At 37.0% G+C, this 72,089-nt stretch overlaps 2 protein-coding genes and 1 pseudogene across 3 annotated transcripts; 1 reads left to right on the forward strand and 2 right to left on the reverse strand.

Annotated features, from left to right (window-relative positions):
- Window positions 1-24,471: 24,471 nt before the first annotated feature.
- Window positions 24,472-32,914, reverse strand: LOC149817918 (uncharacterized protein At4g15970-like). Of its 2 annotated transcripts, none has more exons than XM_089985063.1 (5): window positions 32,449-32,914; window positions 30,788-31,153; window positions 28,351-28,694; window positions 25,063-25,184; window positions 24,472-24,764 (listed from the first exon to the last, which is right to left on the reverse strand). In XM_089985063.1, exons 1-4 carry the CDS (start codon window positions 32,737-32,739, stop codon window positions 25,112-25,114), a joined length of 1,074 nt encoding a protein of 357 aa, XP_089841189.1. In that variant the 5' UTR covers window positions 32,740-32,914; the 3' UTR covers window positions 24,472-24,764; window positions 25,063-25,111. The 2 variants fall into 2 exon arrangements, with proteins under 2 accessions (XP_089841189.1, XP_089841188.1); XM_089985062.1 differs by having other exon boundaries at window positions 28,351-28,832; window positions 32,449-32,913.
- Window positions 32,915-38,812: 5,898 nt separating this feature from the next.
- LOC149817919 (glutathione S-transferase F11 pseudogene) lies at window positions 38,813-43,807 on the forward strand (annotated as a pseudogene).
- A 2,400-nt stretch (window positions 43,808-46,207) lies between these two features.
- LOC149817920 (phytoene synthase 2, chloroplastic-like) lies at window positions 46,208-50,761 on the reverse strand. The gene is made up of 6 exons (XM_089985361.1): window positions 49,862-50,761; window positions 49,708-49,758; window positions 48,879-49,051; window positions 48,137-48,372; window positions 47,714-47,906; window positions 46,208-46,570 (listed from the first exon to the last, which is right to left on the reverse strand). The coding sequence occupies exons 1-6, from the start codon at window positions 50,298-50,300 to the stop codon at window positions 46,361-46,363; spliced, it is 1,302 nt and encodes a 433-aa protein (XP_089841487.1). The 5' UTR covers window positions 50,301-50,761; the 3' UTR covers window positions 46,208-46,360.
- Between the last annotated feature and the right edge of the window lie 21,328 nt (window positions 50,762-72,089).

Genomic DNA, 72,089 nt, shown 5'->3' on the forward strand with positions numbered 1-72,089 from the left:
TATGTCAATAATATTTCCTATCTTGATTTACACAATGGTTGCTTCAACTATACAAATCGATGTCCTATTTAGAATTAGTAAAGTATAAATCGAGGTAACTTCAACGATACAAATCAAGTTAAGTTCTTAAATAAAAATTGATTTTGTTCACAAAGACAAATAAAGACATATCCTTGTTGCGATAACTTTTTAACTATAAATCCACATGATTTACAACCACATTTATTTACAAAAACTATTAGTATTTTGTTACAATACATTATGACCAAATGGTTTGGCTTAGATATAATACATGACCATCATCATCAAAGAAAACAGATATCATCACCAGTATGAAACCCACGTCCAAATAGTCATGTGTTTCGAATGCAATCCAGGTGCGCATGAAATACAGCTTGCTAGTGCAGAAAGCTTCGAAGCTACAGATTGTATGGGATACCAACATGTGGAGAAGATGAAGCTCGCACGACTGCAACATATTTGTCTTAAAGTATATCAAAGATTAGGCAGATATTTTTTCAACTGTGAAGTATGGTTTGCGAACGATGGAGATTTCGACAGTAGGAATAAATCGAATAGATGGTCATCAGCATCACCCCCTGTCTATCATGCAGAATATATATGTTTGCTCTAGTATGGCAGCAACGATTAAGGATGATTATGATCTTTATATTCTGCGTAAACTTTGATATACTTCACGACAAATACGCCACAGTCGTCTGTGCCATAAATATATCGATGTATACACAGAAGATAACCACCATAATCATCATCGAATATTATACAGAACTTTTCACACTGCATGAAACAACTATGTTATGAGCATCAAACCCCATCTATCAAGCACAGATAGAAGGAACACAGAAGAACAAAGAAGAAAGAAAAATACAAAAAAGAAGAAGACGAAGGCAGAGGAGTAAAAAAAAAGAAGAATAAGTGTTGCCGCAGAAAAGAGGAAGAGAGGTTAAATAGATTAGGGTTTTAGACCTCAACAACGGGTCAGGTCAGGTCGGATAGAGTTTTACATCGAATAGGGTTTTACACAGATCTATATTAAGGTTTTACATATACTAAGGTTTTACGCACGTGTACACAAATCGATATGATGTTTAGACTTAGTAAAGTAAAAATCGATTTAAGTAACAGTTGAAAATCGATATCATTGTTTCGTTCATAATATTTTAGTAACAGTTACAAACTGATATGAGTAAATTGCGATATTACATATCGATATCGTTCACAAAGACAAACACAGACATCGTTGTTGCAGTAACTTCATAAATACAAATCAACGTCCCGATAATTATCTACTGGTGATGATATCTGTTTTCTTTGATGATGATGGTCATGTATTTTATCTAAGCTAAACCCTTGGTCATGATATATTGTAACTAACTACTAATATTTTTTGTAAATGATTGTGGTTATAAATCACATCGATTTGTAGTTATGAAGTTACAGCAATAATGATATGTCTTCGTTTGTCTTTATGAACGAAATTAATTTGCATTTAAGAGGTTAACTCGATTTGTATTATTGAAGTTACCTTCATTTTTATCGTTTCATGGCCAAACCATTGGTCATGATGTATTGTAACTAGATACTCATATTTTTGGTAAATGAATATGGTTATAAATCACGTTGATTTGTATTTAAGAAGCTATCGTGACAATGATATATCTTTGTTTGTCTTTGTTAATGATATCGATATATAATATCGCATTTTACTTATATCGATTTGCAATTATTACTAAAATATTGTTTCTATATAAAATGTAAATCGGTATCATGCTATAAATTGATTTATATCATTGATTTTACCTCAGTTTTTATCGTTGAATTTCATGTTGATTTATATTTATGAGTTTAGGTGGGGGATTGATTCGATTGGGTTGCTTGTGAGACCCATTTAGCTCTTATCAAATCCAAACCCAAACTACACTATTATATAGAGAGAGATATGTATTTACATATATATATTAATTAAATTTATTTGATACTTTTAATAGTATTTATTTACAGAATGACTTTTTGTGCAATGATTCAACTATAGTATATGTACAACGATGTGTGTATGTAAAGGCTAGATGAGACAACGATTTATACTTAAACTTTTATCATAATTTGTACTCATGCACAGTGCCATTTTCATCCAGTTGTACCTGACATAGATGTCATTGTGTAAATCGTGATAGGACACTACATGATATAACGATTTATATACCAAATAAATCACCGTAGAGGCGATTTATTAATGGTTTAAAAATTAAACTGCAACGATTTAATAGCGATCATGCATAGGTAGTAAATGTAACAACTTTTTACTTTTAAGATAGTTTATTTAAAGAATAATTTTTTGTGCAATGATTCAACTACAATATATATATATATAATGATTTTATATATGAAGGTTAGATGCGACAATAATTTTTACTAATGTTATAAGCACTGAACAACGGTGATTTAGCTATGGTATCAAAATTATAGCTCTGTAGGTTAGATGAGACAATTATATATACATATGAATGATACATATTACAACGATTTATATATGTGAAGGATACCTTATTAAACAGAATTCGCACGTGATTCTTGTGTTTCATTGCTCGCTTTCGAATTAAACTAAGGCTGACATAAAACAGAACAATATAAGACACTACATGAAGTTTCACAAGAAATGCAAACATCCTTCCAACATTGATTACATACCAAAAGACTTGTAAAATTGATGTTATCGTTTCACTCAAGTTGGTCAGGAGGATTGAAGGTTCCAACATTGCAATGCACGTTTGTAAGGTATTACTACATGTTGAAAATTACATAAGTTAGATATTGATAAGTTTCATGTAACACAATTTACATGAGAAGCAATATAATGTATTACATACATGTTCATACGAAGAGCTCAGTTGTTTTTTCTTAAAGGTTGGTTGTTTCTTAGATCTTTTTTTACCAACCAATTCTAGTGCACCCTTTGTCCTCCGACGACTACGATCAGAGGCAGGTTTTATTTTGATACCCTTCGCTAGGTAAATTTTTCTATCATAATCTACAATGTTGACTCCTGACTTGTTGAAGATGATATTTACGCTTTGGCGCAACTTCTCATGCGGGTCAAGGGAAGCATGATGTTCACATCTATTGTTCGCTCCCATTTTCTTGGATTGGTCTTCATGAGCTGCAATGGACTGATAGTGAATTAACTACATGTTTTTAAGTAACTCCCTTGACACTTTTCTCATGCATACATAGGCTTCTTCACTTTTTGATGTCAAATCTGCAACATGCATAAGTGACCTACATAGTTGTTGGTAACGGGAGGCTATGTGGCACTTCTCATCAACACCAGATGGACTGACACTATCTGTATCTAGCAGTTCAATCTTTACTTATCTCGTTCATCTTCGCATTAAATATGACTCAGGTATTTCTTGTATCTTTTCTTGATTAAGTGTCTTTAATGCATGACGACATAAAATACCTTTGAATTCATATATTTTGCATGTACATTCAATTATTTTGTTGTCAATATTGTACGTAATATGTACTTCTTGCTTTTTCGGATGCTCTTCGCCCTCCCATACAATATGATATTTGTGCATATTCTTAGTTTGCATATGTCCTTCTATGTTGCAATTCATGACCTGTATAACCTCATTCTTAATTCATTCAAATACAGTTAGTGTATACAGATCTGCAGGTCGCATCAATATTTTCATGCCCAAAGTTACAGGGCGTATATTAAAGTATTTCACATCTTGTTCAAGCTCATTTTGTCTAAGATCGTTTATTAATAATTCATATTGTTCTATGAAGCGAAACATTGTTAAACATGAATACAAAGTTTTCTTCAGTGTGGCATGCATAGATTCAGTTCTTAGTGTGCTTATCATACCTGTACAAAAGTATTGTCTTCCTTATGTCAATGCCCACTTCTCTTTATCTGTATATAAATTTTGTAACCACACAGTCTTCAATGTTGTACATCTGAATCATTTCCTCCCAATCAGACATAAAGGTAACATCATCTACGCTCTCAAGTACACACGCTATAAACTTTTTACCAAACCATGTCTTCTGATTAAATATGTGTCATATGTTCTTTGTTGTATTTTAAAAGATATGTCACAAACATAGGCGATGATGTGCATCTAGCCATACATGAGACACTGCAGATGCAATTGTGTGATCACCATCTGTAATTATAGCTTCCGGTTGCTTCCCATTCATTGTCTGTGTAAATACTCTGAACAATCACTCAAAGCTTTTCTTGGTCTGGTCATACAAAAAAGTGCCACCTAATATACAACTCTATGAGTAATGGTTCACTCTGACAAACTGCGCAAATGGCCACTGTTTAGTATTAATCTTTACTATTGTATAAAAAATAAACACATCATTTAAGCATTCATAATCTACTCTTGACTTTAAATTTGCCCAAAACATGTTCACAGCATATCTATCTCCATCCAATTGCATTGCACTAAAGAAACCAGAGTCATTGCTTGATTTCTTCTATAACTAATCAACCAAAGAACATATTTCTTCATTCTTTATATTATTTGTCATCTTTCTTCTTAAGTGGTTTCTTAGATCCATAGGTGTGAATGGCACATTCTCGAGACCACCATTTATGTGCGTGCATAAATTGTATATCTTCCTTGGTGCAATGTCGGCGTTATCAGCAATTGTAGCATGCGCTTCAGTTATTTTATAATGTGACTTTGACATGGGAGTAATAAATGAAGCTGCTAATTCATAGTTATGATCACTTATTAAAGTATGAACTATATATTTTTTATTCGAAAGTCTTCTTAACACCATTCTCGCTAGACATCCACATCTTGAATTTGGCTTGCTCCTTGTTGGATTTTCACTTGACTTCTTTCAACTCTTTTTAGAATAAACATATGTCTTTCTCACCATGACACCCTGTGCATTTTTTGACTAAGAATACCTTTTAACACTGAAGTCAAGTTTTAAGGCATAATCATTGTAAAATTTATATGCAGTTTCCTTATTATTAAATTGCATTTCTTCTACGGGAACATAGTCAAGTGTACTATCATGTACATTCTCAGTGCCTGCACCTTCATCAAGTGTGCTGTCATGATCGTCTACCTCATTATCGAATTGCATTTCTTCTGCTGGAACATTCAAGTCAAGAGTCAATCCAATGCCTGCACCCTTCTTATTATGTGCATTATTAGTGCACATGTTCACTTCTTCAGGTGCATCATTAGTACATATGTTTATTTCTTCATAACTTTCCAATGATTGAGATACATCATCTTCACTGCAACCAGATGATAAGCTTACCACTGTCATAAGCAAGATATCAATTTTTTGTTAGTCAGCGCATGCGTTTACTATGATTTATTCAATATGCATATAACAACGAATACTGATTAGTTAGACAAGTCAAAGAAATGATTAAATGAATCACAGTATAAAAGCAACAATGATTTGTTATTTGTTTATACTATGCATTGAGTTGTTATTTACCATGCCAATAAAAGAAATGATTTATCGTATATGTGTGTTGATGATAGTGATTCACGTGACAACGATTTAATTATATCTATGATGCTGTGAAGCGATTTCAATAGAAATCGCTAAATGAGCAGCGATTTGAATACGCAAATTGCCACCGCAAGCGCACAACAATGTATTTATGCATGCACACGTTTTAAAATCATACTACAAATATCTTACAAATCGATACTAGAAAACACATAATATCTTACAAATTGATATACATATCGCATAATATATTACAAATTGATACGGCAATTCAGCATAATAGCTTACAAATTGATTCTACAAAACACATAATATCTTACAAATCGATATACATATCGCATAATATATTACAAATCGATACAAAAATTCAGCATAATAGCTTACAAATCGATATTAACAAATAAAACAATATCTCACAAATCGGTAGTATGTTACTACAATCTCGATTTTGCATTACATTGCATATACTGAGTGAGTGGACGATACTGGATGGGGTAGAGGCCCTTCCTCGCATCTATAAACAAGCATTCTTGTCAACAGGTCCCAGCATCTTACAAATATCTTTAATTTTCCAACCGTCGAAAAGACAACATCCACTTGCAATAACAAAACAACGCCTTAATGGCACTCGCAATGACATACGTTCTTCAACAATAGCATGATGACATGGAAAGGTACTCACGACACCTTAATGGCACTTGTTTGAATGTTTGTGCGTCATTGCTTTTTTTCATACCGCCTAATGAAAACGAAGAAGAGAATATTGTAAAAAGAGATGGCCGACAAATGCTCCTATGACGCCCACCAATGATCGAACCAGTCGATCGATTTATAGTTATCTTCACGTGGTAGGAATGAACGAGAAGGTGGCAATGTGTTGTAACACAAGTTAAAAACCAAGGTGGGAACCTGGACTCGAGACGACGGTAAAGTGTGCTCCGACGACAGCAGACGACGACAAAGGGTGCTCTGACGGCAACAGACGACGGTAAAGGGTGTGTCGTCAAAGGAAACTCCTGTTACAGCAAATGGTGTGTCGTCAAAGGGTGATCCGCTGGCAGCATAGGAGTTTATTGCTTAGGACGAAAATAGAACGTTTGGACTTTTTGAAGAGTTAAGATCATCCTCCTTTTTCTGGATGAAGAACATTTCTATTCTTTTCTCGAATCATCGTTTCATGACGAGAATATGGCGAGAAAGGGTACTTAAGTCTTTGCAACCGCACCGCACTCCGACACTAAGTGATGCCGACACACATGGGGATACGAGCCCCACGTGCTTATATATGTGGCGCTCATTCGAACTCCCGAACACACACTATAGCAAACCCTACGTCTTGAGGGAGAACACACAACACCCTCTCCACACACACCAGCACCTGACGTTTAACCAACCCCGCCCACCCACAATGACCCATACACTGGCTGCACCCACCCGTCGTGATCAAGAAACACATATACAGTAACTCACTCACGCACACCCAACTGCATACACAGATAAGATGAATGAAAGGATTGGGACGGTGCATTTCTGAACTGAGCAGTCTGTTAGCCTAAAGCAATACTGTGAATGAACATTCTTCTCAGTGCGCGCCAATCCCAGCCAGCGATATCTCTGCTCAGATCTGAGAGTGCTTTATTCATCTAGAGATCCTGTTATAGCCGATCACTGGATGTTCTGGTTCAGCCATAGTTTTTTGAGTAACATGAACCGTTGATCTTTTAGTTGAGCTAAAAACACATCTAAATAGGAAAAATATTCAAACTAATACATGTTTTCTACTAAATATAGCATAGAGATAAATTAAGTAAAAAAAAAAATATGCAAATATGTTTTTTAAAAGAGTAAAACGGTCTAAAAGATAAATTCTGAAACATATATATATATATATATATATATATATATATATATAGCTTCTTGATTTTATTGGCAGACAAGCAATTGGTTGGGCCATTTTAATTTCATGGTACTACTCTATTCTTCGTCTTTGAAACTTGGAGGGATGCCAATTGGTTAGATATGATTCAGATCAAGGGAAATTTGGCCTAAACATACTATCTAGTTAGTGCATTGAAAGTAGGAATGCAAACGGATCAGATTCAAATCAGCTAATTACATAGGAAAGTCGGAAATGAATCGGGTCGAAACAGCCAAAAATCATAAAATTGGGATATTAGATAGTGTCCGTTTCCATCCCTAATTGGAAGTGCTGATCAGCTGCGACTGTATTATCAGCTCTACTTGATAGAACCTACCATAAGCAGTCCTATGGAATCACATGTTTGTGGGCCCAATCACAGCATGTACGGGCCCCACAAACGCATTTTCCCACTGGGTTCGTTGCATCCCACGATCGTTATCAGGTTTGGATCAGGATCTTCCCTGTAAAACCTGACGTAAATTCAAACTCTAGAGTTAGGCTTGTCAACAGGTCGGACATGCACTGGACCCAGGGGATCTGAATCCTTGTCTGGCCTTGAAGTGCCAGTACTGGGTCCAAATTTGGGTCCAACCTGACCTAACAGCATAGAGATGACGAGAGGGCTGCATAATGGGCTGGGTGGCCCGCAGATATTCCCTAGCCTGGCTCGAACTGGTTGGACGTGGGCCTAGTTTTTGAAACAAAGCTCAACCCGAACCGAGCTTAAACCAGACCCGACAATATACTGGGTCGGGTCGGATCGGGTCGGGCCAGTCCATGGTCTTATATATATATATATATAGAGAGAGAGAGAGAGAGAGCATCATCTTCCGCCACTGATCGCACAAGATCAGCTGCAGAAAAGTGTTTTGTTTTAAAGGACCCTTTAGCGGCGGCTGTTCCACTGCAAAGGTTGCAAATCACGCAAGAAAAACAGATGGATGTGCTGGGTGCATCCGACCAGCATCAGACGGTTGGCATGATATATATATATATATATATATATATATATATATATATATATATATATATACACACACAGTCAAGTTTGTGTTTTAAACATTGGATTGATCTTAAGTTCCATTTTTTTTTTTAGAATATGTGAATATCTTACAAGATAATTTATAACACCCCGGCCCGGCCTGACCCCAATTAGGCCCATGCGTCAAACGTGCAGGCTGTGGGCTTTGTATTAGACCCGGGCTGGGCCTAGGCCCGACCTGGTTGGTTGGGCTTGACCAGGACCGGGTACAAGCCTGTCCACTAACCGGGCAGGGTCAGTTCGGTCCGCCCATTGTCCAGTCTTGGGGGTGACATATACCACACCCAATAAAATATTGAGTTTTTAGAATTTTATATACAAAATTTACGGATATTAATACGTATTTGGGTTGGACCTAGGTCTGGTTTAAAATTTTATAAGCCACTCTCAGTTCATTACAGTACTCAGAGCTCCATGAATCCGAACTGCCTAAACAATCGGACCTACTATAGTGGTATGGGACGGGATTGGGTCAAACCCTATCCAGATCTACTTGAAATGTTTAAAACGCTCTGCAAGTCTTGTGCGTAATTTAAACATGGGATTAAATTAATATTTAACTTGGCCATCATCCACCTAGTGGATTTGAACAAGTGGCTCCTGATCTGAATTTTGGAACACCATACCAGAATTGGACCTGGGAAAAATTGGATGAGACCTAGATCCGTACTAGTTACTACACTAATATGAAGTTTAGCTATGTCTAAAGATGGTGATAAAAAATCATTGTTCTCAATAAAGCATCCAAGCATTTGTGGCCCAATGGTAGCGCGTCTGACTTCAGGTCAGAAAGTTGCGTGTTCGAGTTACGTCAGGTTCAAAAAGCCTCTTCAAGATCATGGGCAAGAAAATGGTGGTGGGGTTTTGATGTTTCCGCTGGTCATCAACAGCAAGTATGTCTGGTAACAAGGCTTTAAATGTTGCTGATCACGTTGTTCGAACAAGGACTTGGGCACATATTGTTGGTGCGTCTTCAATTTCTTCTCCTAACAAGGTCCTACCTCCTCCTTTAGAAGATGAGAATAAATCTAAGCTCTAGTGATTATTATGCTAAAGAAAAAGAAATACTTCTGAAAGTATTGTAGGATTGATACAACGAGCACTAGAAGGTGAATAGTGTTTTTAATCTTTATCTTTGAAATTTAAAAGAATTTGAATACTACAAATCAATCACACAAAGAAAACAAGAATTTTATCCTCGTTCGGTCTTCTAGGCTTACATTCAGTCCTCAAGCAAAACCCGCTTGAGATTTCCACTATCATACTTTTGTCACCACAAGATCAAACGGACTAGAACCGGTCATGATCATGGGCAAGAAAATGGTGGTGGTGTTGGTGTTGATGTTGATGTTTCTACTGGTCATCTACGGCAAGTATGTCTAGTAACAAAGCTTTAAATGTTGATGATCACGTTGTTCTAACAAGGACTTGGACACATTGTTGGTGCGTCTTCAATTTCTTCTCCTAACAAGGTCCTACCTCCTCCTTTAGAAGATCAGAATAAATCTAATCTTTGGTGGTTATTATGCCAGAAAAAAAGAAATACTTCTGAAAGTATTGTAGGATCGATGCACCGAGCACTAGAGGGTGAATAGTGTTTTTAATCTTCATCTTTGAAATTTAAAGGAATTTGAATACTATAAAAGAATCACACACAAAGAACACAAGAATTTTATCCTGGTTCGGTCTTCAAGACTTACATTCAGTCCTCAAGCAAAACCCGCTTGAGATTTTCACTATCACACTTGTGTCACCACAAAATCAAACAGACTAAAATCGGTCACACTTTCAACAATAACCTTGCTGAAAGCAAACTTCTCCTTTAAACCAAGGAGACTCTATCCTTTTACAGAAAAATTGAAATAACCAACTTACAATCAACCTATAAGCCTTTCTTATGAATGCAAATGGAGTAAAATAGGTTTCTAAGGCTCTTGAAATACTCAACTCATGCTTTCACTAATTCACAAAAAGAATTGGAGTGAAAAACTAGAGTGAAAATACTCAGTGAGTGAGAAAATAATTACTTGAATGAATAGAAGTAAAAAACAAAGAATTTGATATTTCTCTTGATGATTTTGATGTAGATCTCATTCTTATTTATAGCTAAAGAATTCAAGATGTTGGTGGTATGAAGGGGTGTCAAACAGAGGTTTTTGAACAGTCAAAAATGTTTAAAAAATGAAAAGATGTACCTTTTAAAAGTTTCAGAAAATGGCTATATTAGTCAATTGGAATAGTTATTAGTCAACTTAAATCAAATATTAGCAGATTGACAGTTAAAGTTAGTCGACTAATGTGTCTAGCCGAACATATTTAAATTTTAGTTTTTGAAACTTAGTCGACTAAAGAAAAGTTAGTCGACTAATGAGAAATAATCAGTAGACTGAAAAACTTTCAGTCGACTCCTGCTAAACTTTTCAGAAATTGAACATTCTGGCCGGTCGACTAAGAAAACTTTCAGTCGACTCCTGCTAAATTTTTCAGAAATCAAACATTCTGGTCGGTCGACTTAGAGTCGATTAGTCGACTAATCAAAAAGTTTACGTTTTGCTTTGAAAAACTGATGCAAAAAATTCAGTCGACTGATGAGTCTATTGGTCGATTGATAAACCTGAAAATGTGGGTAAAGAGTTTTCTAAAATAATTTTCACCAAGGGTTTTTTTAGAAAAGTTTTTCTTAAGTATTTGTACGTGAAATGCAAGTAAGATATGCAATCAAAGTAAGGCTCTTACAAGAATCTAAGACTTTTACAGAGATTTACATTTTTACACTTATCTTCACAGATTCTTCAACGAATTCTTCAATTCTTTTCATCTTTCTTTATTGCCTTAGTTGAAATTCAGTTGTTTCAGTTGTTCATCATCAAAATCTTGTGCTTGAATTATCGTGTACAGCTTTCTTGTCTTAACAATCTCTCCCTTTTTTATGATGACAAACTAATCACAGATAGAGCATTGATAAACGGATAGAAAACTTAAACTTACTCTCCCTAACAATATGTTGTCAAAACATAAGAAGTTAGCATAATATCAAACACATTTATCAAACACATTCTTCTCATGCATATTGGTGTTCTTCTCCCCCTTTGTCATGATCAAAAGGAGTAGGTAGAGTCAAAGTATAAAAACTAATGCAGATACAAGTTCAAAATATTACAACCTAAAAATGTTATCAAAGCAATATCAGTAAACAAAGTTTAAGAGAAGTGTTGCTTGAGCATCTCCTTGATTTCAGCTATATCAGACTGAATAGATGAAAGTTGTTGAGTAACATCTTCACAAAATGTATATTGTTGAAGTTTCAAGGCTTCAATGCATTTTGGGATTTCATCATCATCTTTTCCAGTAGAAAATCTCTTCCTTTTGCCTTGAGATGGAGGCAATATAGGAGATGGTGATGGTTCAGGAGATATAGGAGATCCAGAGGATGAAGACACTGGATAGAAAAGTTGTATGCATTTAAGAATATTTCCATCAAAGATTTCCTTTTGAGTAACAGACTTTTTAGTATCCAGAGGCACTTTGAAATATGTAAAGATTCGAGTAAGGATTAAGTCATATGGAAGAAAAGGTTTTTGCTTCCATAAAGTAGTAAAGAAGACATGTGCCTAGTTTGCAAATATATTTTCAAATAAGACATATAGAGCAGTAGAAAGATCAGTGAAAAAATAATCAAAAGATCCTATCTTTGGAAGAACATTGTGAGCAAGAATTCTTCTTGCAATTCGTGCGCGAGGTTGAAGATTAGTATTTTAAAAAGGAGGACAATGAGGAGCACCTGAAAGTAGTATTTGGTTAAAAAACTTTTCATCCTCAAGTTCAACGGAATTAAAACGAGTGCCAAAAGATGAAACATTAAGAATCTTTCTAAGAAGTTTGTAATCAGATTTGATTTCAACATCTCTAACGAGAGAGGAAAGAAAACCGGTATCGTGATCTATTTGTAAACTTGTGTAAAACAAATGGATCAATAAATGATAATAATCACGATCGGAATAAGCATCAAAAAGATATGAAATTCCTATAAACAATGCCTTGAGATTATATTGTCATAGACATAAAAAAAACATTTCGACCGGATAAAATTGGAAGGGCAGATATAGATCCAAACCTATCATACATAAGAGGATTTTGAAGAAGGCTAAGAGAGAATCCATGCCAAGCCTTGGTTGTGGGTGTGGATGAGGAAGGAGAAACATGTCCAGAGGCGATTTTCTGATGAGGCATCGTCGTCAAGAAAGGGGCAAAGAAACTACAACATGTCAAAGATGGTGTTGTTACCCTTTGTTTTTAAAACAAGTAAGTTATCGGTTCTATTTTTTTTAAATAAACAACTACCAATCGACTAATCGTCAAATGTCAGTCGACTAAAAAGTTCAGTTTTAAAAATTTTCAAGTAAAATAAAGATTTCAAAAACAAATTATAAGTCTAATAATGAGCAAATGCCTAGTTCTCTTCTAATTCTCATAAAATCTTCATTTGTGAGTGGTTTAATAAAGATGTCGGCATGTTGTGCATTTATGGGTATAAAATTTAAAAAAATATTACCTTTTAAAACATGATCTCGTAAAAAATGATGTATCACTTCAATATGCTTAGTTCTTGAACATTGAACAGGATTTTTTGAAAGATTTATAGCACTAGTGTTATCATAATAAATTGTTGTTATGGAGTAGTTCAAACCAAAATATCTTAAGGTTTGCTTCATCCATAGTACTTGTGAACATGCTAAACTAGCTGCTATATATTCCGCTTCAGTAGTTGAGAGTGATACTGAATTTTGTTTTTTACTAAACCAAGAGACTAAGAAATGTCTTAAGAAGTGACAAGTTACACTAGTACTCTTGCGATCAGATTTATTTCCAGCAAAATTTGCATCACTATATGAAACTAAATCGAAGGAAGAAGATTTTGGGTAAAACAAACCAAAGTCTGAAGTATCTTTCAAGTATCGAAGAATTTATTTTATAGCAATTAAATGAGATTCCTTTGGATTAGATTGAAATCTAGCACACATACAAACACTAAACATTATATCAGATTGACTAGCAGTTAAGTATAATAGAGATCCAATCACACCTCTGTAGAGCTTAGTATCTACAGTTTTGCCATTTTCGTCTTTGTCAAGAGAGGTAGTTGTGCTCATAGGATTTCTTCTTGATTTAGATTAGTCCATGACAAATATTTTAAGAAGTTCTTTTGTATACTTGGCTTGGTTGATGATGATTCTTTTTTCAGTTTGCTTTATTTAAAGTCCAAGGAAGTAGTTCAATTCACCCATTAAGCTCATTTCAAACTCTTTCTGCATAGCTTTAGCAAAATCTTTGTAAAGAGAATCATTAGTAGAATCAAATATTATATCATCAACATAAATTTGCATAATAAGAATATTTGAATTTAGATTTTTAATAAATAGAGTTGAGTCTACCCGACCGATGGAAAAACCAGATTTTTCTAAAAAACTTTGTAGTCTTTCATACCATGCTCTTGGTACTTGTTTGAGTCCGTATAAAGCTCTTTTTAATTTGTAGACTCTTTCTAGATATTTTTCATCTTCAAAGCCTAGAGGTTGTTCTACATAAACTTCTTCATTGATGTATCCATTCAAAAATACACTCTTAACGTCAATTTGGTAGAACTTAAAATTTTTTTAGCTAGCAAAAGCAAGCATCATTCGAATTGACTCCAATCGAGCCACTGGTGCAAAGGTTTCATCAAAATCTATGCCTTCTTCTTGGTTATAGCCTTGTGCTACTAGCCTTGATTTATTTCGAATGACTTCGTCGTTCTCGACCAGCTTGTTCCGGAAGACTCATCTTGTTCCAATTACCGGATGATCCTTTGGTCTATCAACTAGATCTCATACATCATTCTGAGTGAATTGGTTAAGTTCTTCAAACATGGCCAAAAGCCAAAATTCATCATCACAGGCTTCATTGATATTTTTTTGTTCTATTTTTTATATGAAAGCAAAATTTGCATTATATTCTTCCAATTGACTTCTAGTTTGGACACCACTCTTTATTTCTTCAATAATTTGCTCATGTGGATGATTACAAAGTTCTTTCCAAACTGGTAAAAGATTTTGAGGAATATTTTCTTGTGAAGCGCTTTCTATCAAAGGTTCTCCTTGAGGTATGACTTCTTCTCCTTCACTTAGTGGTGTAACCTACTCACAATTCTCATCAAATACAATGTGTAAGACTCTTCAATGCAAAAAGTTCTTTTATTAAAAACACAATAAGCTTTGCTTTTAGAAGAATATCCAAGAAATATTGCTTCGTCTGATTTTGAATCAAACTTATCAAGATTATCTTTGGTATTTAACAAGAAGCATTTACTACCAAAAAATTTGAAATATGAGATCTTTGGGATATGATCATAATACAATTCAAAATTTGTTTATGTAAAAATGGTCGAATAAAAACGTGGTTTAGAACGTAACATGTTGTATTTACTGCTTTAGCCCAAAAGTATTTTGGTAAATTTTTATCTTGAAGCATGGTTCTAGCACATTCTTGCAATGTTTTATTCTTTCTATCAATAACTCCATTTTTGGGAGTTGTTTTAGGAAAAAAAAAGTTTTGAGATATTCCATGTAATTCACAGAAGTTTAGAAAAGATTCATTTTCAAATTATCTTCCATGATCACTACAAACAGTAATAATAGAGGTAGATTTTTTATTTGTAATTCTTATACAGAGTTTAAAAAATTCAGAAAAAAAACCATCATTTTTGCTTTTCAGAAAAATTACCCAAGTAAAACGAGAATAATCATCTACTATAACAAAAGCATATTTACTACCATTCAAACTTTGAACTCTAAATGATCCAAATAGATCTAAATGTAAAAGTTTGAGAGGACGCTTTGTTGAAATTATATCTTTTGCTATGAAAGAAATCTTGATTTGTTTACCCATTTGCCAAGCATCACATAAATGATTCTTTTTGTATGATATTCTAGGTAGGCCTTTAACAAGATTATTCTTGGATAACTTAGAAAATAATTTGAAGTTAACATGTTCAAGTCTCTTACGCCATAACCATTGAATTTTATTTAAAGCAATAAGGCATTTTTCATTGAAGGTGGGTAACTCATCAAGATAAAGTTCATATACATTGTTCCTTCTTTTTCCTTTAAAGATGATCTTTTTCGAACAAGAATCAGAAATTAAGCAAAAATCAATTTCAAAAAAAACAAGAAAACTTTTGTCACATAATTGACTAATGGATAACAAATTATGCATTAATCCATCTACTAAAAGAATATTTTCTATAACGAAAAATTTTGGATTACCAATATTACCAATACCGATTATCTTTCCCTTACTATTGTCACCAAAGGTGACAGTTCCTTCATCTTTACTTTGAAGGGTGGAAAATAACTCTGGCCTTCCAATCATATGTTTGAAACAACTATTGTCCAAGATCCACTTGTTTCTTATTTTATGTACCTACAACAAAATTGGAAGACAAAGCATTTGACCCCTTTTTATTTTTGGGTTCATGAGAGTTAGTCTTAGGAACCCAAATCCATTTGGATATTGGTTTTCTTTGAAAATAATCATTCTTTCTAACATAAAATGTTTTAGCATTTCTAGAATTATAGAAGGAAGCATGATAAGATGGATAAACATGTCTAGGCTTATATGCATTGAAAGTATCATGATGTGATATGTTTCTATCATGATATACATGTCTAGAAAGCTGAGTCCTTTAAACCAATGATTGAGAATTTTGACTTTGATTTTTTACCACATAGTTTGGTTTATTTTAAGTATCAAAGAAATTATATCTCAATCCAATTTTGTTAATCGAGCATCTTTGAGAACCAAGAAGTTTTTCTAGATTTTCTTGACAATTAGTGAACTTAGTTACTATAGAGAGAAGATCATTAGATTTTTCTTTCAAACTAGATATCTCTTCTTGTAAGACATGGGTTCTAATGCCAATTTCTTTTATCTTAGATGCTTGAGAAAAAAAATTTCTTCTTGCGATCTTTCATCTCTTGAAGTAACACTTTGTTTTTAGAGTTAAGGGTCAAATTTTCTGTTTTCAACTCTTTGTTTTTAAAACTTAGACTCTTAAATTTAGCATATAATTCATTAAAAGCTTCTAATAACTCATCATAATCAAATTGACTTACCAATTCTTCTTGTGCTACAAAGCACATGTTGGCAACTTCTTCATTTGATTCTTTATTAAAAAAAGAGTCGCTTTCATCCCAACTTGCTTGAAATGTCTTTTTCTTCTTTAATTGGTACTTAGGCTTGATTTTGAGAAGAGGACAATCTCTTTTGATATGTCCATCCTTTTTATAGTTGAAACACTTGACTCCATCAGAATTTATTGGTTCAATTTTCTTCACCTTTCTTTAGAATCTTTTTTTTTATGAATCTTTTGAATTGCCTAGTGATAAGGGAAATATCTTCATCTTCATCTGAATCTTCAGAGTCTAAAGTGGCTTTGAATGCAAGAGATTTTTTCTTTGGTTCTTCTTCTTGTCTATCTTGAAGTTGAACTTCATATGCCACAAAATTACCAACTAAGTCTTCAAGAGAAAGGGTGTTTAAATCATTGGCTTCCTCTATCGCTGCGGTCTTTCTCTCCCATTCAGGAGTTAAACACCTTAGGACTTTTCTAACTAAATCCACTTGTGAATATTCTTTCTCAAGAGATTTTAGAGTATTAGTAATATCGACCATTCTAGTTATCATGTCAGAAATTGACTTATTTTACTTCATTTTAAATAACTCAAATTTATGAACTAAAGAGGCAATTTTAGATTTCTTTACCTTTGACATACCTTCATGAGTCACGAGAAGAGTATGTCAAATTTCATTTGCAGTAGAACATTGAGAGATACGATTGAACTCTACTTTGTCAATGGCACAATATAGTGCATTTATAGCTTTAGCATTGAGTGAAACAGTTTTTTTTGCTTCATCGTTCCATAGGCTAAAATCAGTTGATGGTACTTCATACTTTTTTGAAATGACTCTCCAAATTTTAAGATTCATGGATTATAGGAATATTGTCATTCTTACTTTTCAATAGTTATAGTTTGTTCCGTTAAAGAGAGGAGGACGAACTGAGGAGCATCCTTCTTTGTGTTGAGAAGATGATGTTATTATGCTAGATGATGGTAAGATCAAAAGATAGCAAACTTTGCTCTAATACCAAATAAAAGTGTTATAGGATCGATGCAACGAGCACTAGAGGGTGTGAATAGTACTTTTAATCTTTGTCTTTGAAATTTGAAGGAATTTGAATACTGTAAAGCAATCACACACAAAGAACACAAGAATTTTATCCTGATTCGGTCTTCCAGACCTACATTCAGTCTCCAAGCAAAACCCGCTTGAGATTTTCACTATCACACTTGTGTCACCATAAGATCAAACAGGCCAAAATCAGTCTCACTTCCAGCAACAACCCTGCTGAAAGCAAACTTCTCCTTTAAACCAAGGAGACTATTTTTTTATAGAAAAATTAAAATAACCAACTTACAATCAACCTACGAGCCTTTCTTATGAATGCAAATAGAGTGAAATCGGATTCTAAGGCTGCTGAAATACTCAACTCACGATTTCACTAACTCATAAAAAGAATTGGAGTGAAAAACTAGAGTGAAAATACTCAGTGAGTGAGAAAATGAATACTTGAACGAATAAGAGTGAAAACAAAGAATTTGATGTTTCTCTTGATGATTTTGAGTGTAGATCTAATTCTTATTTATAGCTAAAGAATTCAAGACGTTGGTGTTATGAAGGGGTGTCGAACTGAGGTTTTTAAACAGTCAAAAATATTTGAAAAATGAAAAGATGCACCTTTTAAAAGTTTCAGAAAATGGCTATATTAGTCGACTGAAATAGTTATTAGTCGAATAAAATCAAATATTAGCAGACTAAGAGTTAAAGTCAGTCGACTACTGTGTCTAGCCAAACATATTTAAATTCTGGTTTTTGAAACTTAGTCGACTAAAGAAAAGTTAGTCGACTGATGAAAATTTATCAGTAGACTGAAAAAACTTCCAATCGACTCCTGCTAAACTTTTTAGAAATCGCACATTATGGTTGGTCGACTAAGAAAACTTTCAGTTGACTCCTGCTAAATTTTTCAGAAATCGAACATTCTAGCTGATCGACTAGAGTTGATTAGTCGACTAATCAAAAAGTCGACGTTTTGCTTTGAAAAACTGGGGCAAAAAATTTGGTCGACTGATAAACCTGAAAATGTGGGTAAAGACTTTTCTAAAATGATTTTCGCCAATGGTTCTTTTAGAAAAGTTTTTCTTAAGTATTTGTAGGTGAAATGTAAGTAAGATATGCAATCAAAGTAAGGCTCTTACAAGAATCTAAGACTTTAAAAGAAATTTACATTTGCATACTTGTCTTCACAGATTCTTCAACGAATTATTCAATTCTTTTCAGCTTTCTTCATTACCTTAACTAAAATTCAGTTGTTCTGGTTAATCGTCATTAAAATCTTGTACTTGAATTACCATGTACAGCTTCCTTGTCTTAACAACTTCTTATTCTCTTGTCTGTAAATTGGATTCATGACCCATGGAATGTGCTTTCTATGTGACAGAACTTCTCAAACTTTGGAATGTTTTTGTTAAGCCACGGTTTTCTTCATTGCCTAATACTGAATTTGTGGTAGTTTTTGAGAATAATAACGATCTGCAGCATGTTCTTACATTAGGGCCATGGATGGTGGCAAGAAGGCCATCTTAATAGACCTTTGAGACGAAACAGGAATTCCAAAGTTTAGTTGTTTAAGGTTTGTAGTTGTTGGACAGTCTTCAAATTAGGTGGGACCGAGAAGCTTGAAAACACCGAGAAAGTTGACCACCATGATGTGGCTACCCTAAGCAGCTTAAGAAGAAAGAGAGAGAGAACGGAGTGACGAATAACCAGAGGCAATTGGGGTTTATATAGACCCTAACAGAACGACCTAGATGACCGTTTGCATGAGCCCAGGCCAAAGGAATAACATGCACTTAATGCTCAAATTAACGGGTAGCTAATACGAGTCCAGGAGCCACTCCCAATGTGTCGGTTTTCTCTCAATTCGAGGAGAGGGCTTCCACATCCCTCTCACATGACCATTTTCAAAGAAAAGACCAAGAAAGAATTCTTATTAAATGAACGAGTGAATTACAAAAATTCTTGACTTATATAGCCTTACTTGGACTCAAAATAAAACTGTCTATATCCGAACTCAATATGAACCCAAGACCCACTATAGACCTCTTTTATTTAGGATCTCACTCCACGTAGTTACATGATTACTTCTCTTCATGCCAACCGTAAGTGAGGTTTGTATCATTCCCCACCCCCTTCAAATTTGCCTTGTCCCAAGGCGAGAAGCCTTTAAATGTATGTGAATGTAACTTTTTAGCAAACATGATCCGTCCTACGGTCCAGCTGTGATAATGAGCTCATTGGCTTGAATGGAAGACTGGAATTCTAGATTAGTGAGCTGCTCTACCCTTTCATATGTGCATGCAGCTGATTGCTTTACAGTTGATCCTTTACCCAATTGCAGCTTGCTTTGTAGAAAGGCATCATTTGGCAATTCAAAAGGAAACAATATTATCAGATTCATCTTGAAGTTCTGATATTCTGTAATGGAATGACCTGCAAGGTTTTCTTGCAATGACATGCTGCTGTTGGAGTGTTCTCAACAGCACAACAGCTGCTACTCCTGTCATAAATTGCATGGCAGGCTCTCTAGTCTTAGTAGCACACTCTATGCCAATAATCTCAACCGATCGCCAATTAGAAAACTGCATCATCAACATATATTCATTTCTTTTCTGTAGTTCAGGTTTAGCTTGAATCATGTGACCAATCAATTCATAGAATGTGTGAATTTGATAGTGCAATAGTATTCACACTAGCTGTTAAGATCCCAGTTGAAAGCTCAAATACAAATGGTTTACTTTCTCCAACCCCCTCTTGCATTTCTGAACTATCAACATGAATATATCGCAGGTTATAACCTGATCTCTAGGATGACTTTCATGCTTATAAATAGGTGATGGATATGGTGCTTTTCCATGTTCAGATTCAAGGTTACCGGAAACATCAAACAGAGATAGAGGAAAAACATAGCATGGCACTTAATCTCCGTTCCAGTCATAGAGAACTATTCTAACAGCAGCGTTGACACCTTCACAGAATAATCTGAAAACCTGTTCATATCTTGTACAGCATGGCCGAACTCCCTGTCGGTTAGCATCATCTGGACTAACTGGGAGCACCTGCAGCTTCCTAGGACAGTAAACCCTTTTTTCACAATTTCTTGTAGTACTTATATCATCTGAACCACCATCAATAGTAAGAAAAATCCAAACAATGTTGGTTGAAACAATGTATTTATAACTACCATCAGCTGCTTTCTGAAACATTTTGGATCGTAGGTATAAGGGAAATTGAGAGTAGATAGGTAGGCTAGAGAATATTGGAACTGTTTTCCATTTCATCCTGACCGTTCCATGGACCAATCTTTTCATTGCCTAAAAGTAAGCAAAAACTTTGTTACGTAGCTCTCAACTTGCAGTGGTGGGCCTCTACTGTTGAAGGTAAATAGCCAAGTAGGTGGCTCTCCAACATACACATCGGATGTTAAAGAGTCTCTGGTACACATTGCTACTTTTACAAAGTGTTCAATGACTGAAAGTGCAGCATCCATATTGTTTGCAGCCAGGGCAAGTGAATCATTCAATACAAGAAGATCTAAACGTTCACTTTTCCCCTCCGTTTGTGCCAACATCTCATCATCACTACCCCTTGGTGGTCCTATAGCAAAATTCTCCGATAAAAATTTGGTGTCATGCATAGCAAAGAAAATTAGGACAATCAACAGAGCTAAATAACCACCAAGAACCGCACCAGTTGCAAAAAAAAAAATCGACTCCCAGCTACCAAGTTGAAGAGATAGCTTCACCTGATCCTTTGATCTCGTCATGATGGTCCCATCATTTTAAAATGTCAATGATCCAAACCATGAAGGGAGAGAAGCCGAATCTCTAATTCAAAGCAGTAGGCATAAAGCTAAAGACTGACTTCCCTTCTGTAAACTTCACCATTCCCTCTTGTTGACTCAACCACCTTTTCCAATGTAGCCAACTTGCGTGCCTAAAAGCACTTATAAACATAATCTTTAGATGTTGATGAGATTTTGTTACCTGATTCACAAAATCACCAGCCATGCCAATATTCAAAAGCAGGATCTGTATTGGTCTGAGCACTTAATTGTCGATCAGGTCATACGCATCTGATGTTTGCATCAAATCTCTAGCTCTCTAGCTCTACTAGCTTCCTGACCCATAAGATAAAATTCAGGTTGTAATCAATTTGGCACATGGGTTTTGGATCAGGTATAGCCGACCTAATTACATTCCTACTTCCCTGAAGGGTTGGTAAACGAGCCAAACAGAAAAGCTTTGGGGATCAAACCTCGGTGATCTGAGCTTGAATTTCGTTATATAAATATAAATAAATATTGGTAATGATAGGGTGCTCCTACTCCCACTTAATTGAAGTTTTAGATTTTTCAAATTTTTTAAACTTTTTTGTTGATCAGACCCTATAGATATGATCTATAAGCATTATTTAGTAGTAGAAAACAAGTTTTGGACCATGTGATTTTAGCATACATCTGTCTTTTTAAGACCTTAAAAAATCAATGGTCGTGACTTAAAAAATCCTATTTTTATGTTAAAAAAACATTATCCAAAGCATGATTCTTAACAAATAAACTATGTTGAGTACATCCATAAGGTTTGATTGAGAAGATACAACCTACAACTATGATTTAAAGTACGTGGGAGTAGGTATTCCCGGAGCACCATAGCATTACTCAATAAATATATATAGGATCGTTGATTTTAGATTATCGACTTTTCAAACTTTATAAAACCCCACTCGTGTCAAAATTGAATGCTCCAGGAGCTGATCCTCATAAAATTGAGAAAGTAAATTACATATGTACCATCAAAATCTCTAAAAATAAAATGATAAAAGGCCAAAAAACCCACTCAGCATGTTTGTGCGCACGCACACACACACACATATATATATTTATATATTTATATATGAAAACCCGTGTCATTGAATGGGTTAAGCATCAAACGACGCTCGGCTGTGCACCCAAAAAAGTGTTTTTAGCTAACCAAAACCTGAACCCGATTTGCACCCAAACCCATTTTCATGCCTGGCTCAATTGGTTTTATGCGATCCAAAATCGAACCAGATTTTTTATCAAACCACTTTCATACACGAGTGCAGATCCCATTTTAGACCTAGCCTATCACCTTAAGTCCTGAGCCAACCGTAATCCCGAAACTAACGTATACCCATCATAGTGGAATGGGGCCTAGAGTGTTAGACGGGCAGTCTTGGTTCAAATTCTATTGGCGTCATCTTCCTGCATAATTGGCGGCTCCCTGGGGGTCGAGGGGTAAGCCCTGGGAGTTTTTGGCCGATATGAACAGAGACTGTGGTACGTCAGGCTGAGCCAGTACGGCTAGGTCTCTGCGCCTGGGGCGGTTTCTCCGAGTAAAACTCAAATAAATAAATAAACATCAGTGACATTGTACGTTTGGATAGATTGAAAATTTGGATAAAGAGAATTCAACTTTTTTAACCATCTTTGCCACGTAAGATTCTATTGATGGTATTTTTGAAATTTTGATTGGTAGCTACCGTCCCTTAGAAGTGGCAGCTGCCAAATCCAGGGATTGGTAGCTCCCAGTTTTCCAAATGCATGAACTCCCCTCCAACTCCCAGTTCCCAAATAGACCATTGATGTTATTCCAATAGGATCATTTCCTTTATATTAGCCCTATAATCCCGTCAAGAAAATACCAAGTTCTAACCAATATAAGCACAGGTCAGTGGTATACTTAAATGAGACGTAACGTAACCAACGGGGCTCAGCTTGTCTGGTAGGAGCAGTTAGTGCACGTAACCTTGTGTTGGGACGTTGCAGGTTCAAAAGCCGATGATATAGTTGTATAACTGGTAGGGGTCTGCCTGAAATACTTAAATGTGACGTAACACTATGTTTGCCAGCCTCAAAGGTCATGGTGGCGAGTGTAGCATATATCAAGGGCAGATCAGGTGCAATCACATTGCACACTGAGTGTCCTCCGCTGAGATACAACCGGTCAGATGTGGGGTCCAACATAAGATGAAGGTAGCAGCATAATGAAACTCTCTCTCTCTCTCTCTCTCTCTCTCTCTCTCTCTCTCTCTCTCTCTCTCTCTCTCTCTCTCTCATGTGCTTATCCTTGACCTTACTGTCATCTTATTTTGCTTCCATGAAATTGTTATAAACCATCTAATCGATTACTCCTTTGGCTGAAGAAAGAATGAATGTGGTGATCTATAACTTGATTAATACGTTTTTACCACAGGTAAGAATTTAAGATGGAACCATCATATGATCATCATCATTGTTTTCATTAAAAAACAATGACAGTAATGGTTGCCTTCTCCAACCAAATTCAATTTATGCCTTTCTACCAAAAATCTTGATAAACACAGAGAACAGCTCCTCTAGGTGGAGCCTTAGACCAAACTGGTCAATCCATAGATCTATAGATATATCATCATAAATGGAAAAGACCTTCAGAATCCCCAAACTGGTCAATCAACCAGGAATATTGTGGTACGTTGTACAGAAGCACAAGCACCAAGGCTCAGAGCACATTATCCGGATGAACAACAAAAAACAGATGCATGGATAAACAACATTCTTAATGAAGAAAGTACCCCGCTGCAACAATTTCATAAAAAAAAATTTGTGCATTTTGGATATTTTGTCTGCATTTTTCTCTTTACAAACGTTGAGATTCAGTCTGCATTCCCCTCACATTTTCAAGTCAATAATTAGATGCTAATATTTCTTCAGGAATTCATGAGTCATCAAGCCAGTGAAATTGGACGATTCAAGAACCGAAGCACTGAACAAAACAATGCCTAACCATGACCTTATAAACATGCACCATATAAAACAAATTTACAGCTTCAGTCACTATCCAGAGAAACCTGTCTATCAACAACTGTACAAATCAACAAGTGTATTGAAGAGAAGTAAATGAATCAAATCATAACAAAAAAAATGGTGTGTTCCTATCAACAACTGTACAAATCATGACTCTTGGAAGTAAGAAAATTTAAGCATCACTATGTATATTCCTCCTTTTAAATTTGGTATAGCATCTTTTTCTTCATTCTCTAAGCTTCAGACCATGACTCCTACATAATAAGATAATTCGTTAGGATTAACTATTTGATTTTGCTTAAAGAAAATATCAAAACCTCAGTTTTAAGTTTTAGGATCCTTTGTGAAAATTTCAACTACCCTTTCCTCAAAGGCAGGCAGCTAAAGCACTGTGCAAAAAAAAACAGGTGTTGATTTGTTGATGGTTAAGGAACAATCCATACCAATAAAATTGATTTTCTTAAAGGAGAAGATTAATTATCATTTAGAATGACAGGGTACAGCAACAAACAACCGCAAGTTATTGTAACAGTAATCAGTAGAAGCCCTTACTGGTGACAAGAGAAGAGCAGCTTGAATAGCAGAAATATGTACAGCACAATTATACAAGTGCATCAGTGCTTTTCACATGCAACATAGTTGATGAGCTAACCGATCTCTGTGCTGAATGCAAACTGCAATAAAAAGATGAGGAAAGAAATGCACTGATTAAGGGACATAGGCATAGAGAAGCGGATATATGATACAAATTAAAAGTTAAGCAGGTAGACTTATATTGCCAAGTTTAAGCATCTGAAACCATAGCACACATATGGTGAAAGTTCAAGAAAAACAAGAATTCAGAAAAAAAAAATCATACAATTGTGAAGGGTTCAAGAAATGCCTAATTCAGTGGGAAAAGAAAACATAATTCAGAGTTGTTAAGTTGTCAAAGGGCAGAGGTAGGGAAATATACACAGATTAAGGTAGATGACAAAAGGAATTATGATCATTCAAACATCAAAGTATCAAACATTACCCAATATTTTCAACTCAAATTATGAAGAATCAAGTATTCAATCATCAAAGTGTAAAATATTCGATAATATTTTCAACTTTGACAATACACCAAAGAGTAATACTAGGTGAACTTGATTGTCTCGTCAATATAGTCACACTATCTTAGTCAAGGGTCTTTCATTCAAAGAGAAACAAGGTAGCATCCATTCCTTCACCTTGCCCAGAAAAATAAGGTAGTCAATCAATACTGGATGAAAGCAATGTTTTTTAAATCATTGTCTTGCATCAAAAATCCAATTATAAAGAATCGCAAAGTTTTCATTTCTACATTTCAATGACTTAAAATTAAGACCGTCTGGGCTACACCATAAGGAACATTGACTAAAGGATTTCAGACCTAGGAATGTTGGAACAAATTTGATGCAGATTAAGGCAGGATATGATGCTGTAAGCTAATCCATCACCCAAAATTGAAAGCTCAAGGAGTCTTTGATATAAGAAAATTTAAGTGATCAATTAATTAAAATTAAAAAGTTGGGAATAAGAGGGCACACAGCAGATAAGATATGTGCCAGGCCTCCTTTAGGATCCCTTGATAGGAAAGGTTTAAGCTAGTAATCAAATGCTAAAAACCAATGGTTCAAACAACGATATTGTAGGCAAGGTCTGAATGTAACCAATATGGAAGTGCAGCTTTCTGAGACAAGGCAAACGATGTCCATGTGTTTGAGAACAACTTTTAGGGTGACAAGAATACTGCATGCAGAAAGCAAAAAGGAAATAATGAAGAAATGAAAAAAATTTGAAAGAATGATCCGTTATCTTCTTCATCTACTGGAATTATCTGTGAGACTTAAAAACACATAGCTTGTTGACAAGCAGAACAGAAGCTCTACCGGTGGAAAGACAAACAAAACTTTCACCGAGTCAATCATCATGTGCAAATAAAAAAAATCCATCTTTTAGGAACAGAAAATATGATGTTAGATGTACGCAAAACACTTGGACAATCTCACCAGGTCAACCTGTTGGATTTATAAACTATGGTTGCAACACCAACAACATTGAAACATATACTGCTGTCTTTCAGCAGAGTTTTCTTTTTTAGACATTGATGTTCTAAAAAAAATTTAACTAGCAATGTTTTCCACTTTTCCTTATAGAAAAGGGCATGAGTTTGAAAACACAAGAATAACTAGGTTAATCCAAATAAGAATCTCCACAACAGCAGTATTTTCTCAATTTGGGTGACTTTTATACATTGCCTAAATTTAAAAATCCATCTATTAAAACAGAAAATATGATGATAGATGTATGCAAACCACTCGGACAATTTCACCAGATCAACCTGTTGGAATTTTAAACAATGGTTGCAACACCACCAACATCTAAACATATACCTAAGACTGTGTTTGGGAGGATGGCATCAGAGGGAATGAGAGGGCGTCGGAAGCAGTGACAGGCAGTTAAGCATTCACAACGTATTTGCCTGAACATATACCTAAGCTGTGTTTGGGAGGATGGCATCGAAGGGAATGAAATGGCATCGAAAGCAGTTAGAGGCAGTTAAGCATTCACAACTTATCTGCCTGTTGTTTGGGAGAATGGATTTGAGGGAGTCGTAAGAATCGGCTACAAATCAGGAGCTCCCAAATCCCTGATTTCATCAGTTTCAACTCCTTTCTGAATGAGGAGGTATTTACAACTCCTCATTCAGAAAGGATTCCAGCATAGTTCTGTTGTGCAAGTGTCTTTATGAAAAAAGGTGCCACGTGTCCACATGAACACAAAATGCCCCAACTCTCTTAATTGAGTTCTTAGTGCTTCCAAACGAAAAACAGAATCCATATTTTTTTTGCAAAACCAATTCCTTTCAATTCATGTAATTTAATTATCCTCAACTCCATTCATAACCCTCCAAATACCTCCTCCCAAACACAGCCTAAAAGGACTTGAACATGAGACACATCTGATGGCTTTCGGCAGAGAATTGTTTGTTCTTTTATTGTAAAAATTATTTCAACTTATGTTGTTTCCCATACAGACAAAGGCACAAGTTAAAACATAAGAATAACTAGGTTAATCTAAAATTAGAATCTTTTATATTTTGGCAAGATTTTCCAACTTGACTGACTACAAAACTCTTGAGATATGGCTGTCATTGTGCAGTTTGGAGTGCCATGAGTCAACCTTCTACGACTTCCCAGAAAAATAAAAAATAATGGTACATGTGGTGGTTTGACTTTCCAAGAGAAACAGAAAAAGAAGAAAAGGTGAAGGTTGCAATTTGTAAATTGGTTTCTCCATGGGTTGGAGAAATAAATCTGCAGCAAAGTGAAATCAGGGTTCCAACTTCCAGAACTAAAAAGAGCCTTCAAATATTTGCAGAGACTGCTGAACAATGCAAATATATAGAAAACATTTGAATAAGGTAGTTTGTTATGAATTGAAGTCTCTTTTACATTAAATAGTATCTGAATTACTTTCTTCAAGATCTAAAAAACAAGAAAACATATAACACCAATCAAACCTTCATCCATCAATTAGCTAATCAATAATACAACACAGTTAAAGAAAAAAAAGTTGGTAATTTTGCATTCTCATGTTCATACTGATAACCAAACATCATATACTAACTTTCTTTTCAAAAGACGTTGCAATAGCCCTATAGAAACATATATTGATAGAAAAGTTGCAATTGCATAGCTTGTGTTATGTTTAATTAAGCAAATATTAGTTACAATGCAATATTTCAGTTGAGCATAGAATACAACATAAGATTTAAAAGATTTCCACACGATCAATTGAACCTTCTATATGTATAAATGAGCCAATCCATACCTGCAATTTTGAGGAACCCTCCATGATGATAACTGGAGTCTTTTCTCTCTTGGTGGCAAAGACATGAATTTTCTCCAATCCTCCAACATTATTCTCATATCATGTAGCTTGCTACTAAGGCCCACACAACAATTTGCATGCATTGTACAGACTTTATTAAAATCTTTGCTTGGCTCACAGAGACCACCAAAGTATGCAGTATTCAAAAACCTGATCTGTAGTCCTATTTCTTTAATAAATGGATCATATTTAATGTAATTAAGCACATCCTGGTCATGATGCCCTGGGTAAATCTCTCTTGACGAATACCAGAACTCATAAAATTTTATAGTTCTATCATTGGACTTCACAAAAGCAAACCCTCCATTAGGAATATTTTGAAAATTAAGTGAACTGCCAAAAAAGTGATCACAAGCTATCTGAAAATCAGCATTTAAGTAAAAGTGTGGAAAAGGATCACGAAGCCAGAGGATATCAGCATCCTGCAGTAACAGCAAAACAAAAAAGAAAAGAAACCTTGATATGGAAGCAAGTATTTCAACCAATAAAGCATATTAGATCCAAAAGAATTTTCCACAATTACCCAGATATTGCTTGTGTGTTGACTAATGCAACTAAGCAATAGCAACGGTTGATATTAATCATCTACTTACAAGCAAAGCTATCTCAGAGATAACTTAGAAAGAATGTAAAAATATGCTCCCCAGTATTATCGTATCCTAGAGGTTAACCACGTAGAGGTCATATATATGCTCTTAATGTCTAGAACAAAGTCAAATCAAGCTTTTATTAGAAGATGCAGGAATTTCATATTTGACATTTGATTTACAATTTCCTTAATTACTTGAACTAAAACAGTTTTAATTCAACATTTTTAAAGTACTTAACCTGCCCTGCTAGAATGATGGTGATGCATTGGTGCCGGCCGTTGATGTGTATGCAATGTTTTGTATTGGAAGTAGGATTGCCCAAGGGAGGAGAGACATATGTATACTTACCAGTGCTGTAAGTATCGTATGATACGGTATGATACTTTGTGCCCAATCGATACAATACACACCCATATAGAGATATGGGTGTGTATCGTACCTATATCGGGTGTCTCTTACGATACACCTTCTGTATGTGTATTGTATGATACACCCTGATACAGAGTGTATCTTACAATATACAATTAGTACATTTTATGGTGCACTCAATTCATTTTTTCTTTTCTTTTTCTTTATTGCAATATATAAGAAGACTCCTTAAGATGAGTTTGTGTTCACTCCTAAAGAACTTGAGAGTGACTTGGGGCTTGATTTCTTGCAAGAAGAAGAAGTTTTCATTTTTGTTTGAACTTAAAAATATTTGGTTATATAAAATTTTTAAGTATTGAGAAACACTTGGGGATTTGTTTTGTTTATGTAAACATGCACTGTTATGGATCTTATGACTTGTTAGCTTAGTGTTGTTTATTGTTTCACAATTTACATTTTTCTTATGAGATATTCATGCCATTCATAGAATATTATCTTGATTATTGAATGTTCAATGTCTTATGCAGCTAATAATTGCTTGATATGTAATATTATGGTTTAATTTATCATTGTTTCTTGTGTTATGATTTTTTTTCTGATTTTCCTGGTTTTTTTGAAATTTTTGGAGGTTTTCTATTAAAAATTTACGATATTTTACGATACGATATGATCTTAAATTGGGCCTGACCGATACGGGTAGCGATACGATACTGTGAAATTCATAACCCATTTTTTAAGCTACCTACCCACACCATTGTACGTCTCTCTCCATCTGTTCCCCAAATAAACTCTTGCCTTACTTCTGTCTACCTACCATTATCTCAGCTATCCAGTCTCACATGTTCCATACGTATCTTATATCAGAGATACAGATGTTGGAATATGGCCCATAATGATGACTAAAACTAGTACTTAAAAAAGGTATGATGAAATGAACAGCTAAACAAAGGAAAAGCAACAGAATAACACATGCTAAACTGTTCGAGTCAATATGATGTGACAACCACTCAGAAACCCCTCCTGAACAAATTTTGAAGCATCAGTTCATTAATACAGTTTCATATGCCGCTACACAGGTCAAATTATGAATCTCCTACGTTTCTTGCCAATGTTGCTTGATTACCTACTTGTGTTGGTTGTTCTTGCCACTATATATGGCCATATCCTCTGGTAAACTCATTGAACCTAAGGTTTCTAGTGGCAACGAAAAACGCAGGTAGGATTACCACAATAAAAAAAAATGGGCCCCTCTAGAACTTTATAAGCCACGCAAACATGGGATAATTTTTTATAGATCCTCTGTGCCAAACTAGTTCTAGGCTATCAAAATTCCACATTGGGGTAAAGAAAACAATGAATAGAATAACTGGACAATCACATACATAAGAAGCAACAAAACCAACACTGAGTGAACATACCGTGAAAAGAAAATTGTAGCCCATTTCAAGCACCAAATGCAAGAAATCAATCCTCCTCCACATCATCTTCAAGTAATCAGGACTCATAAAGAACTTCTCTCCAGAAAAATCAACTCCTTCAGTGACCAGGGCAAGGCAATGGCTATGGATAGACAAGCACCGGGAAAATGCTTTCTGATCCAACGCAATGACCACTAAATGAACCAGAAGTCTGCGAGTATTCACTCCGTTATGGAAACTCTCGAGAAAAAGGTCAAACACCGAACCTGGAACAGCCCATGCTTCATTTAAGGTAGTCAATATAACTGTTCTATCCTTCATAGCAGCCTTCGCCAAAACACTTCGGATCCTTGCATCCTCATTATTCTGAACAAGATAACGACCGATGGTTACGCTTTGCAAGAATGTTACTTGTCAACTAGTGCAACTATAAATCATTCCCTCTAAGTAATGTGGATCAAGCACATTATGCTGCTAATTGGTCCACTATATTACTGCATAAATATTTCATGGGTCTTTATTTTTTTGTCTTACCGCAAATTACTTTTCATTTGAAAAAAAAAAGTTCAAGGTCAAGATTTTAGTTCATGTTCCCTGTCATTGCGGGAAGCTTTTTCCCATAGGAAAAAAACATAGATTTTCCCATTTCCCAACAATAAAAGGAAAGAGGCAAAAAAAAAAGGTACGAAACCATGAAAGGAGAGCCCCAGCTAACCACAATTAAGCGAAAGTGACGAAATTTTAAAAAGGCAAAATATTGATTACAGATTTTATATTGGGATCTTTAAAATTTTCAGTTTGATCTAAAAAAAATCAATTGTACCAGGCCCCAGCAATACACACTCAAAATGATAGTGACGAAATTTTAAAATAGTAACCTATCAAATACGAGATTTACATTGAGTTCTTAAAAAAATATCATTTCATATTTTATCCGGTTTCAGTTATACTCGAGGTAAAATAGATTTATCCAGAACAGTGGAAATGGGAAACTCATAAATTTATCGAAACAATGTCAAACAGTAACATAAACAAAAGAAATCGTGAAAATAAATCAATAAACTCCCGTGAAATCAACTTAAAAAATAACAGATAGACATCGACCTAAACATTTTCTCCTAATTTTTTATCAAAAAAATGTTTCCGAATGCTAGAAAAGATTTTCCATTATATTCAGATAACCCTACAAGAACCTGATAAGTTTGCACGAAATGTGTCCTAAGAAAGACAACGAGAGTGCCGATACTAAAAAAGAAAGAAAATTTCGACAAAGAAGAATAAATACAGTTCCGGAAAACAAAAGAAAAACCGCCAAAAAAAGAAACAAATCATCAAGCAGAAAATTTTAAGATAAAAACGGAAGCATATAAAGATGCACAAGCTCCAGCAAGATAATGCAAGAAAATCAGACTCCAAAGAAAACAATCAACAAAACAAACTAAAACTCCAGAAATCCGGAAAAAAAAAAACAGAAATAGCAATCGAAATACAAAATCTCCGCTAATTAGCACCAAAAAAACAGATTTCCATAAAGAAAATGGCCGAAATTCAAGAGTTTTTAAGGCAAATTGCCATAGTGAGCAAGGGAAGCGCAAAATCAGGAAAACGATCGCTACAAAATTCGAAACCCCACCAAAAAGAGAGAGAGAAGAAACACTAACGGGATCGAAGCCCTCGAACGAGACACCAGAGGCGTCGTCCGTCGTCTCGAGGCCGAGCTTCTCCAGCAAGATTCCGGCGGCGGGGCGTGCTAGAAACCGGACGGGTCCCGCGACGCGGTAGAGCAGGAGGCCGGAGAGTGAGAGGATCACCAGGAGCAAGAAGGCGAGAAGGATGGAGTTGATCGTGCGGGGCATCGTTCGCGCCGTCCGGTCTTCGGATGCGTCCATCGGGAGTCGTCTCAGAGAAGAAGATGAGGAGGAGGAAGGAGGGGGGCGAGGAGATCTCTTCATCGTATCCGCTCCTCCGAGATTTATAGATAAGGGTTTCGGTTTTCTCGGGAGAGTCGGGATGATCGGATAGAAACCGTGAGTAGTTCGTGCCTATCTTCTTCTTCCTCTTTTGCTTCTTCTTCTTCTTCCGCATCTCTCCAGAGAGAGAGAGAGAGAAGAAAGCCACCGAACCGACCTCTTTTCTGCGTTTCGGAATAGGGAATTTGGAGGGATTTGAAAGGCATTACCGGAAACGAAAACAGAAGGAACCCAAAAGTGAACTTGAGGGAAATGGGGATTCCGTTTCCCACTTTACATGAATTTCGATTTTTTTTTCACTTTTTTTTTTGTTTTTTTTAACTTCTAACCCGAATAAACCGTACCCGCTGTGAAGACCTGCCATACTTACGGTTACCAGCTGCATAAAACCTTCGAGGCTAAGACCCTTATGTGACGCTCACGAGAATCGAACCTTGAATGCATGTCTAGCAGGCAAGGCTAGGGATGGCAATGGGGCGGGGCGGGGGACAAGGTCTCCACCCCCGCCCCACCTCAAGATTTTATCCTCCATCCCCGCCTTCATCCCGGTTTCATGTCCTCCATCCCCGGTTCAAAGCGGGGCGGGGATATTGCGGGGAAAAGTGATTGAGGCGGGGCGGGAAAAAGTGCACGTCCTTCCCTGCCTCCACCCACAGATGGGGATGGATTTTAACCTTCGTCCCCGCCTCCATCCCCGTTTCATACCCTTCATCCCCGGTCCAAACGGGGCGGGGCGGGGCTCTTTCCCCCGGTCCACTACCATCCCTAGGCAAGGCCCACAAACCAACCTCCCTTGGGGACAAGGATGGCAATGGATCGGGGTGGATGCCGGAGACAAGGTCTCCACCCCCCACTTCCTCTCAAAATTCTGCTTTCTATTCCAGCCTTCATCCTCTCATGTGTTTTGATTTTAACTTTCATCCTTGTTTCATGTCTTCCATCCCGATTCAAACCGGACGAGAGCGGGCTGGGGTCTGTTATTTTCTACTACGTTGAACCATCGAAAAGTCAACCGCACCAACTAGAAGAATGAGAAGAAGTAGAGCTTACTAGAGAAACGATGACACAAAGAAAGAGATGATCGTTTTAGCTTTAAGGTTAAAAATTAAAAATATATATATAAGAGAGTTATATGAAATTTTATTAATTTATTAAAATTATTTTAATTATTTTACTAACATAGATCGAGGACAAAACAGAAGAAAATGTAAATCCATCGCCGCATGGGGTTTTTATTTTAACCTATATCTCCATGTCATGTCCTCCATCCCCAATTCAAAAGGGGCAAGGCAAAGGCGGGTCCCGTTTCCCACGGTTCACAGCCATCCCTACTTGAGGCTTATGTTTTTTCTTTAGCTTCTTCAACTTGCGGGCATGCCACGTAACCCGGTATGGCACGAGTATTATTTTATAGGTTTTTTCAACTTGTTTAGTAATATTTATTGAAATTTTGAGTAGTAAATATACGCGTTCATATAACAAAAAATATGTTAATCAAACAATCCGTGTCCTCGTGTCTATGTTTTTTCAACAAAATGATACTGAAATCATTGTAATGCAAAGCCAGAGTGTCTTTGCTAGGTTATCCAAAAAAGTAAAAAAAAATCAGAGATGGGCTGACCAGATTCAGACTCAGATTTGCATTAATCTTAAATACCTAATTGGATATTATGCCTTTTAAACGCGATCAGATGCACACGTTAGTAGAATCGGGATTCAGAATGGCCTGGATGCCTTTTTTAAGTGAAATTGTTCTAGTGGTGACTCCCTTAAGGGAGAGGGGGTTGTATGGACTCCGATGCTAAGTGATGCCGACACACACGAGGATACGAACTCCATGTGCTTATATATGTGGCGCTCATTCGAACCCCCGAAGACGCACTTGCATGTTCGGGAGGAGGGGGGAACATACAACCTGCTTCGCCCTTGAGGGGCAAGGGATAATCCCACAAAGTTTTAGGCTGCCATAACAGCAACCGTGTAAGTACATCAGTCCAAGCCAGCGCAGCTAGGTCTCCCATCCTATGGGCAGTTTCTTCCTGTAAATATAAAAATAAAAAGTAAACATGTCCCAAACTAAACCGTTTACATGAATCTTATACCCATTATCAAATTTGACTTAATTACTGATTTGGATCTGGTTGGATATTTGACGGAAATCCGAATAAATTAACAGCCTTACAAAAGCCACCAAAAAACATAAGGATCTCCCAAGACTAATTGACCCAGCCCCACCTAAGTTGTTAATTAAGGCTCAACACTTGACAAGTTGATCTGACTCGACCTCGTCCAACCTAACTGAAGCTTCTTCTTCTTTTTTTAAAGGCAAGCTGAGGTTATGCAAACCCCTACCAGATATCTCTTAAGCCTTATGTGGCAGAGGGATTCGAACCTGGGCCTTCAGCTTGGCATAGAACCCCGCTTCCAACCCAACTGAAGCTACTATGGGTCAAGTACCCATAAAAAAATGTAATCCTATCTTTACATTTCGTTCCCTTTAATTAAAACTTACCTTACCCAATACTCGGCCATAATTGAATAATTTACAAAAAACTGTTTAATTTATTAGTTATTGATAAAAAAAATGTCAACATTTACATTGTAACAATAAGCACCTACTTTTTCTTAATGCATTGCAAATACTCCCTTTAGGTATAAAATATTATTTTTAATAAAATAATTCATTTTGCATCATCTTATGGTTTTTTTTTTAAACATGACTGCCTTTTACTCACTCACTCTTGATTAAACAAAGGTCGTCTCAATGATTATAAGACCAAGCATGTCTTTGAAATATGACCAACGGGGGCCCACTTGTCTGGTAGAAGTATGTCACCTTGTGTTGGGACGTTAGAGGTTCAAAACCCAATGGTATAGTTGTATAAATGGTAGGGGTCTACCTAACCCCAGTTAAAAAAATGTCTTCGAAATAAGTTTGACTTTTATAAAGATTTAATATTCGCGAGGGGACGGAGCTATTGAGCTGAAAATCATAGATTTGAGACAAGTTGAACAAAGCTGAGCAATGAAGCAGGTTATATTGTAACCGATCTAGCAAACTCAATTGTGATAGAATAATGAAACTCAGTTGTGAAAGCAAGTTATCACGGAACTAGTTAATCTCAGTTGCCATAAAACTAACAAAAACAGAGTTGAGATAGAATAGCAAAATTTAGTTACAAAACAAAGTTGCCACAAGGCTAGCGAATCTGTGTTACACAAAATTCAGTTGTGATAGAATAGTGAAACTCAGTTACAAAACCCAATGATCATAGATAACTATAAAATTGAAAGAATACAATCAAAAGGATAGCATCACTCCAAAGTGAATGAGATGCCACAAGAACACCTTTATATCAAGACGATGTTACAAAACACAATGCAATCAAAATTTTGAGAATTTTAAGAATCAAAGTTTTGTCAGGTACGATTATGTTGCATTCGGTCGCCCTAAACTTTACATCAATTCTCATTTTTATAGGATTATTTGGCACGCTATAGCAATTCCTCTCATTTCATTTACATGTTAGCCTTCTTTCCACAAACACGATCATCAACATATGTTGAGTATGCTCAACAAATTAACTTGATGATAGGTTTATCATGGTTATCTTTAATCCACAAGTTTGAAAATTTGTGTTACATTTGTTGTCAAATAATCCTATCTTTTTCAAAAAATTGATAGTTAGCTCAAAGTCCAGGTTCAACCGATACGACAGTCATAACCGTGCTTATTTATCTTCGCCAATTTTTTATCGCATTGTATTTTGTAACATCTTCTTCTTTGTATAAAGGTATTATTGTAATGTATAATTTGATTTTGTGTGTTGCTATTCTTTTGATTGTGTTTTGTCAATTTCATCACAAGTGATATGTGTAAGTTCTATGACAATTGGGTTTTACAATTGTGTTTCACTATTATATCACAACTGAGTTTTGATAGTTCTATCGTAATTGAGATTCACTAATCCTATGGCAACTAGGTTTCATAATTGAGTTGTATTATTCAATCATAATTATGTTTTGTTAGTTATATCGCAACTGAGATTTATTAGTCATATGGCAACTGAGTTTCATTATTCTATTGCAATTGAGTTTCAACAGTTTTATCGTAATTGAGATTCGCTAGTTCTATGACAACTTGGTTTTACAATTGAGTTTTATTATTCTAACACAAACGAGTTTTGTTAATTTATCGCAACTATGTTTCATCAGTTCTATTGCAATTGAGATTCGCTAGTTTTATGGCAATTAGGCTATGATGTAGGAGTAGAAGCACGATGCAACTGGGCCACATGTTTTATTTGGATCAATTTTTATCATTTAGATTTTGTGTTATTGTAGACACCCCAATTTTGACATATTAGTCTTGTGTCCAGAATCACATTTTAAAAGTCAATTGCATCATCTATTTTCAAACACAGTCTAACTTTTTACAGTATCTTTGGTCTATAAAATTACATCCCCATAGTTTCTGTCTAAAGAAAGTTTAAACTAGAGAGATGACAAAAATCAAGTTTAAAACCCCGCCTAGTCAAAGCAAAGCATGGGCAATTAAACTCGATTAGTACACTAGTACATGGCCAATTCTTGGAGCCATAAAGGCCAAAGCTCTCTTAACCCAGCCTGGTTGGTTAGCAATTGATGCCTCTGGTTATGGATCTCCATGGACCATAGAGTAAAAGCCAAACTCCCTGGGTGGGGCATTGATTTGGGTACGTGATCCTTCACTAGCATACTTATCCCGATAAAGGCTCATTAAAGTTGGTCCAGGCGGGGTTGCTCGGGTGGTCAGTGGAGTGGTTGTGAAGGTTGCTGAAATGAAGGCACCGGATCAAACTCCACTGGATCACGTGTCTATAACTTTCAGAGGTAGGCCACGTAAGGCAGGGTGGTTGTCGGGCCCCGCCCGGGGTTTTCCTCGCTTAGGCATGGATTCTTCATCATAAAAAACACAAAACTTACAGCCCATTGCACACATACCTCACTCCCAATCTCAACAAAGGACAATGATACCCAGAAACTTAGGTTTTTACCATAGAAACTTCAATGTAAACTTGAGAATTAGGGTTTCTATTTTTCGTTCAGTTTACCATTAGTCTTAAGCAAAAGAGTAGTACTCTGCTCACAAAGTCTCCACCTTCTTGGCTAGAGGAGCCCTTTGTTTTGTGGCTTGACATAAGATAACCATGGTTCAAACTCACAAAGGGGCATTCCTTGCCGCAAAATCGGAGCTGGTTATACTCCTCTGAGCAGGGAGGACCTCAAGAGTTCTACCAATTGAAGGTCTGCCAATGTGCGGTTGATGATGGGTGATGATGGGGGTATTTCACTTGGCCAAAAGAGTGGCTGTCTGGTATTTTATGTCCTATGGGTTATAGAGAAACTTATCCTGGATCCATATATATATATATATATATAGAGAGAGAGAGAGAGAGAGAGAACATTTATCATTCAACATTACCAAAATACATCCAACTGAATATTGGATGAGAGAGAAACATAAGAGTAAGACAGCCACCATCTAGATGGTGACTGTGCACAGTTCATAGTACAAGTAGATCCAACCCCCGTCTCTACTATGTAATTTAAGAGCCAGATACACATCAGACATAACCCGCTGACGTAGCCTTCCAAAATTGAATTTGATGCCCCTGAAAAAGATATTGTTTCTTTCAGTCTATATCACCCACCATGCTGAAAACAACCATACCCGCCACAATAATCTCCCTTTTTTTTGTTTTGTAAACTCATGGGACCAAACAAGAGGTCCCGAATAACAGAACTCGAACGAGTTTGAATAGGCGGTGCACCCCAAGAGAGAGAGAGAGAGAGAGAGAGAGAGAGAGAGAGATTTGCCTGGAAGGTGGGATGGGATCCACATTCCTTTCCATCTACCGGTTTGTCAAAAACACGTGGCAATCCCCCACCTGTCGGGCTCCAAAAATGGTTATATAAAGCATGTAATGTTGACGCCAGTTACCGAAACTTCAGTTCATATGTGTGAGGTTTGGCCGGAACACGTGTGAGATACCGGTTTCTTCCTAGAGTGGAGATGGTGGTGAAGGTCTATGGGCCAGACCGAACAGCCTGCCCGCAGAGGGTCATCGCTTGTCTCATCGAGAAAGGCATCGAGTTCGAGATTGTCAACGTGGATCTAGACTCGAGGGAGCAGAAAAACCCGAATTTTTTGGCACTTCAGGTCGCATCTTTTACTCTTTTATCATATTGTTTACATTTGTATAATGGATGATGAGCCAAAACATCGAGCGGAGTCGGTTCTTGAGTCTGACTCACATAGGTTGAGTTATACTTGGGTATAGTCGATATTTTGAAAATAAAAATTTATCGTAGTATTTTCAAAAGCTGATAAAATGTGAAGAAAACGTGATATTTTTCAAATACCGTCTAACAAACATCGCGCATGATAACATATAAATGTATAAATAAGAAAAATAGAAAACATGTTATTTTAATGAATAAAATTGAACACCATCAAATAAATTTTTTCTTTCTTTTTTCTTTTACTTTGACGACGACGAAGAACCCTCACCGAAGCGAGGAAAACCCCCGGGTGGAGCCCCATGACCACCCTGTCTTACGTGACACACCTGAGCGTTAGTGGGGTTTGATCCGGTGCCTTCATCTCAGCACCTTCACAACCACCCCATTGGCCATGCAGCCGACCCCGTGGTGGTAAAAATATATATATTTTTCAAAAGTTGAATTTTTTTCCTTTTTTTTTTTTGTTGGATCCATAATTGGATTCACCTAGTGATTCCATGTGGATTGTTGGGCTCGTATCTCTGTTTCAAAATTCATGGATACAAAATCACTCGGTTGCAAATACGGTAGGCAAGACCACCTACTAGCAAATGTCAGGGGTCAAGCCCTCTGACTGTAATTTCAGAAAGCTTCTTATAAAGAGTTGCAGGGTCGGACCCAAAATGATTTTCTTTTTGGTTCATATCGCTGACCCCAATTGTTTGGGATGAAGGCGTTGTTGTTGTTGTTGACTCTCGTTCCCATAAATATATCTTTTGAATAAACCTAATGACTTCATTCCCATATATATCATCATGAATAAACCCGTATCGATATGAGCGTGGAGAGGATGAACCCTCCTCCTCCACCCTCCTCCTCCACCCCTAAAAATCCCTAATACCTCCTCATATTTTCACATTAATGTCCATGTGATTTCAAATCACATATGGAATCAATGTGATTTGAAATCACATATTCTGGCATGTGATTTGAAATCACAAGAAATTCACTTCAAATTAATGTGATTTTAAATCACATTCTATTCCTCATTTGCATGCGACTCCAAATCACATGTTTGTTTAGCTGTGACAATGAGATTTATTCTTTCATTTGCATAAGATTTCAAATCACATGTTTAGTTTGCTATGCTAGATTCATTCTTTCATTTGCATGAGATTCTAAATCACATTTGAATGCAACCAAACATACTAACTAAAGACCTGAAAAGAAGGTTTGGGCTTCAAAGTTTTTAAGTTTCGTTGATATGTTTTTATTGCATTATATTACAAATTTTGCGAAAGAAACAAGAGAACTTCAATATAACCAGTTTTGTTGAACTTTCATGTTTAAAACACGAAATACACGTGAGTTAGAAAATCAGCTTTTTTTCAAAATATCGCCGAGATTTGTGACTATGATTTGGACTTCATATGGTTCCTGATTTTGGCGAACAGTTTCCTATTTTATGCCAATCACTTTATCACATTTTCTTGGTCTAGATTGTCTTTATAAGGATTTCTCCTTTGTGATTTAGCTTTTTGAAGACCTGCCTCATCTGCATCCTACATCTGTGGGGATATAAAGAGTTCAGGTTTGGGTCCGATATTGGACGAATCTAAGAGAGATGAATGAAAGCATGTGTTTTCTAAAAACAAAGTTTTTCTAAAAAAATTGTTGTTATCAATCAAATCATGTTTGCTCTGGTCACAGGTGAGAAAATAAAGCTTGAGAAAGTAGAAGATGAGAAAGCTTGGTCATAAGGAAAATCATGTGACCAACTTTCATGAGATTCGAGGCACAGCTGACAATCACAATCTCAACTTGTATTATGTTTTTCCAATCTTGAGAGTTGAAAAAGTATGGGGATTGTGGTTAGGGGTGAGCAACTGGCCTGGCAGCCCGATAGACCAAGCTGACCCGGCCTGCCATGGGCTGGGTTTGGGCTATGATTTTAGGCCCAGACCCGTTAGTTACCGAACCAAAACCCAGCCCGTTATATACGTGGGCTGGGCTCGGGCCGGCTCAATGGGCATGAGCTATTTATTATTTTTTTTTTTAAATTAACTATTACATAGTTACTTGGATAGCTATTATTGTTTATCTAATTAGTTGCATGGGAACTTGCTATTTGTTAATTATTACTATTTATGTAATTAGTTGCATTAATTAAGAATTAATTGCATGAAAACTTGCTATTATCTCATTAACCCATAATTTCAGTAAAGTATTTATGCATTTTAAGATTGGGTAGGGCCAGCACCCCTAATTGTGATTTACAATCAAAGGATCCAAGAATCATAGGCCATTGCAAACATCTCTTGCTTTTCATCCATGAGAAAGTGTGACACAACGTGCACCATGCTATGTCTACAAATTGTGTGCAGGACCCACAATTAGTAAAACTCTCAAATTTGAATAAAATTTCGTTTTTTTGCAAAATAATTCTTTTTTTATTAGAGATTTATAATAAAAAAAATGTCCACGCCTTTATCCCATTTTGCAGAACCTTCCCTGCCTTGTTCAACATTAATGCAAATAGGTCCTGCTCTTGAAAGGGTGTCAAAATAACTATAGTTAGGCAGCAACTATGGTTTAATGGCTATGTAAAATGACTATTCTACTCTCGTGAACTAAAATGATTGTCGGTGAGTAGAGACAAAATAGTCATTTTACAAGCATTTTATGGCTGTCATTGGAAGGTGGGGAGTGGGGACAGCTCTTAATCCCAAAAACTATTTTGCATGGGTTAAGCAAAAAATCAGATAAGTCCTGAAAAAAACGTCATAATTTTTTTTTTTTGAGAACTGAGAAAGATGAATCTGTCTTTTCTAAATAATTGGCAAACAACGTATGGCGTAGTAGGGATGAACCTTGGCTGACACCAAATTAAACACATTTATTCATTGCCTTTTTCTTTTTGGTACTTAGCACCTTTTTCTCATGTGTCTTTTTTAATGCAAAAGTTGTTTCATCATGTATTCATTCTTCTTAACGATTATTTTGAAAATTTCACACATCGCAAACTATGACAGGAACTAGGTCTATGTATTGAGATGAACTAAGCAGGCCTCTTCATTCAGAATCTATATAGCCACCTCTGCAGTTCATCCGGTGAATACTAGTTTTCTATGGCATAGGGATGCTCTGATTTAATCTAGTTTCATGTCCCCAACTCCAAGTAAAATATTTATAATGATAATTTATGAAAAATAGCATGTCATGTGTCTTTTTACCTTGGTGTGCCCTCGACAGTTCCAAGTTGCCAATGATGGCCACATTTCATACATTTCTCAAACTCATCCTATCCAAGAAAAGTTTGACTGCGTTGCTAAATATCATTCCCTTTTTTATTTTGCAGCCTTTTGGACAAGTTCCTGTGGAGGAGGAAGGAGACTTCAGGCTTTTTGGTAGAACCCTTAACCATACTGTATCTTTGTCAAGTGGATTCAGCAAGCCAAGCCACATCCATCTTCTTTAGCATGAATGAGTCGAGCCTGAGCATACGGTGTTTGATTCGGCTTTGTTTGTGCTATATAAATAAAAATTGATATGAACTAAAAAAAGGGACAAGTGCTTAGGATTCGTGGCATGCAAGCATGAAGTTCAGTGTTCAAAGCCCAGTTTTTGCACTGCAAAACAAAGTGTTAAGTTTTTCCATAGAGCCCATAAGGGCTCCACTCATCTCTAGGGATGGCAGTGGACCGGGGGAAAGCGGGGCCCCGCCTCGCCTCGCCCCGTTTGGACCGGGGATGAAGGGTATGAAACGGGGATGGAGGCGGGGACGAAGGTTAAAATCCATCCCCGTCCGGGGGTGGAGGCGGGGATGGACGTGCACTTTTCCCCGCCCCGACCACTTTTCCCCGCAATATCCCCACCCGCCCCGCCCCGCCCCGCCCCGCCCCGCCCCGCCCCGCCTCATCCCCGTTTGAACCGGGGATGGAGAACATGAAATGGGGATGAAGACGGGGATGGAGGATAAAATCCATTCTCCGCCGGGGATGGAGGAGGGGGTGGAGGATAAAATCTTGAGGCGGGGCGGGCTTTGGACTATCCAGAAAAAAAAATTCCACTGAGCTTGGTCTCGAACTGGGTCTAGATTTAAACTAGTGGAGCCTTGTTCAGTTCGTTCGGTTCGTTTATCAGCCTATTGGCCTAACCAAACTCTACTTGATTGGATCTGCATGGGTTTGACAGGGTCCTGGTTTTTGTGTTGAACCCAAAACCAGACCTGCAACCCATCCCACTAGGTCTGATCTGCCGCAATAACGTATGTCGCCAATAAATATTTCCGAAGGGTATGGTATTTGTGATGGGTACGAGGACTCTATTTATTTTACAGAATCCAGGGCAATCATAAGGTACTATGCAACCAAATATGCTAACCAAGGAACGGACCTACTAGGGAGCACACTAGAGGAGCAAGCACTTGGTAGAAGTAGAATCCCACAACTACAATGAGCCACTCTTTGCCATTGTTCTGCAACTACTTGTTTTCCCATCCATGGGCATCCCCACTGACCCCTCGGTGGTCAAGTCAAACGAGGCCCAGCTTGGTCAAGTGCTCGACGTGTATGACCAACACCTAGCCAAGAACAAGTAACTTGCTGGGGACTTCTTCAGCCTTGCAGATCTCAGCCACCTTCCTGGCACCCAGCACTTGGTCACCACCCTTGGAATGAGCCCTCTAGTGAGAGAAAGGGAGCATGTCAATGGGTGGTGGAAGGGCATCTCGAGCAGACCAACGTGGAAGAAAGTACTCCAACTTGTGCCTAAGCCAGCCGAGTGAGGAGGCAATGGTCTCATGATGCTGTTTAATGGGCTAGTGTGTGTGGGCCACTAAGTAATTCTAAATCCCATTGTAATGCAGAGCATCCAGAGACAGAAGCGGATTTGGATCCAAATCTAAATATCCAAACCTGTTCCGGACATCGCTACCCAAGGCGATCCACACGCTTGCAGGACATCTCTGGTCCTTGTGGATCTCTCAGTTAGCCGATGTTCGTCGTGCTCCTTTTATTGTATCGATTCCGTTGAGGAATCGTATTTTGGACTTTATTTTAGCAATAGTTATTTTATGTAAATTTTTTTATTCTTTTAGGAACCGGATTCTACGAATCCGGATAGTTCTGGTACCATGTAGGATCTTTTTCTGGTACTAGAGGGTGTATGGGGTTCAAGGGTAATTTTTATTTTTTCACAGATTCTCTTCTCTCTTCGTGTTGGTGCAAGATCCAATTCGCAACCTATTTGAATCCGAATATTTATCTGTCTTCATGAGGGGGGTCCTAGGTGACACCACTTTAGTGTGGTCCATCTTGGACCTCATTTGAATTCATGTTGACTAGTCCAAAGTCAATTGGACTGTTGGTGAAGTTATTAGCTTTTGACAAAAACAAGGCTTGCACACTCGTTTTTTGTGCAAGGCTTGGTAAGTCCCAAGGTCTTTTTATTGTGGCTCTTCCCAATCAACTTAAGCCCTTAACTAGGGAGGTAGACCAAGGGGTGAGGGGTCTTCTTCACTTTCGAAATTGGTGGTGTGGCTGGTGCTAGAGTAAGGAAAAATCAAATTTGGTGTGGTTGGTGCTAGAAAGAAAGCTATCTTGGTGTGAAAGAAAAACCGAACTTCATTTTTCCGTGGAAGGTGCTCTTGTGAAGATGTTCTATTTGTGGTGGTTGTTCTGAGTCTGTTCGTGGTGGTTGTTTATTCATCCCTACGGTTTGTGGTTCTCTTGTGGCGTCAGTTGCTTCCCAACGGCGGCCATTAACGATTTCAGCCCGGATATCAACATTGGTTCTTCGTTCTTGTTCTTTACTACTTTGATTCGCATTTGCTTGCGATTGTTCATGATTTATCGTTGCTAAGTTGTATTGAATCATTAGAGAGTTGCAAATACATGCTTAGAGGAGTTTTATGTTAAAATTTGTCTTCTTTGGTCTTAAGTTCTTTCGGATTATTGTTGTGTGTGAATGAACTCGGTCCCTACCAAAAAGACCAAAACACTGTTACGAAATAACAGAGAAGTTTCTGATAAAACATCCGTATCAGACTCAATACTGAACGGATTTTAGTGTTCTTTAGCTTTCTGGAAAGCTAAAACAATTTCCTACAACTTTGTAGTTGAAAGGTTTTTGAGATTCGTTCATTTGAACTCATGAATCTATTTATCAAAGTCTCTGACTGATAGTCATCCACTGTCACCAGTTTGGTTCAGAACCAACTTAATAGTGTTCGGTATTTTCTGATTATCTAGAGATTCCCTAAATGAAATTTATTTTTTTGATTTTGTGAAAAGTTATAATCTAAACCTACAACTTTCATGTTTTTGGTTTTGATTGAATCGTTGCTTAGTTGCTTCAAAAATATTGATCTTTGCTGCTACTGTCGAATCTTTGAATTTTATTTTCTAAAACAGTAACTAATACCATTCCAAAATTCAAAAATTCGTAAAAGATTATAGAAAATTCCAAAAATTACGATCTTTAGTGTTCTGGAAAAATCTGGATCTGACCTTCATTTCGTCAGCTGTGAGTTTGTCCAAACTCCAACGTTTGAAGGGTGAAAATTCCCTTCAAACAGTCTACCCCCTGAATTTCGATAATCTGTGTTGGACTTGTTTAGCAGTCCCGGTATCGAGTCCGTGGAGCAATCATTCTTGCTTCGAATCTAGTATTTTTGGATTCGTTGGAAAGCTGTGCAAATCGCACATAACTTTCATTTGGATCTCCTATGTCGAAACAGAGCGCACAGATCCCGAAAATCAGTTTTCCAAAGTTTTGTTCAGACTCTATATCATTTCAGCTTCTGCGTGCGTTTGGATCTTGGATCGTAGATCGGTGTGTACCGAGTCCACCGTAGCATTGCATCACATTGTCTCATTTTTAATCCTGGCTTTGGCCCCACCACATTTTGCCAACAAAAGAAAAGCAACAGGTTTCTTTGTAGTATTTTGATTGTCTATCAGATAAATAAACGCGTGATATGTGATTGATATAAAGTGATATTTGATGATTTGAAGACTTTGTCGACACCGTGTCCCACACAGATCACACTTTGTCCCGTGTCCGAATCTGTGTCATGTCATATTGAAGCGCAATTTTCCCCCTAAGTGAAGTTTCCCTGTGACATAGGTGTACAATCATATACAAAATGTTTCCTTGATTCATGGAGAAAATATGAAAAAAAAAATATGCTTTTCAAAAAGCCATTAATTGCCCAATATGGTTTATGTACATATAATCAAAATTGATTTTTCAATTTATCAAGTTACAAGAAGTACAGGGATAATAACTTTTATACATGTACCTTTCTCTTCATATCACAGCCATAAATAAGCAAGTGCTACAAACTAAGATGCCGTTCACTTTTTCTAGTGTACGTTTTTCCTAGAGCTGGACGCCTTGAAGGGCCACCCATGGCCCTACAATAAGCAACGGGTAAAGATAATAATTTTCTTGATTTTTTCACAAATGCTCTCTTTGTGAAGTTGTCATAGTCATTAGCTTCAATTGCATCAAGTATCTGCCTATACAAAAGCAAAGCAGCCCATACCTGCAATCCAACACAACAAATATTTCAGAGTTAAAACAAGCAGAGAGGTAACATTGATAGTTCTCACTTTCTAATCATGAAAGTGGGATAAATCTCTGTGAAACAAAGTTTTATTAGGTGGCATGATTACTAAGAACCTTACAGCTTTCACAGGATTTAGTTTAATAGGGCCAATTAGGCATAGGCGGAGCAGGGGGGGGGGGGGTGCGCAGAACTGGGCTATAGCCCAGTCCTGCCTCCCGGTCCAGTTAATTTTTTTTTTAAATGCCCAGTCCTATCCCAGCCCTGATTCCATATGAAATAGATTTTTATCCATTTTTGTAGCCCAGCCCTGACTGCAGCAAATAGTTTGATTTGTCCATATGAAATAGATTTTTATTAATAATTGTAGCCATTTTTTATTTTATCTCAAAAAAAAAAATTTCGGGGGCGCTGCCCTCGAAACCCCAGACTATCACACCAATTTTTTTTTTGCTACACCCCTGTTTCCCCCCCCCCTCACATGAATCCTAGCTACGCCACTGCAATTAGGCATGTCTTTTATGATCATTTAATTCATTGTTGAAGTCCCATTATACAGTTAATTTTGGTCCATACTGTTCAACTTACTGTATTACAGGAACTAGTAGAAAATATGATGATATTCTGCATGATCAAAGTATGATAATGCATTAGAGAGGCACTAGCATACATCCTAGAGTGTAATGTATTGGATAAAACAGTACAAGAAATACAAAAGGACTCCAACCATCTTATGTTAAAAATAAATAAGAACATCACTTAATAAAGAACTGTATAGTGTTTGGCTCATAGAATCATTCAATGACTCCATTATATAAGAACTGAAGTTGTGATCATGGATAGCTTTTTCAACAGAAGGATATTCAGTAATTCCTGTGTGATTATGTGAGACGGGCAGAATGGTACAGAAAAGAGATAGTGACTCAGATCTCATAACATCATATTTTTCAGAAATGGTAATTGCAATCAAACAATATGCTTGGTGAAATGCAATCCTACCATATCTCCAAAAGTTCTAATGTTTCAACTACAAGAGGAAAAGCTTGTGTTCTTATGAAGTTGGCATGAATGGTGTTTCTTATTTCTTTGTATGAATCAAAGAGTCTAAAAACCTGAACTTACCGGCCATCTGCTGGCTGGGCTGAGCTCCGAAACTCCTCTCTCAGCTTCACTAAAGAACATCCTAGCTCTCTCAATCTGGCGTTTCATGAAACTCCTCCACTTATCAGTCACTCTCCCTGCAAATATATCTTCATCTGATAGCCCTGCCTGTGCTAGTTCATCCTGAGGAAGATAAATCCTTCCACGCCTCGCACTAAAAGGCAATAGAAGAAAGATTTATACTCGATTGATTGCAGAGTGATCATACAGGAAAAAGAGTAAGATCAAAATTATTATAGCATTATAACAGGATTTGATTCAACTCAGTAGATGAATGGCACTGAGCTAACTCCTGAATCAATCATGTCCTGAGTCAGTCGATGAAATCTTCCAAAATCATATTGCATGACAACAAAGTAGATATGACTAATATTCTCTACTTACTCTTCTCCAACATCTCTAAGAATATTGGTTAGCTGATTTGCAATCCCGAGTGCTAACGCAGCATTATATACATTCTCTGTAGGCATTTGTGAGTCAGTAGCAATGCCCATCACTGGAACGCTCATCAAGCCAACAGTTCCAGCAACATAGTAACAGTAGAGATAGAGTTCATCAAAGTTCATGTATCTTGACTTCCTAAGGTCCATCCTCATGCCTTTAATCATGTCTTTGAATGGCTGAAACACAAGGAGAGTAGAACATTTATGCAAATGCACCAAAATCAAGTAACGGAAACTGGTACACTTTTTAATGTTTGACAGGGAGAATTGCACTAATTGTCAATCATTTCTGCAGATTTGCCACAATTATATCATTCTCAAGCAGGGCAGAAAGTTCAGGAAGCGTGCACTGGGGCATCTATTAACACTAGGAGTGCATTAGATATGAAAATAAAATTTGAAATGTAAATTGCTGGGACTGTAACTCGCCATCATGGAAAACCAAAAAACCACCAAACGTAGAGCATTTTCCACTGAAAATCAAAACATGTAGTGAAAATTGAAATATCTTTGACTAATTGGACTGCTAAACTGATTACGGAAGGGCATCACTAGGAAGGTAATGGGATTAAACTGTATAAGTTTTCAACCATACCTATGAGCAGAACCGGAAATCTAGCCACAGAATTGTGAAAACAGGATCCCTATTTTTTGCAAACAGGGTTTAAAGAAGCAATCTTTACCTGAATGTCAACAGGAAATTTAGAAACTGTATCAGCTAAAGCTGCATCAAGCATATCATATGGACGTCCTTCAAAGAGATCAGCAAGCCTTCCCTCCCATCTGTCTAAGGCTGTTGGTGTTAAATGTGCAGCATTTGGCCCATCTACAAGCTCATCTGTCCTCCTGCACCATACTGCAGAAGGTTGCTGCTGGTGAGAATTTTTATGTGTATTGGTGATTTGAGTATGATTTAGCTATTCAAGGATCTGATTTTATATTTATCCAAGTGAACCTAAGACACCTTCAAGTACCCCAAAAGCGGCTCTTTTAAATATATCAGACATCATTGGAGGACATTGAGTTTCAAAACTTAAATCCACATTTGCCCAAGTTTAAACTTGAAAGAAAAATTAACTTAGTTGCCTCCAGGTCCCTCCCTCAATGAGGTTCTTCTCTGATGAGCTTGAGGCATCAATTCAGCCACTGAATTTTACAAGCTCAGCACGTGCTTAATTTGCAATTTTTAAATGTTAATATAAGAACTATGCAAACCATTCTGCCCTGTACACCTTTACTCTTTTGATGAACATGATCCTCAATTATGAAGTCAAAATGACTAGAGACTTCCACTTTTAACAACTAGTACTTAGTTGAGATTGCAAAATAGAACCACTGGGGAGCCGTCTTAAGGTGTTCACTAAAAGTGCATCATGTTGAAAGGCAAAACTTCAAGGGTTAAATTTGCAGATCATTTTCTTAAGTGGTAAAAACCAATTCACAAAAACAAAAAGCTTTTCAGTATAATCATATTCTACAGCTTTAATGAAACAATTGAACCAGGATAGTTACCGTAGATTGCCCAGATAGCCTTTTTTCTCTCTGGTGTCATGAGCAATGTTCCTGAAGTTAAAAATGCAAACACAAACACGACCAAAAAATCATGACTGTGCTAGTTAAAATTGTTTAAACAATAATTAAGAGAAATTGATTAAAAAAAACTAACCTAGGTAAAATGTCTTCGCATACTCCGCACAAATTTCTCCGCAACGCTCATAGGCTTCATCCAACAAATTCAAGTTTCCATTAACAAGTCTTTCTTGTCTCGAATCGATCGATCTTTTGGGTCTCACCTGCTCTTTCACCAAGCTAGCCTGCCTAAGAACCACATCATAGACCCTCTGCTCAGACGAAATCACTGTCTCACCTGATGGATTCACAACCAAACTCGACGAGACATGGAAGTTGTCATGTTTTCCAGATTTGAGAGAAGGGGAATCAGAGAAAAACTTCAAATTAGTCTTCCCTTGGTTGAACCCTCCAATGAAATTCGAACTCAAGCACCCACGAAGGAACTTGAAATTTTCCTGCCTCCTGCTGTCGGATGACCTGAGGATGCTGGAAATCTCGGTGGGTGAAGCAACCCAGAGTGAAGCAACAGGCATTCTGGCAATTTCTAGATACCCAGATTCTGCTCTTAAGCTCCTTTTTAGAAACCAGCTAATTCTTGTTGCATAACAAGCAAAATTTTCTGAATTTCTCACTTTAGAAAAGTGCCCCACCAGTAGACTAAATGAAGAATTGTGTAGAAACCCAAAAGCTCAGGAAAACAAGGTTCCCCAACTCTTGTGGCTTCTGTTAGTAAGGGAAAACCTGTAATTCTCCACTAAAGAAAATGTGGGTCATTGAGAACATGCCAGAATTTCTTTTGAGATGGATGAACATGCCAGAATTTCAACTAGTAAAAGATTTCAACGACCACCAAGTTGGTCTCGAGATGTGTTGTTCACAGCACCCACCAATCATCAATTAAAGTAGCGTCTGTTCTAAAAAACTAGTGTCCCCCACATGAACAAATCTTGTTTCATGGAATCGTGTGGTCAAAATGTCAAGGGTGCTTTTGATAGTGTGTGTTGTTGGAGTTGGCTCCTTTTTCAATAATTAAATTCTGATATGAATGAAAATGTATCAGAAATAGCCAATCATTGACTGCCACGTCTTGCAAAGACGATTGGTTTTATGATATGCTTATCGCCAATGTCTCTGTGCAGCCTCCCTTACTGGGTGAGTGGCATTGGGCCCCACAGGGACTAAAATGCAAGTTTGTCGTCCTCTGCAGATGGTGGATGCACCACACATCTGGCTCGCTTGGCTAAGACTCACGGCCATGGCCCCCTCTGGACCATGCATGGTTCTTGAACACGTGGCAGCACCGCCCACCGTCAACTTCACGTGGCCTTTATTTTTAGCTGGTTAAGGCAATAAAATTGTGTTACCCTTCGTTGATTAGGGTTTTTTCTTTTATTTTTATTGACTAGGGCTTTGAATCAAATATCTTTAATTAAGATTTTTATTATTTGATTTTATTAAGGCTTTTCTTTAATTTAATTAGGTTTTTTTATTTGATTAATATTTTAAATCAAATATTTTTAATTAAGATTTTTTATATTTAATTTGATTAGGGCTCTCTCTCTCTCTATGGTAAAACCCTTGATGTCCCTCCCACTCACTCGGGAGTACATGTTATAAAAAATACTTTCAAAATAATTTATAAATTTTTTTATGAGTTATTTTTTAAAATATTAATTTGAGGTTATATATAGTTTCTAAAAAAATGATTTTAAAAAATTATTGTAATTTATTCATTTGTGATATATGACCATTAAGGCTTATAGTTGTTCAACTCTTATGACTAAAAATTCAAACATTCAAAGACAATGTGATGCAAAGCTACGGTGGACTCGGTACACACCGATCCACGATCCAAGATCCAAACGCACGCGGAAGCTGAAATGATATAGAGTCCAGACAGAACTCTGGAAAACTAATTTTCGGGATCTGTGCGCTCTGTTTCGACAAAGGAGATCCAAATGAAAGTTGTGCGTGATTCGCACAGCTTTCCAACGAATCCAAAAATACTAAATTCGAAGCAAGAACGACCGCTCCACGGACTCGACACCGGGACTGCTAAACAAGTCCAACACAGATTATCAAAATTCAGGGGTAGACTGTTTGAAGGGAATTTTGACCAGTCAAACGTTAGAGTTTGGACAAACTCACAACTGACGAAATGAAGGTTAGATCCAGATCTTTCCAGAACACTAAAGATCACAATTTTTGGAATTTTCTACAGTCCTTTACAAATTTTTGAATTTTGGAATGGTATGAGTTATTGTTTCAGAAAATAAAATTCAAAGATTCGACAGTAGCAGCAAAGATCAATATTTTTGAAGCAACTAAGCAACGATTCAATCAAAACTATAAACATGAAAGTTGTAGGTCTAGATTATAGATTTCTACATAATCAAAAAAATCGAAATTCCATTCAGAGAATCTCCAGATAATTAGAAAATACCGAACACTATTAAGTTGGTTCTGAACCAAATTGGTGACAGTGGATGACTATCAGACCGAGACTTTGACAGACAAATTCAGGGGTTCAAATGGACGAATCGCAGAAACCTTTCAACTACAAAGTTGTAGGAAATCTTTTTAGCTTTCCAGGAAGCTAAAGAACACGAAAATCTGCTCAATATTGAGTCCGATACGGATGTTTTATCAGGGACTTTTCTGTTATCTCGTAACAGCGATTTGGTCCTTTTGAAAGAACCCAAGTTCATTCACACACATCAACAACCCGAAATAACTTAAGATCAAATGAGTCAAGTTTTAATATAAAAAAAATACTTCTAACATGCCTTCACAATTCTTTAATGGTCTAATACAATTTAGCAACATCAAATCATGAACAATCGCAACAAATGCGAATAAAAATAGCTAAAGAAATAGAACGAAGAACCGATAGAGATATCCAGTCTGAAATCGATAATGTTCGTCGTTGGAAAGCAACCGACGCCACAAGAGAGATACGAACAGTAGGGATGAATGAGCAACCACCCGAACAAACTTAGAACAGCCACCACGAATAAAATCTCTTCACAAGAGCACCTTCCACACAAAATTATAGTTTGGTTTTTCTTTCACACCAAGATAGCTTTCTTTCTAGCACCAACCACACCAAAAACTTGATTTTTCTCACTCTAGAACCAGCCACACTACCAATTTCGAAATTGAACAAGACCCCTCACCCCTTGGACTACCTCCCTAGTTAAGGGCTTAGGTTGCTTGGGAATAGACATAATAAAGAGACCTTGGCCTTCCCAAGCTTTGCACCAAAAACGAGTGTGCAAGCCTAGATTTTGTCAAATGCTAATAACTCCACCAACAGTCCATTTTTGACTTTAGGCTGGTCAACATGAATTCAAATGAGGTCCAAGATGGACCACACTAAAGTGGTGCCACCTAGGACCCCCTTCATGAAGACGGATCAAGATCCGGATCCAAATAGGTTGTGAATTGGATCCTGCACCAACACCAAAAGAGAAGCGAATTTGCGAAAAAATAAAAACTACCCTTGGACCCCATACACCCTCTAGTACCACAAAAAGATCCTACAGGGTACCAGAACTATCCGGATCCGTAGAATCCGGCTCCTAAAAAAATAAAAATAAAAATACATGAAATAACTATTGATAAAGTAAAATCCAAAAAATATGATTCCGTAATGGAATCAAAGCAATAAAAGGATCACGATGAGTATCAACTAACTGGGAGATCCACTAGGACCACGAATGTCCTGCAAGCGTGTAGATCGCCTTGGGTAGTGATGTCCGGAACGGGTCTGGATATTTGGATTGGGATCCAAATCCGCTTCTGTCTCTAGATGCTCTGCATCATCCCCCCCAGGTTGAAAAGGCTTCGTCCTCGAAGTTGACTCCTCGCCTTCAACATCACCACGGTACCGCTCCAAGTGTTTGACGTTGAACACATTCGAAGTTTTGAATTGAGGCGGCAACTGAACCCTGTAAGCATTAGAATTAATGATGTCAGTAACTGCACAAGGACCAATGCGCTTAGGCGCCAACTTACCATGCAACTCAGAAGGTAAACGTTCTTTAGTAAGAGTAACCCATACCAGATCTCCAAGTTCAAACAATACCTGTCGATACTTCTTATCATAGCTTGCTTTATACTTACTGATGTTGTCTTGAAGATTCAAATGTACCTGTTCATGAATATCTTTCAACAAAGAAACACGATCTTGAACAGAATTTAAAACAGGACCAACAATAGGAATAGGAGCTTAGTCAACAGGAGAACATGGATTAAAACCATACAAAACAGTAAAAGGGCTAAATCCAGTAGAACGATTCACAGATTTATTGAAAGCAAATTCAGCTTGTGCAATTATTTGAGTCCATGACATAGGTTTATCATTAATTAAAGCTCACAACAAATTTCCTAAGGACCGATTAACAACTTCAGTTTGACCGTCGGTCTGAGGATGATGGACAGTGCTAAATTATAGATTGGTTCCTAACTTTTTCCATAATTGACGCCAAAAATGACCTACAAATTTAACATCTCTATCAAAAGTGATAGTTTTTGGAATGCCATGCAATTTATAGATTTCTTTGAAAAACAAATCCGCAATATGAGATGCATCCATGGTTTTTCTACACGGAATGAAACAAGTCATTTTTGTGTATCGGTCGACGACCACAAAGACAGAATCAAGACCATGAGAGGTCTTAGGTAATCCTAAAACGAAATCCATGGTTATATCTTGTCAAGGTTTTTCAGGAATAGGCAACGGCAAATACAACTCAGCATTTGTGACATTTCCTTTCGTGATATGACATGTATGACATTTTTCCACGAATCTATTCACTTCCTTTCGCATATGGGGCCAAAAATATATTGAAGACACTAAATGCATTGTCTTGTCTCGACCAAAATGTCCCTCATTATGTATTTCAGAAATCAAACGTTGCCTCAGAGAACAGTCTGGGATACAAAGTAAATTGCCTTTAAATAAAAACCCATTAACCAGTGAGAAATTGTCATGAGGATGACTTGTCACTTCATTAATAATTTTTGAGAAATAGCTATCTGACTCATATAATGACGCGAACTCCTCAAAACCACAAACGGATAATTTCATGGTAGACAGGAGAATGGTTTTCCTACTTAAGGCATCAGCGACAACATTATCCTTTCCTGCCTTATGTTTCAGAACAAATGTGAACTCTTGCAGATATTCTACCCATTTGGCTCTACGGGCATTCAACTTATGCTGACCATTGATGTATTTGAGAGCCTCGTGGTCAGTATGGAGAATAAATTCTCGATGCACCAAATAATGCCTCCAGTGCATTAATGCTCTGACGATAGCATAAAATTCCTTATCATAGGTACTATACTTCAATTTGGCTTCATTCAGTTTCTCACTAAAATAAGCCACAGGTTTACCTTCTTGACTCAGCACAGCACCTATACCTACACCAGATGCATCACATGACAACTCGAAAGCAAGATTAGAATTAGGTAATACTAATACCGATGTCGAACAGAGATAGGATTTCAAACGCTCAAATGATTGTTGAGCCTCCGGATTCCATTGAAAGGTCTTACCTTTAATACAATCGGTCAACGGAGCAGCAATACTGCTAAAATGCGGAATGAACCTCCTATAGAAGGAAGCTAACCCATGAAAGCTACGCACAACAGTAATGGAGTTTGGCACAGGCCAATCTCGAATCGACTCGACTTTCGAAGGGTCAACAGATATACCTGACATCGAGACCACGTAACCAAGGAATAAAACTTCAGTAGCCCAAAAGACACACTTATCGATAGATGCATAAAATTGTTCCTTTCTGAGGATATCGAACACTAAACGTAAGTGTTCTAGATGTTCAGGTTCGGTTCGACTATATATGAGAATGTCATCAAAATAAATGACCAGGAATTTACCGATATAAGGTCGAAGAATTTGATTCATGATTCTCATGAAGGTAGATAGAGCATTGGATAGACCAAATGACATTACGAGCCATTCATAGAGACCATAACGAGTTTTAAATGCGGTTTTCCATTCATCGCCAGGCCTAACTCGTATTTGATGATATCCGCTACGCAGATCTAACTTAGAAAATATCTTTGAACCAGTCAATTGGTCCAACAGATCATCCAATCTCGGAATCGGAAACCTATACTTGATGGTTATCTTATTGATAGTTCGACTATCAATGCACATCCGCCACGTTCCATTCTTCTTGAGAACAAGAAGAGCAGGAACCGCACATGGACTAAGACTTTCACGAATATGACCCTTAGTCAGCAATTCTTCAACCTGTCTACGAAGCTCTTCATACTCCGTAGGACTCATGCGATAATGCGGAGCATGTGGCAATACTGCGCCAGGGTGTAGATCAATATGATGTTGGACTTCCCACAGAGGGGGTAATCCGTTTGGTAATTCATCGGGAAAGACTTCACGAAATTCCTCTAAAAGGGGTGTGACTCTAGGATTTATGGTGTCAGACTTTGACTCACCACAAGATGAATCAGAATCAACAGAGAACAAGAAGTAACACATGCTAGATTGACTCAGAGCCTCTTGGAGCTCGTGTCTAGCAATAAAAGCACTTGAAAGTTTAACTTTTGAAGGATCAAGTTTGGATGAAGTGGGGTGGGAAATTTGAGTGGAAACTGGAGTACGAGAAGATGAAGCAGATGACGAAGATGAAGACAAAGGTGGTAGATCCTTGGATGGCTTTAAATGGATCTTCCGTCCTTCGAATGTGAACGAGTATGAGTTGGATCGACCATTATGAATAACGGAACGGTCATACTGCCATGGTCTTCCGAGTATGATATGACTAGCATCCATGGGAAGCACATCACACCATACTTGATCGAAATAGGTGTTTACAATCGAAAATTTGACCAAGCATTGCCGGTCGACACGAACATCAACGCTCTTTTGGAGCCAAGACATCTGATACGGACGGGGATGAGTCTTACAACTTAAACCTAGCTTAGTCATGGCTTCAACTGAAATGACATTCTCACAGCAACCTGAGTCTATGATGAACCAACACACTTTCCCATTAATGGTGCAAGCGGACTCAAATATGTGAGTTCTTAGCCATCGATCACTCATTTCTTGCCTCGGGGCCAAACAAACTCGCCTCGTGATGAGTGCTTCACCTCGATCAGGTAGCAATATATCATCTTCCACAAACTCTTCTTCTGGTTCTTCTTCAAAGGATTCAATCTCTGGGTCATAAACGGGATCGAACTCAGGATTGAATTGAACATCCTCTTCTTCATGAATTCCTTCAACGAATAGGGCTTTGCCACGACATTCAGAGGACTTATGACCGGGTTTCCCACAAGTATAGCACTTGATGGGAGCGCTCGAACTAGTGGTTCTAATCTGGTTTCCTATCGGACCATTCTGACTCGCAACCCTAGGTGGATTTGAAGCATTGGGGTGACGGTAGGCTGGGACAACTTTTGCACTGGGGATCGTAGGAGCCCGCGCTACGGGTCTAGTCACAGGACTAGGCCTAACCAAGGTCTTTCTCTGGGTAGACCTCTCCCATTGACGTGCCTTTTGATGTGCTTCAGACACAGTCCAGCACTCTACGAAGTTCAACATATCTTGTAATTGAAAGTTCAGTCCTCCAATATACTTTGAAACTAATTGTTCTTCACTCTCACAAATGTCGTTTCGTGCCACGAGATCATGAAATTCTTCAGTGTATTGATCCACCGATCTGGTTCCTTGTTTCAGACTTTGATATTTCTGATATAACTCACGATGATAGTTTAACGGCAAAAACTGAGCACGAAACTTCTGCTCCATGTGCTCCCATCGCTCAATCGGGGCTCGGCCCTGATGTCTGCGTGTCTGCTTGAGCTGACGCCACCAAGCTGCAGCTCGACCCTTTAATTTGAGAGATATTAATCCCATACGACAATCTTCAGGTACCTCCTTAAACTCAAGGATTTTGCGAACTTCGCTAATCCAATCCAGGAATTCCTCGGGAGTTCCAGTTCCCTTAAATTCTGGGATATCAAAACGTAAGCCCGAATCCCAATGGGATCTTTGCGGCTGTAAGTTATCTCTTCTTTCTGGACTTCGTCGATGTGACTCAAAGTCATCATCAGAATCATACGATTGGGTTTCTCGATTTCCTCGAGAACTATGCGAACTTCTTTCCTCACGCCGATTGTTAAATCTAACATTCTCGGCCATTTGACGAGTTAAATCATCAACTCGGTGATTAGCCTCAGCCAGTTGTCTTTGCAGATCTCGCACCTCATATCGATGGTCACGATCATCGTTTCCCCTATTAAAATTAGTTTGACCTCGACCGCCCATTCGACCCGCCATGGTGAATGGTACCTAATTATTTTTTTTATCTCCTCACAACACAGAAAATCGTGTCGGATTGAAAAATCCAACAACCCTCGCTCTGATACCAAAATGATGCAAAGCTACGGTGAACTCGATACACACCGATCCACGATCCAAGATCCAAACGCACGCGGAAGCTGAAATGATATAGAGTCCAGACAGAACTCTGGAAAACTAATTTTCGGGATCTGTGCGCTCTGTTTCGACAAAGGAGATCCAAATGAAAGTTGTGCGTGATTCGCACAGCTTTCCAACGAATCCAAAAATACTAAATTCGAAGCAAGAACGACCGCTCCACGGACTCGACACCGGGACTGCTAAACAAGTCCAACACAGATTATCAAAATTCAGGGGTAGACTGTTTGAAGGGAATTTTGACCAGTCAAACATTAGAGTTTGGACAAACTCACAACTGACGAAATGAAGGTTAGATCCAGATCTTTCCAGAACACTAAAGATCACAATTTTTGGAATTTTCTACAGTCCTTTACAAATTTTTGAATTTTGGAATGGTATGAGTTATTGTTTCAGAAAATAAAATTCAAAGATTCGACAGTAGCAGCAAAGATCAATATTTTTGAAGCAACTAAGCAACGATTCAATCAAAACCATAAACATGAAAGTTGTAGGTCTAGATTATAGATTTCTACAGACTCAAAAAAATCGAAATTCCATTCAAAGAATCTCCAGATAATTAGAAAATACCGAACACTATTAAGTTGGTTCTGAACCAAATTGGTGACAGTGGATGACTATCAGACCGAGACTTTGACAGACAAATTCAGGGGTTCAAATGGACGAATCGCAGAAACCTTTCAACTACAAAGTTGTAGGAAATCTTTTTAGCTTTCCAGGAAGCTAAAGAACAGAAAAATCTGCTCAATATTGAGTCCGATACGGATGTTTTATCAGGGACTTCTCTGTTATCTCGTAACAACGATTTGGTCCTTTTGAAAGAACCCAAGTTCATTCACACACATCAACAACCCGAAATAACTTAAGATCAAATGAGTCAAGTTTTAATATGAAAAAAATACTTTTAACATGCCTTCACAACTCTTTAATGGTCTAATACAATTTAGCAACATCAAATCATGAACAATCGCAACAAATGCGAATAAAAATAGCTAAAGAAATAGAACGAAGAACCGATAGAGATATCCGGGCTGAAATTGATAATGTCCGTCGTTGGAAAGCAACCGACGCCACAAGAGAGATACGAACAGTAGGGATGAATGAGCAACCACCCGAACAAACTTAGAACAGCCACCACGAATAAAATCTCTTCACAAGAGCACCTTCCACACAAAATTATAGTTTGGTTTTTCTTTCACACCAAGATAGCTTTCTTTCTAGCACCAACCACACCAAAAACTTGATTTTTCTCACTCTAGAACCAGCCACACTACCAATTTTGAAATTGAACAAGACCCCTCACCCCTTGGACTACCTTCCTAGTTAAGGGCTTAGGTTGCTTGGGAAGAGACATAATAAAGAGACCTTGGCCTTCCCAAGCTTTGCACCAAAAACGAGTGTGCAAGCCTAGATTTTGTCAAATGCTAATAACTCCACCAATAGTCCATTTTTGACTTTGGGCTGGTCAACATGAATTCAAATGAGGTCCAAGATGGACCACACTAAAGTGGTGCCACCTAGGACCCCCTTCATGAAGACGGATCAAGATCCGGATCCAAATAGGTTGTGAATTGGATCCTGCACCAACACCAAGAGAGAAGCGAATTTGCGAAAAAATAAAAACTACCCTTGGACCCCATACACCCTCTAGTACCACAAAAAGATCCTACAGGGTACCAGAACTATCCGGATCCGTAGAATCCGGCTCTTAAAAAAATAAAAATAAAAATACATGAAATAACTATTGATAAAGTAAAATCCAAAAAAATATGATTTCGTAATGGAATCAAAGCAATAAAAGGATCACGATGAGTATCAACTAACTGGGAGATCCACTAGGACCACGAATGTCCTGCAAGCGTGTGAATCGCCTTGGGTAGTGATGTCCGGAACGGGTCTGGATATTTGGATTGGGATCCAAATCCGCTTCTGTCTCTAGATGCTCTGCATCACAATGCCTTTTCACATGAAAGTTAAAGTGTTAATTAGACTCTTGAGAGACTAGTACATTTGATGTGAGTGTATTATCATTATTCAAATTATAGAGTAGCATATGTCACATTTCAAATGAGAAAAGACACCCAAATGTTGGGATTGGTTGTCTTTTCACCATACATGTGAATGAAAGTGGCATGGATGGGTGTCGATGATACCCATTCATAAAATGCAAATGGGTGTCTTATATTAGACACACCTTTTGACATTAATGTCTATGCTTATTTATTAAAAGACAACAAAATAAACAAAAACACGAGAATTCTTTTACTTTTTTTCTCTCTCTAACTCTCTCAATTCTTAACAATTTTCAATTCAATCTTTGGATTAGGTTGTTGAAAATATTATTGCTTGTCTATAGTATATAAACAATGTTTAAGCATCATGATTTTTCATCAAATTCAAGGTGCATTAAGTGCTTTTTTGGCATACTCATTTATGCTTTGAAATGTTGTGTTGTGCAAGCATAATAAAAGTGCAATGATGGTGGTAGGCTAGTTGTATCCCTAAATTAGACATCTGAACTCCTTGCATCATTGTGACGGATGCAAACTACTTTAAAGAAAGCAGCTGACATAATGCACCTCGTACTAGTTTCACCATTGGGAATTGAATCCTCACAATTTCACCATTTTCACAACCAGTCTACAACAAATTAAGGTAGTTTTCGAGTATAGTTACCACTACCTTCACGACAGTTATGAAGTTGACATGTTGGATCGGTTAGATGGCACCAACTTCTAAGTGTTGGCAACAAAAGCTCCTATTTAGATTGGTTGATTTGAAGATTACATATGTATTGAAAGATCCATACTCAATGGTGTCTTCCACTCCAACTCCTACTCGTAGCATTGATTCCAGTGCAATGAATACAACCCCGCCTTTGTCATCGACATTAATTGAAGCATCAAAGAAGAAGTTAGAGCATGATGATAACCTATGTCATGGTTATATTTTCAATGCTCTCACTGATCCACTTTTGGATATCTACTCAAGCATGGCAACAACGAAGGATTTATGGGAGGCATTGGAAAAAAAGTAAAAAACCCAAGGACCATAACAACAAAGAAATTCCTTATGAGTTCATATTTAGATTTTAAGATCTTTGGCAATAAGTTGGTTCTTGCACATGTGCATGAACTTCAACTTATCAATCATACGATAAAATATGAAGGCATAAAATTAGATAAAAAATTTAGGTTTTTGTTTTTATTAGTAAGTTAATTAAGTATTAAAAGGAATATAAGAATACTCTTAGGCATCACAGAGAATTAAAGAAAAAACAAAAGATTTTGATAAGAAAGAAGATATGGTGGAGCAAACCTCTAAGGTTCACATGATAGAGAATAACCTAGACAAAAAGCCTAAGCATGCTTATTCTAAAAATCTTAATAAACCTAAGAAAAACCTCAAGTTTAAGAAGGACAAATAGCTAAAAATTGTTTTCATTGCAAGAAAAATAAAAATAGTGTCATCACAAAAAGAAAAGTTTGTTGTCATGATCTTTGAAGTTAACATGGTAGGAAAGAAAGATAGGTGATGGTTGGATTTTGAATCCGCTAGGCATGTATCCAACAGTAGAGATGTGTTCAATAGATATGAACCGGTAGAAGATGACCATAACTTATTTATGGGAAACTCATCTTCAGCAAAGATGGTTGGAATGGAGTGTGGACATGCGCTTCACCTCTGGGAATGTCGTCACTTTGACATATATGTATCATGCACCCGATGTTCGAAAGAATTTGGTTTTTGAATTCTTATTGAATAAGAATGGCTTCAAACTTGCATTTGAGTATGATCGATTTGTATTTTCTAATAATAAAAATTTTGTAGGCAAAGAATATGTCACTAATGTAATGTTTAAGCTTAATGTCATGAATGAGAATAATCATTTATTTTATATGATGTGTGATAATTTACATAATAGATTAGCACGTGCATTATGGTTCTATTCATAAACTATTGAAAAATGATTTATTGCATGGTAATATTAGTAATTTTAATAATGAGAAATGCCAAATATGTGTTATTCTAAAATTTCTAAATACCATTTTCTTAGATCATCTAGATGTAAAGTACTTTTATATACTATTCATTGTGACATATGTGATCTTAAGAGTAGATCATCTAGTGGAGGTAATAATTATTTTATTACTTTCATAGATGATTACTCTAGATATACGTATGTATACTTATTAAAAAAATGAAACACTTAGCAAATTTATAATTTTTAAAAATAAAGTTGAAAATCTTTTGAATAAGAAAATCATTTACATTAAGAGTGATAAAGGAGAAAAATATACTTCTACTAACTTTATAGAATTTTATCACAATCATGGTATAATTTGTCAAAGCACCGCACCTAGTACACTCGATCAAAATGGAGTTGTAGAACATAAAAACAAAACATCAATGAAAATTATCAATGCTTTAATTCTTATTTTGGGGGCTCCATTTGATTTATGGGGGAAGCTCTTTTAACGACATGTTACATATTAAATAGAATTAAGATCTCACCATATGAATTATAAAAAAAATAAAAAACTTAATTTTAGTTATTTTAGAGTATGGGATTGCCTTGAGAAAGCTAGAATAAATGATAATTTATTACCTAAGTTGGGACCTAAGTCTATTATAAGTGTATTTTTGGGATATACTCTCAATAGCAAAGCATATAAGCTTCTTAATTTAGAGACAAACTCAAAAATTGAAATTATACATGTAAATTTTTTTTAAAATATCATGCCTTTCAAAATTAGAATTAATAATGTACCAAGTGTTAATAATGTTAGTCCTTATACTTCACATAAGATAAATATAACCAATGAAGAACATGTGGAACCTAGGAGAATTAAAAGACCTAGGGCTGAGAAAAATTTTGGACATGATTTCTTCATATACTTAATTGAAAATAAGCCTACAACTTATTAAGAAGTTATACCATCACATGATGCATTTTTTAAAAAGAAGCTATTAATGATGAAATAAAATCTAATATACAAAATAATACATAAAAATTAGTGGATTTACCTGATCATGCATACATTTGGCATTTTATTCATCTTATTTTATGCATGATCCGTGTTAAAATTGCTTTAAAAACTCATTTTTATCATTAGTTTTGAGAAACCACATTGAAATTAAATTTATCAAAAAAATCGCATATTTCAAAGCTTGCCCTGCATTTTTCAGTGTTTTATTTAGTTTAGAAAATTTTAAATTAGTGATTTAATTAGTTTAGAAGAGTTCAAGTAGGAGTTGTAAATAGTTTAGGAACTTGATTTAGTAAAACATATTTTTTTCAAAAGACCTCTTTTTAGAAATTATTGAAAATTCTTGGATGTCTTGAAAAAAAATTGTGTTGACCTAATTAAAGTAATATAAATAGTATAGTTTAGGAGGGAGGAAACGTTTTTCCCTGGTTGAGTGCACGCCCCCCTTAATCTCCTCTTCTCTTCTCTCTCTCAAAGTCGGTTCCTCTCCACTCCATCTTCCTCTTCTTCCTCCGTTTCTTTTTCTACCTGCTGATTAACCACTTCATCACTGGCATCTCATCATTTTCATCAGAGAGTGCATCTGCAGCCCGGAATTAACCATTCTTCTCTCAACCAATCTGGCACAAATACTCTGTGAGTAATCTTCTCCCCCCCCCCTTCTCTTTACGTTTTTATGCACCTTGTTTTTCTCTTTCTCATTAGATTAATTAATTCTTAGTCTTGCATGTGGTTGCTTTCAGTAGGGTAGGGTCGGTTTCATATAGCATACGGTTCTTGTTGTTTCCAAGAACTCATTTTGTTCTTTGTTTTATGTTTTATTTTGTTTGTTTTGAAAGTGTGGTTTAAGAAACAGTTGATTATCAATCTGATTTGTGTGAAAGTCTAGTCACACAGATCAGACTGATCTTGATCATCATTCGTATAGTAATATATAGAGGGTACAGATTAACATCAATAGGATTTACTAGGGTTTAGTTTAGATTCTGTAATTAGATTAAGAATCATTTTTTAGTAGGAGTCGTCTGGTTGCAAAAACGGCGAACACGCATGCAGCGTGATCGACGTTAGGCTAAAAGTTTGTTGAGTAAAATTGTATTGAGTCTGTGGTTTTGGTATTTAGCTTCAACTTGTTTAACGTTTTTGGTGTTTCCTTGTTGCATTGGTTATTTCTTGTGTAATTATTTGATTTCTTGCTTTATTTTTTTTTCTTTTCAGTAGTGTTAGTCATGACAAACGTGTGTTAGCGTGTTTTGTTATTAACGTTGTTAGGGTAGTCTATTGAGTCTGTGGTTTCAACAAAGTTAGATCAGTCCTGCATATTATTAATCAGTTTTTTTTTGTTAGTTTCAGCCCATTAGGTTAAGTTTTAGTTGTGAGTTCTCTTGATGCCTAGGTTTTGTTAGGTTAGTCATTTTCTTCTTGATTCCTGCATAGATTAATGTTGTTTAGGTAGTTGTTGGTTGTGCTCTAAGTTTGACAGTTTGTTTGTTTTATCAAGTTTCAGATTAGTTTAGGGATTAAATTAGGGTAGTTTCAGTTCTAGTTGTTGCCGGTTGCATTTAAGTGCCATAGTTGGTTGTTTATATGCATGCTTGCTGATTTTCATTTAGATTGTTCAATCAATATTTTAGGTCTGATAGTTAGGTCCATAATAGTCTCTTTTATTTAGAATTAATTGACCTTAGTTCTTTAATTAATATAGTTTATGCACTATTCATTAATCAAGTTCTCTCTGCGTTTTTGTTCAGCCATGTTAGCATTTTCATGTTTCGTGTTTCTAGGCTATTAGTCATTCTATGCAGCATTTTTTATGTTTATTAAATGCATAGGTAATTAGTTTATCTCAAGTATTTGATTCATTAGTAATAGATGTTAATTCTTTAAGTCTTAATTGCTATGTTCATTCATTTAGCAATAGATCTTAACCGTCTTAGTTAGTAATAGTTGTGTTCATTGAATGTGATTGCATTTAGCGTCTTTATTCTAGTTTATTAGTCTTCTTTTTGTAGCATAGTTAGTGTTGAATTTGCTAGTGGTTAAGATTTTGTTTTGCTATCTTCTCTTTTAGTATAGTTGATCATAGTTCTTTCATGTTAATTAATTAATGTTTTTTGTGATTTTTCGTCATATTTCTGGTTGATTTTTCTGTAGATTCCTTGTTGCTGCTGCATATTTTGTTTTTGTGTTTTTGCAGGGAAGCGCTTGGACGTGCGAGAGAAGCGATTTTGAGCCTCTGAGGTCCCTAAAAGATTCCCTGAAGTGATCCTTAGACCCTCAGAAAGGCCCCTCAGGGAACCCTTAGAAAAGCAAAAGTTCAAGAAAACATACATTACCTTAAGAAGGGACAAAAATACTCGAAGCACTGTAGCCTTTTCTTTTCTTTTTAGACTAAGATTTTATTTCATTTATTCAATTCATTGGGTTGTAATAAGGACTTTCTATTCTTTTATTCGTTAAGCCCTCTGCGTAGGGCATTACTTTTTAGTGATTTATTTATTCAATTAATTCATTTTTCTTTATTTTGACAATAAAGAGTGGCATAGTTGTGTGTTTGAATATGAATATTTTATGTTCCCTAAGATCGACCCGGACTCCACCACTCGTGCAAGCCGGTTTTTATATTTTTGGTGTTTGGCTTTCACTGGATTTTCATTAAAAATATTGTTTTAAAAAGGGTTTTCATAAAACTTACACCAAATTTTGGCGTCGTTGCCGGGGAACGGCGAATAATATAAGTATTTACTTTATTACCATTGTTTGTTCACGTTTAATTAGGTTGTTAGTTTGTTTTCTGCATTTAGGTTAGAACCACGTGCTTGCACAACATAGAGATCAGCTTACTTTTCCTACACAGCCCACCTGCTAGGATACCCTTAGAGGTAACTGTGCACGATTGGTACCGTACTCATAGATTTTATTTTCTATAAAATCTCTGCTGAGTGAAATTGAGTGGTGCATGTTTATTTCCTGTTTTTCTGTTCCTTTCCTTTGTACTTGCTTTGTGGTTTATTGTGGTTTGGCCGCTTAGCGCGTTAGGTACATAGAAAACCAGTGACTGGGACAGTTACTGCATTGGTCTACCCTTTGGTGCATGCACGGGCGACGCTCGCTTGAACCCGAGCTTACTGAGTTTGTCGAGGACCCTGAGTCTTCTTTAGGAGAGCCCATCAATCCAGCCTCATGGTTGAAGATCAGCAGGTGATCCATCCTCTTAGGGAGTACTTTATGCCCAACACATACACTTCCGCCTCCTGTATCACAAGATCGGATGTGGGAGTGAACCATTTTGAAATCAAGGCCAGTGTCATCCAAATGTTACCCTCTTTTTATGGCCTTAGCAACGAAGACTCATATCGTCATCTCGACAAATTTTTCGAGATTTGCTCTACGGTACGGATCAATAATTTTGGAGATGACGCATTAAGGTTGATGTTATTTCATTTCTCCTTCAAGGATAAAGCCAAGCATTGGCTGAAGGCTCTCTATACGGTTCAAATTACCACTTGAAAATACATGCAATGAGAGTTCCTAAAGAAATATTTCTCAATTAGTAAGACGAACCAATATCGAAAAGCCATCACCAGCTTTTCGCAGATCGAGGAAGAAATGTTTCATGAAACGTTAGAGAGGATGAAAGATCTTCTCCGCAAGTGTTCCCACCACCAGGTGCCCCACTGACAATTGGTGCAATATTTTTATGATGGTCTTACTGAGAAGAACCGTCAAATGGTTGATGCTGCCTGTGAGGGCACTTTTATACTCAAAAGTAAAGATGAAGCATGGGCCCTTTTGAGACCCTGAGCGGAAACTCTATGCACCATGCTTCTGCTTCACGATCTAAGAGGGTCACACCTGCGTAGGATGACACGAAGAAGGCTGGTATATTCGAGATAGGAATGCACCTTGAGTTGTAAAACAAGGTCGATCAGCTGTCCCAGAAATTGGATCAGCTGTTGTTGAGTCCCTCTCCAGCCCTACAGGTGTGTGTGTTGTGTGTTAGCCCTACACACCATGTTGTTGACTGCTCCGTTGCGCTACAGTGCCCTGAGTTTGTCCAAGAGCAAGCTCAGATGACGCAGAGTTTCGCTAGGCCCGCACGCAGGCATAGGCACACACGGACGCAGGCGCAGACTCGCTCAGCTGCAGATGCGCACAGGCGCTAGCAAGAACACGCGCAAGCAGGAGCACGTGCAGGTATTGAGTCTGTCAGGTGCACCAAGCGCTACACGTGCACAAGCGTTCGATCGGCTGAAGCGCACAAGAGCACGTCAGTGTTCGCACAGGGGTGCCTCGGCACACAGGCAGCAGACATCTATCACAGGCACACGTACAACCAGCATAAACATGTGCAAAGTACAAGAAATCATGAAATGACCGAGCGGTGCCGATGCACTTATCTGAAAAGCAGTTTAACGACGTTGAGAGCAAGCTCTATCTTGGTGTAGCAACCTTAGTCGAGGTGAGCAGAGGAGCACAGTCCTGCACAGGCGGTGGTATGACAGCAGTGGGCGGCACAGTGTGTTGCAGGTCGGCCTGTCTCAAGATACGCACAAGCGACACAATGAAATCACACAGGAAATTAAGATAACAACAGGCTACGTGTGAATGCACTTAGCTGGAGCTCAAGTTAACGACTAAGTGAGCTTAGACGTGCTCAGCAAACGTCGGAGGCCAAATGTGCTCATCTGCATCGTTGATGAGATGACTGATCATGCGGTAGCCTATCCGATGCGTGCATCTAGAAGCTGAACGCATAGATCAATCCGTCTTGAGGCTACAACAAGCAATGTCATGCAAAAGTAGACTCAATGCTCTGATCTACATAATTCATGAGCTATGAAGTAATTGCACTCACCTGTAATGGAGATTGAAGACGATCAAGAGCATATTGAGCCCTCGGATGCATCTGCAGCATGTGCACAGGCGGCGCCCTGTGCTGCGGTGACTGCGTCGATAGGCGGAGGCACAGGCGTCTACAGCCACGATGATGCAGATCGTGATCCGAACCTTTGAATCCCTCTCCAACAGATGATCCTCACGCAACAGCTCGAATCTTCGGTGCATAAGGGAATGGACAAGCGTCAAGGATGAAGAGAGATGATAGGGAAAGAAGATTATGTGAAATCGCTTCAGAAATTTGAAAACTTATAAAGATCCTAATCCTTCAAAGGAGGCCGATGTCCAAATCTGGAGCCAAATGAAAATTTCATTCAATTATGAAAAACCTGATACAAGTTACAAAGAAAGACCACTATTTATAGTGGCTACAAGCAAGTGGTGTCAAATGCATTGGGCGGTCCACACATCAAATCCCTTCGTCGACGTCCTTATGGCGTCTCTTCAGACCGTGCACGCCTTACGTGGTTGCGTTACCTGTGGTGCCACGCGTGTGGTGTGCTTGTGCCGGGTGCGTACATGTGGCTAGGCCCGTGGCTCATGCGTCTGATGTTGATGGTGCAACACATGTCTTTACATGAGATGTCTATTATGATAGAATGATTTTGAAATTCAAATTATAGAGCTACATGTGTAACATTTCAAATGGTGTGTCTGTTCAACATGTGGATGAAAGGGGGCATGAATGAGTGTCAATATCCTTTGTAAAATATAAAAGGATGTCTCATACACAACTTTTGACGAGAGGGTGTTGTGTGTTCTCTCAGGAGCACAAATTCGCGTGTTCCAGTGTGTAGGGAGGAATATCTTGGGACACACAATAATTCATATGCCAATGTTGCTCACGATGATTTTATAATAAAATAATATATAAAAAAAGTAGATATGCATTTGACAGAAATGTCCTCCCGTAAGATAGATATGCGTTGGACGAAAATGTCCTCCCGCTCCCCGTATATAGATTTGCATGTTCCACCTTTGTTTCTATCTTGTGTTATAACACATGGCTGCCTTCTCATTCCTGCCTTGTGTTAGATAGAAAACATTCCTGGGTTCGTTCCTACCTTGTCGAGATAACTATAAATCGAACGACTGGTTCGATCACTGGTAGGCGTCATAGAGGTATTTGTCGACCATCTCTTTTTACAGTCATCTCTTCTTCTTCGTTTTCGTTAGGCAGTATAGAAAAAATCAATGACGCACAAACATTCCAGCAAGTGCCATTAAAGCATGGTGAGTACCTTTCTATGTCATCATGTTATTGTTGAAGAATGTATGTCGTCGTGAGTATCATTAAGGTATTGTTTTGTTATTGCAAGTAGATTTTATCGTTTCGACGGTTGTAAACTTAAAGATACTTGTAAGACGTTGGGACCTGTTGGCAAGAATGCTTGGTTACAGATGCGAGCAAGGGTCTCTACCCCATCCGATATCGTTCATTCACTCAGTATATGCAATGTAACGCAAATCGCGGTTGTAGTAACACGTATATCAATTTTTAAGATATTGTTTTTGTTAATACCGATTTGTAATATATTATATTGAATTGTCGTGTATCGATCTGTAAGATACTATGTGTTTTCTAGTATCGATTTATGAGATATTGTTTTGTTTGTTAATATCGATTTATAATATATTATGTTGAATTGTTGTATATCAATTTGTAAGATATTATGTATTTTCTAGTGTCGATTTGTGAGATATTGTTTTGTTTGTTAATATTGATTTGTAATATATTATGTTGAATTGCCGTATATTGATTTGTAAGATCTTATGCGTTTTCTAATGTCAATTTGTGAGATATTGTTTTGTTTGTTAATATCGATTTATAATATATTATGCTGAATTGTCATATATCGATTTGTAAGATATTATGTGTTTTCTAGTATCGATTTGTGAGATATTATTTTGTTTATTAATATCGATTTGTAATATATTATGTTGAATTGTTGTATATCGATTTGTAAGATATTATGTATTTTCTAGTATCAATTTATTAGATATTGTTTTGGTTATTAATCTTGATTTATAATATATTATGTTGAATTTCTGTACATTGATTTGTAAGATGTTATGTGTTTTCCAATGTCGATTTTTGAGATATTGTGTTGTTTGTTAATATCGATTTGTAATATATTATGTTGAATTATCGAAAATTGATTTGTAAGATATTATGTATTTTCTAGTATCGATTTGTGAGATATGGTAAACGGTTGTTAATATCGATTTGTAATATATTATGTGGAATTGTCATATATCAATTTGTAGGATATTATGCTTAACTACTGTATACCGAATTATAATATATTATGTTGAATTATCGTATATCGATTTGTAAGATATTATGTGTTTTCTATTATCGATTTGTGAGATATCATTTTGTTTGTTATTATCTAATTGTAAGCTATTATTATGTTGTTGCTTTGATAATGTGATTCATTCAATCGTTTCTTTGACTTGCTTAACTAATCGGTAGCCATTGTTATATGCATCTTGAATAAATCATAGTAAACGTATGTGTTGGCTAACACAAATTGATATTTTCCTCATGACAGTGTTGAGCATATCAACTAGTTGCAGTGAAGATGATGTGTCTCAATCACTGGAAAGTCATGGAGCAACGGACATCCGTACTATCGATGCACCTGAAGAAGTTAATATGTGCACTAATTATGCACATGATAAGAAGGGTGCAGGCATTGGATTCACTCTAGACTTGAATATTCCAGCAGACGAAATGCAATTCGATAATGATATTCAAGCAGACAAAATGCAATTCGATAATGAGGTAGACGATCATGACAGTGCACTTGACAAAGGTGCAGGCACCTCAAGTCTACATGATAGTACACTTGACTCTGTTCCCGTAGAGGGAATGTAGCTTAATAATGAGGAAGCTGCATACAAATTTTACAATGATTATGCCTTAAAACTTGGCTTCAGTGTTAGAAGGTATTCTTGGGCAAAAAATGCACAGGGTGTCATGGTGAGAAAGGCATATATTTGTTCTAAGCAAGGTTGGAAGAAATCAAGTAAAAATCCAACAAGGAGCAAGCCAGATTCAATATGTGGTTGTCCAGCGAGAATGGTGTTAAGAAGACTTTCGAATGAGAAATATGTAGTTCATACTTTAATCAATGATCATAACCATGAATTAGCCTCTTCATTTATGACTCCTATGTTAAGGTCACATCGTAAAGTAATTGAAGCGCATGCTGTAATTATTGAAATAGCTGATAGCTTCGACATTGCACCAAGGAAGACATATAATTTGTGCGTACACATAGATGGTGGTCGCGAGAATGTACCACTCACACCTATGGATCTAAGAAATCATTTGAGAAGGAAGAGGTCAGACAACATGAAGAATGGAGGAATAAGTTCTTTGGTTTATTACCTATAGAAGAATTCAAACAATGGCCCTGGTTTCTTTAGTGCAATGCAACTGGATGAAGATGGGTATGCTGTGAATATGTTTTGGGTAGATTCAAAGTCAAGAGTAGATTATGAATGCTTTAATGATGTGCTTATTTTTTATACAACAGTGAAGATTAATACGGAATAGTGGTCATTTACGCAGTTTGTCAGAGTGAACCATCACTCACGGAGTTGCTGTTACGACAATGAAGCCATACATGATACTTCAAGTACAAGGTTTTGATGATGAGCAAGTAGAATCAACTGCATTTCAGCTAAGGCTATGAAGAAATTGAAGAATTCGGTGAAGAATCATTGGAGACTAGTGTGCAAATGTTTAATTCATTAAAAGTCTTAGATTCTTGTAAGAGCCTTACTTAGAGTGCATATTTAGGTTGCATTTCACCTTAAAAGTCTTTAGAAAAACTTTTCTAAAAGAAACTCTTTTGAAAATCTTTTTAGAAAACTCTTTTCTTAAATTTTCATGTTTATTAGTCGACCAATAGACTTATCAGTCGACT

Source organism: Nuphar pumila, chromosome 13 (genome assembly GCF_984573655.1).
Source record: "Nuphar pumila chromosome 13, dmNupPumi1.hap1.1, whole genome shotgun sequence".
NCBI classification, from domain to species: domain Eukaryota; kingdom Viridiplantae; phylum Streptophyta; class Magnoliopsida; order Nymphaeales; family Nymphaeaceae; genus Nuphar; species Nuphar pumila.

Coding starts and splice junctions, on each gene's coding strand:
- LOC149817920 (XM_089985361.1), bottom strand. CDS start 50,300: ATGCCTGTTGCTTCACTCTGGGTTGCTTCACCCACCGAGATTTCCAGC. Junction 48,373..48,878: donor AATTTCCTGTTGACATTCAG/GTAAAGATTGCT, acceptor CTTGTGTTTCAG/CCATTCAAAGACATGATTAA. Junction 47,907..48,136: donor CTTAGAGATGTTGGAGAAGA/GTAAGTAGAGAA, acceptor ATTGCCTTTTAG/TGCGAGGCGTGGAAGGATTT.
- LOC149817918 (XM_089985062.1), bottom strand. CDS start 32,739: ATGAAGAGATCTCCTCGCCCCCCTCCTTCCTCCTCCTCATCTTCTTCT. Junction 31,154..32,448: donor CGTTCGAGGGCTTCGATCCC/GTTAGTGTTTCT, acceptor TATCTTGTTCAG/AATAATGAGGATGCAAGGAT. Junction 28,833..30,787: donor GCTACAATTTTCTTTTCACG/GTATGTTCACTC, acceptor CTGTTACTGCAG/GATGCTGATATCCTCTGGCT.